At 33.9% G+C, this 72089-nt stretch overlaps 6 protein-coding genes and 1 pseudogene across 10 annotated transcripts; 3 read left to right on the forward strand and 4 right to left on the reverse strand.

Annotated features, from left to right (window-relative positions):
- Positions 1 to 8918: 8918 nt before the first annotated feature.
- On the forward strand, positions 8919 to 10040 carry LOC116143414 (transcription factor bHLH91-like). The gene is made up of 3 exons (XM_031428868.1): positions 8919 to 9386; positions 9474 to 9854; positions 9942 to 10040. Exons 1-3 carry the CDS (start codon positions 8919 to 8921, stop codon positions 10038 to 10040), a joined length of 948 nt encoding a protein of 315 aa, XP_031284728.1.
- Positions 10041 to 10353: 313 nt separating this feature from the next.
- On the reverse strand, positions 10354 to 12377 carry LOC116143422 (exopolygalacturonase-like). Its single transcript, XM_031428881.1, has 4 exons — positions 12231 to 12377; positions 11517 to 11825; positions 10762 to 11277; positions 10354 to 10596 (listed from the first exon to the last, which is right to left on the reverse strand). The coding sequence occupies exons 1-4, from the start codon at positions 12375 to 12377 to the stop codon at positions 10354 to 10356; spliced, it is 1215 nt and encodes a 404-aa protein (XP_031284741.1).
- Positions 12378 to 30757: 18380 nt separating this feature from the next.
- On the reverse strand, positions 30758 to 37399 carry LOC116142942 (glycerophosphodiester phosphodiesterase GDPDL3-like). Of its 2 annotated transcripts, none has more exons than XM_031428367.1 (9): positions 37257 to 37399; positions 36293 to 36586; positions 35597 to 35712; positions 34905 to 35406; positions 34075 to 34113; positions 33636 to 33920; positions 32642 to 32784; positions 31467 to 31950; positions 30758 to 31314 (listed from the first exon to the last, which is right to left on the reverse strand). In XM_031428367.1, exons 4-9 carry the CDS (start codon positions 35371 to 35373, stop codon positions 31016 to 31018), a joined length of 1719 nt encoding a protein of 572 aa, XP_031284227.1. In that variant the 5' UTR covers positions 35374 to 35406; positions 35597 to 35712; positions 36293 to 36586; positions 37257 to 37399; the 3' UTR covers positions 30758 to 31015. The 2 variants fall into 2 exon arrangements, with proteins under 2 accessions (XP_031284227.1, XP_031284220.1); XM_031428360.1 differs by having other exon boundaries at positions 37166 to 37399.
- A 9371-nt stretch (positions 37400 to 46770) lies between these two features.
- On the forward strand, positions 46771 to 51195 carry LOC116142912 (sodium/hydrogen exchanger 4). 4 transcript variants are annotated; one of them, XM_031428333.1, is made up of 14 exons: positions 46771 to 47001; positions 47691 to 47809; positions 47905 to 48002; positions 48098 to 48157; positions 48259 to 48305; positions 48384 to 48578; positions 48971 to 49017; positions 49142 to 49208; positions 49423 to 49523; positions 49608 to 49709; positions 50176 to 50314; positions 50382 to 50444; positions 50584 to 50667; positions 50893 to 51195. In XM_031428333.1, exons 1-14 carry the CDS (start codon positions 46834 to 46836, stop codon positions 51172 to 51174), a joined length of 1572 nt encoding a protein of 523 aa, XP_031284193.1. In that variant the 5' UTR covers positions 46771 to 46833; the 3' UTR covers positions 51175 to 51195. The 4 variants fall into 4 exon arrangements, with proteins under 4 accessions (XP_031284193.1, XP_031284196.1, XP_031284204.1 ...); XM_031428344.1 differs by lacking the exon at positions 46771 to 47001 and having other exon boundaries at positions 47735 to 47814; XM_031428339.1 differs by lacking the exon at positions 46771 to 47001 and having other exon boundaries at positions 47741 to 47814; positions 48102 to 48157.
- Positions 51196 to 51331: 136 nt separating this feature from the next.
- Positions 51332 to 52310, reverse strand: LOC116142933 (putative lipid-transfer protein DIR1). Its single transcript, XM_031428351.1, has 2 exons — positions 51719 to 52310; positions 51332 to 51630 (listed from the first exon to the last, which is right to left on the reverse strand). Exons 1-2 carry the CDS (start codon positions 52017 to 52019, stop codon positions 51623 to 51625), a joined length of 309 nt encoding a protein of 102 aa, XP_031284211.1. The 5' UTR covers positions 52020 to 52310; the 3' UTR covers positions 51332 to 51622.
- Positions 52311 to 54762: 2452 nt separating this feature from the next.
- Positions 54763 to 64599, forward strand: LOC116142904 (annotated as a pseudogene).
- A 1874-nt stretch (positions 64600 to 66473) lies between these two features.
- Positions 66474 to 69248, reverse strand: LOC116143426 (receptor-like protein 7). Its single transcript, XM_031428895.1, has one exon. The coding sequence runs from the start codon at positions 69246 to 69248 to the stop codon at positions 66474 to 66476; it is 2775 nt and encodes a 924-aa protein (XP_031284755.1).
- Between the last annotated feature and the right edge of the window lie 2841 nt (positions 69249 to 72089).

Here is a 72089-nt window from a genome sequence, read left to right on the forward strand (position 1 = left end):
CAAAAAACATATTATAGTTTATAATTAGCTTGTTCTCTTGATTTAATATTAATGGCTTCTCATATAGAATAGAATCTTGTATTAGTGTAATTAATCGTTAATGTTAATGTTAATCTGGGCATTCTTCTCGACAATGCGTATCCTAGAGTCCTTTAAGTTAATGCTTTGAATCTTTTCTTTAAATCTTGATTAATTATTGTTCCCATTAAATTAAAGATTCAAATTTTGATCCTCTCTCCTTATTAGTAATTCACAATTCCAGACTTCTTTCATTTAAAATCTATATTATCAAGAAAGATGAAGAGAAGCAGAAAGAGTTGCAGAAGAGATGATCAGATAAACGAAAGAAGAAAGCTTCCAAGAAACAGGTTTTTCGTATTAAGCATGCATGCATGCATTCTGGCTTGTCACATAAGATATTATAGTTTATAACTAATGTGAGATATGTGTTTTTTATTAGGCTAATTAAATGATTAGATTAATATAAACAAGAAATTAGTTCTTCCTTTTTTTGATATAAGTTCAACTTGATTCATTAGTTCGAATATGAATCTTATAGGAAACTGATTCAATGATATCATTATGCATGTTCAGTTATATATTGATTCGGTTGCCCCCTTTACGGTAAGCCAAAATTAGTTTACTAATATTTGGGTCTGGGTCGGGTTAGATTCGAGTAAGCCTAAATGGGGTTAGGTTTCTATTATGTATTTCTGTAATAATGAAAAACTTAAAGAGAGAATAGAGAGTGAGAGTGGGCTACTATTGTAATTGTGTAGAGTTCTGATACTCAATAAAATTCTTGTTTGAATGCTGGATGTAGTTCCTTAATTGGAACGAAACCAGGGTAAACTATTGTGTTATGTCTTTATTTTATACTTTATTGTGACGTGTTTGGTTTCCAGTTTCAACAGGAGCAACTAGTGGTAAGATGAAGGAGGTCTTTGCTGCATTTGCAAAATGTTTAATCATCAAAAGTGATATGCATCTGGAAAATCATCAATATAATTCTTCATAGTTTAAGAACTTTCAATGAACCATACTCACTCCTTAGAAGAATAGAAAACGCTGTCGTTTTAGTTTGGTTTGCTGGGATGCTAAGTTGTCTCCCTTATAACATCTCCAAGATTCATCAACTCAAGATGAAGAATGAAAATAAGAGTCTATCAATATTGTATACCCTTATACATAATACAAATAAACTTTTATAAAAATATAATGAACTCTAAAATTTATTTTTAAAAAAACTTAAACATCTTGAATAACACAGTCGTTGGAATAGGTTGTCGGAAACCCATCATCAACATTGGAATTGGTGGTCAAAAAAAATTTCGGCATGCTATGATTCAATATTGGTATTAAAATGTTCGTCCTTTAAAGCTCTATCTATTTACATAATTTTTAAAGACAATAAAGTTTTATTTTTCCAGGATCTAAAGGAAAATGTTCGATAACAAAACTTTCTCGGTTAGATCCCATACAAAATGCACCCTCATTGTTTTTAAAAGTTTTATTGGTAGAAGATGGCAAAAAGGATTATTTTGATACCATTTCAATTACGTAATAAAAATTATTCCACTAAAAAAATAAGAAAATTGCTATTACAATCGTTATTTGGAGATTTAAAAAAATATAATAATAATCATATCATTTTACAGGTGGACTTTTTAAGTTTATTATAGGGTTTCTTCGTAAATTTCTATAAAATGCATTTCAAGATAAATAAAATGCTTTTTTTTTTTTTTGAGAAACCAAACAGTAATGTCTATTGAAACAATTATGTATAAATCAAACTGGAAAAGAAAAAGATAAAATAATAATAATGATAATTAATAAAATGAAAAATATAATTAGTAATAACATTTTTGTATTTCCACTACTCATTAATGCCGTTCAAACTTTTATGGTCGGATTATTAATTTGTCAAATTCATTTAAATATGTTCAATCGTTTGTTAATTAAGACTATATTTAATCGTTAATTAAGGATATTTTAATAAATTTTTAGTAAAATATTTATAATAACTTAATAATTAAATGGAAATAATTTGAGATTCATTTATTTATTTTATATTTTAATATATATATTGGGTAATTAAGTATATTAATCCAAAAAGAAAAAAGTAACACGATCGGCCTAAAGGCCAAAGAACACAGCAAACATAACAGAGGCACAAAGGCCCAAACACAAGAGTCCATGGGCTCAAACACGACACATCAGCCCGAAGGAGCACAAAGGCTCGAAAACAAAAGCAAACATGCACAGACTCCAAAAAAAAGGAGCACGCAGGCTGAAACCCAAAGCTCAGAAAAGGCACATACGCCTAAAGGAGCATGCAGACTCAACAAAAGAAATGAAAGAAGCTAAGGCTCCGTTTGGTTCATTATTCTGATAGTTTTTAGAATAATTTTTTGAAAAAAGTTAAATTGGGTGGGTATTACGATATAGGATTTGAAAATTAAAAAAAATATCTCCTATGTTTATTTATTTACTAAACACCCCTATAATAAAATATTAAAAGTTAATAAAAACACCCCCAACCTACCTATTAAATACGGACAGCCGGCCACCACCGCCGGAGGGTGGCCGGAGTATTTTTGTAATTTCTAAAAAAAATATTTGGGGGGTGTTTAGTTAAATTAACAAACTTAGGAGGTTTAAAAGAAATTGAAAAATATAGAATAGTATTTTAAAAATAATGGGTGCGTTTGGTTTAGTATTTTGGATAGGATTTTGAGGATAGTATTGGGTTATTGGATAGGAGAGTGTTATGAGGTAAATTTTAAAAATTTATGAAAAAGCCCTTAGGTTTACTAATTTAATTAAAGACCCTAACATATAAAATGACAAAAACACCCCCACCACCTGCAATGCCAGATTCCGGCCGGCCAGAAAATTTCGTTAAGGCACAGATCGGTCGGATCTGTGCCATAATACGTCGTTATGGCCTTTTTCGGCTAGATCCATGGTGGATCTGGCCGGAAAAGGCTAGATCTACGGTCTGTTATGGCTGTCGACGGCCGAAAAAGGCCAAACAACGGCCATCTTTGGCCGTCAGCAATGGCCAAAGATGTGGCCGTCGTTTTTGGTCAACGACAATGTAAAACCCCCCTCCAGTCAGGTATCCTTTGAATATCCCTTAATGAGAATCCCGAGGATACATGTCTGGAGAACGAGTTGTATTTAGAAAAAATATGTGTAAGGATAATAATAATAATATCCAAAACATGTATATAAAATGTCACGCAGGATCCAAACTTATAATTCATAAACTTTAAGAATTTATTCGGAAATTACACAATCAGAATATATTTATAGGGTGGAAGCTTCCAAAGGTGTTTCACAAACATTTATCATTTACATTACTTATCAAGATAAAAACATCAGGATGACAATAAATCATCTCACATCATGTTGTAGCCCCGCTGCTCTACGATCCTTCGCTTCTGGTCTACCTGTAAAGCAATCAACAATGAAAGGGTGGCGCTACGCTCAGTAGGAATGATCCATTTCATTCTAAATATGCTATTTGACCCTCATTTAACATATTTTTGATACACCATTACTTTTCATCTAGGTGTGCTCCCTTTTCCTACTAATTCATATACTTTTCATGATTTCATCCCATGACTATATAAACATCAATGTATACACATAAAATAAGTATTTAAACATAATACACACATATCACATGTCATGACATAAAATCAAAATCATCTAACATGAGTATAAATTATCTAACATGAGTATAAATCACTCGATGTTAAATAACATCATAACTCATGTAATGTTAAATGCATATAACCATTTAACGTCTAGCCGATCGGACTTTTCTTAGCATCTTAAGCACTTCATATCATCTAGCCTCAAATTCATCTAGAGCTCTATCATCGGAGGCGTGCTTACGCGTTATTTAGCATCTAAAACTATATTCATCTTTCCTCAACCGGTATACGAGGATATGCTTACGCGTTTTCCATCATGTCTATAGCATCTCTAACACTTATGGCATGTAAATACATATTTTGGTGAGCTTAATACTTTTAATTCATCTATGGATTATCAATCCATTATTACCTCTTGTTCACCTACATCATCTTAATACATGTATTACATTGCAACTCATGCCATTTCATAACATTAATCATGCATTGACATCATGACCATGTATATTTTCAAAGATCATCTAACTAATGGGTAAACATTAGTAACTGGCATAATTACAATAATACATTAATAATCAATTCATAATCTAAAGAATTGATTATGTTAAATCTTAACTTTAATAACCAGTTTTATGCTTCAGGCCATTTTCCATCATTTCTCAAACGAATTGGCTCTGGCATAGACATAAAGTTATAGTTCTGTGTCTTAGCTTTCTAATGCTTCAGAATCACTCATTTCGATTTTTATAACTCGTTATGGTCGAAATATAGAAGCAGGGTTAACAAAACCTCCAAGCTCACTAAATTCGAATTTTCATATAACTATGCCACTTCAATTCTATTAACATTAACCAATAGGTTAACTTATGGATCAAATAAACCTCCCCTTAATAGTCTTTAACATCTTAAAGGAAGTGTAAAATCTCATTCCCATAATCATCCATTATTGCTATAACATTGTAAGCTAATGCAAACAACACATCAACACTTCTAATAGCAACCATTCAACACCATGTGGCCTCCAATACTACAATTTTTGCCACAATCAGTATCCACACTTCATTTTCTTCAATCAAACATCACAACTCATAAAACATAAATAGCAATAACTTCATGTATAATGAATTCAAGGCAATAAGTAGAATAAATGAGTTCAACTACACTTGCCATCAACTAATTCTATGCCTTAAAGCTTTAATTTAAGGTTTCATAAAAATCTACAAACCCTAGCATAAACCCTAAAGTCATGGGAGGTTCTTCCTTACCTTTTTAAAGACTACCTCCAACAAATCCTTTGCCTTTGACTTCTTTTACACCTTAATCTTACATATATAACATTATACCTCAATATCTACTTCAAATCTTCAAATCACATCAAAACTAAAGTTTTTAATCCTTACCTTAAACCCTTCAAATTGAATATCCAAGGCTCCTATCTTGTTCTCTTTGAAAAATTATGCAAAACTCCTTGAAAACCTAGAGAAAGAAAGCTTGTTTCATAGAAGATTTGAGAGAAAATAGAAGAAATGTTGAAGAAATGCTCTCTCCCTTGGCTTGAACGAATTTCATCTCATTTATAGGAAAATATTTCATTTATTTTCCAAAATTATGCTATTGACCTAATTATTTTAATTGTATAACTCATAAGTCCTTAATTTCTTCTTACTTTTCTTACCTTTGGATGCCGGTGGATTTGGAGGTCTAGAGTGTTGGGATTGGAGCATGGGCCACTCCTTGTCACAGTGGAAGTCCGCTTCAACATCTTCTTATGATTTTAGGATTTTTGGTAAAAAATTTATATTTTATTCATGTTGGGTTGGGTTGGTATAGGTGAGAAGAATTTAAAATGACTGTAAAAATTTTAAGTTACCCAATTTATTGTACACGTTAGTCATGAATTTTTATTTTACAAGTCACGTTATTTTTTCATTTCTTTCTTCTATAATTCATATGTTTTGCTATTCGCTATATATATGTGTGTGTGTGTGAGCGAAAAATGCAGCTTTTAACTGCATCTACGATATTGGAGCAAATTAATATGGTTTGCATAATTTTATTTTTAATAGGAAACCAGCCTTTAAAAAATGTCCAAACTTTCTTCAAAAGCATATCATAGAAGTATTAAAAATGAAGAATGTCATATTTTTATGAAATATATATTTAATTAATTTATGTCTAATAAAAGTTTACGTGTACCCTTTAAAAAAAAAATTTAGAAAAATGATTTCATTAAAATTTGGACGCAATTGCATTAAAGAAGTCCAATTTAAGCTTGGACACACCAAAAAATGTTGAACTTAATCAACAGGAAAAAAAACAAAAGGCCTAATAAGTGTGATAATTAATAACATTAATCCTTCTAATTCATCATAAAACTATTATCTTCAATATAACAAAAAAAATTTAATTCAAAAAAAAAAAAAAAAAAACATTGATTTATTGCAATCTAACTAATTAATATGTGATGGAAGTTGAAGGTGATTATTTTCATTGTCACCTCACTAACTCTTAAACTTTTAGATTGTAATAGATCAATGTTTAAAAATTCATGTAAAAAATTTAAGTTAAAAAGGATCCCAACCTCTTTTTTAATTATTAATTTTTGTAATTATGTATCATCATCAATTTTTTTTTTTTTTTTTGGTGATCAGGGGTGCTCGGTCCAGTTTGGGCTCACCTCAACTAATACCCTGGGATCCTGAAGTGAACGACCGGATGAATCTCCTCAGTGGTCACCCTATTAGTGCCTGGGAGGACTCAAACTTAAGAACTCGTGTTGAACCTCTTTACTCTTTTGCCATCAAATCACCCAATGGTTTTTTTTTTTTTTTATTTTAATCAGGGTGTCCAAGCTAACTTGCATGCACTTCAACTAATTTTCGAAGTTAATTGAACACCCTACAAGTCTAAACAATCAGGTAAACCACAATGCTATTATGGTAGGTTGTCCCAAAGTTTGAACCCAGAAACTTAAGGAAGAGAACTTAGATAAAAACAACTGTCCCTCGTCACCGGTGAGAATGAACATATAGATGATGTGCCAATGTGGTATGGCGTGAGACCTGTTTACATGTAAACCATATTGGGGCAATAATTTTGATCAATGATAATAGGGTTGGACACATTGTTATCATGAATGTGATCAAAAGTAAGATTGGATAAGTGTGGTCAGCCCAAGTTTTGATCCTGACACCATTAGAAGTAGATGTAAAGTTGCAATTTGTGACAGTCATCCCATCAACATCATCTTCATTTGGATTCCCTCCATGGCTGCCAATGCCTGATGCCATGGCCACGGCCGCATTTGATATTGGTAATGTTGATGGTTCTGGATCCAAGACCCATAAAAATGCAGTCATCTCCTGTAGCTATTTCTGAATCACAGATTTAAATGTCGTTCGAGTTTCTGAAGTGTTGTAAGGCCAAGCTGAGGGTCCTTCGCCGTCAAATGTACCACCACCATTGATATTCAACCGATCAACGTGCTCGAAATGGTCAAGAAGACGTGAGGATTCATCGGAAGGAGCTGTTGGGGCCCCTTTGACGTGAAAATTAATTGGGCCTGTGCAGGGCCCATTAAATATCACTGGGTGCACCATGAATGTTCCATGTGGAATCAAAACCATACTTTCACAGTTTCACTGTTGGATTTACAAGCTTTCTTCCATGCACTATAAAAAGCCTGCAATATACAAATACAAAAATAATTAATGATTATGTAAAATTCAATATTATTTGATGGATTTATTTAATATCTAATTTAAATATAGTTTTCCGTTTTTTAATTAATAGATTAAGGAAAAACCATGTGCTTGTAATTATATACTTAATTTTTCAAAATTTGTTTATGTAGAAGTTAAATTATATGATCTCAAAATTTGGTCGTTGAGGATTTTCAGCTTTTGTTCCGTTTACGATTCCAGCATCGTTGCAACCCCACATCATCATTATTCTCTTTTTTTATAATCACTCATCAAAACCCTTCAAACTCAACTTCCACCAAACTTGCTAATCGTCAACAATCAAGCGATTAAAGTTTGCGCAGTCGCCCCTCTTAAGTCAAATTTCGATTAATCTCAATTACCAAAATTTAACCTTTTATTATCAAAAGACTCATATATCTCCTCTCTTCAAAAGTCCTAGGAGTTTAAACCAATTTTGTTCTCAGTTGTCTGTTAGAATATAAATTTAGGTAATAAAGTGGTATTTTAAAAGTCAGTGGATAAATGGGCTCGATATTTTTGGGTACCCAACTCGGCCCAGCCGAAAAAGGTCGGGCTTTACCATATGTTCGCGGGCTTAGGCTTGGGCCTGGGCCTAATTTTAAGGCCTGACATCGGGTACGAGCCGAGCCTGGGTATGTCTTCAGACCCAACCCTGACAATTTTAGTATTAATTATACTAAATTACCCTTATACTCTATATTTAATTACAAGATTATCCTACATATATATACTCATTTTTTCCAAACCCTACATGGATAGATGGATGCACGTTGTAGAAAGTTATTTATATATTTGGTGAGTATTCAAAAATAAATTAATATTTAAAAATTGTTTCTAAAATTAAAAATATAAAAAAATTAAAATTTACTAATATTTAAAAATTCATATTTTAAAAATGGGTGAGCTTGGACTGAGCCTAAGGTTACAAAAAACCTATCGAACTGGACTTGGGCTTTACCTATCATACCCATAACTTGCCCGAGCCAGGCTTTGGCTTTTTTCATGAGGTCGGGCTTGAGCCAAGGCCAAGGGGTACCCAATCCCAATCCGGTCCACTGTCATCACTATTTATGGGTGAGAAAGTATCCTTAAGCCGTTATTTGGGCGGGTAAAACTGTTAACTCATATTTATGTTACAAAAATAATAAGTGAATTCCAAGACCTAAATTTCCGATAATTATACCCACACCTTGTAATTTTAATTTGGCATCTTTTATCTTTGTGGAATGTGGTTATAATAGGTGGGATCCACACAAACTAATTTACATCAGATTGGCAGACCCATCAATAGTGTGAATACTCAAATATATGCCTAAACTCAAAATAATAATAATAATAATAATAATAATAATAATAATAATAAAATCTATCACATTAAACTAATGCTATTAATTCTGTTTAAATATATAATGTCTCCATTATTCCAAACACAAACAGTCAAACACTTCTCTCTAACAGATCCAGAGATCGATTAAACTTTAATTCTAAAATGTATAATCAAACTTGGTGCTTTGATTCTAATAACTCCATGGCCGAGGCTGCAGATGATGGCTTTCCTCAAGCTGTGCAGGAGCATTTCAAGCTCTCTGACCAACTCTCTTATGCAGCAGCTGCTTCCACTATGGAACTGGATCTTCAACACCATCTGGCCTTCAATACCCCTTGGAACTCCACCTGGGCAAATTCAAACCATGACACTATTCCTTTCAGCTTTATCGGAGACCTCCCACCCTCAGATAGCAATCCGCTATTTCATTTTAACCTGCCCCCACAACCTCCTTTGTTCGGGGAGTTATTCCAATCTGTACCCCACGGTTACAGCTTGTCAACCTCAAGCGGAGGAGGAACGGAGTACCAAGAGGGCGATGGAGAAAGGCTGGAGTCCACTAAGGAAACTGGAAAGAGGACTAAGCACTATGCCACGGCGCGGGAGAAGAGAACAAATTTGAATGACAGGTACAAGTTCTTGGGGAGTTTGGTTCCTAAACCTAGCAAGGTACACCTTTCTTCTTCTCTGCAATTAATTTTTATATCACACTAGCTGAATGCTAATCCAATTATTGATTTTTAAATACCACAAAAGCCCGATAGAGCTTCAGTAGTGGGAGATGCTATTGACTACATAAAAGAGCTTGTTAGAACAGTTGACGAGCTCAAATTACTGAAGGAAAAAAGATCACGCAGTAGAGAGAGAAGCATTAAGAGGCACAACACAGATCAAGACGATGCCTCCGAGCAGTCCTATAATAATGGATCTTTAAGGAGTTCCTGGATTCAGAGAAAATCCAAGGATACAGAGATTGATGTTCGTATCGTTCATGACCAAGTAACCATCACACTCCAACGAAAAAAGATGGATTGTTTGTTGTTTGTTTCCAAGGTTCTTGACGAGCTTCATTTGGATCTCCAACATGTTGCCAGTGGCCAAATTGGTGATTACTACAGCTTCCTCTTCAACGCAAAGGTGGCCATCTTCTCCTTATATATTTATTCTGGCGTGGTGTTTGTGATTTATGTCTATATTTATGTATATTTCTAATTTTAATTGCAGATATATGAAGGTTCTTCTGTTCATGCTGGTGCCATAGCCAATAAGCTTATTGAGGTTATGGACACAGAATATGCAGCCATTCCCACAAGTAGCTATTAATCTTTTGCTTTCTTGAACCCGTAATTAACATTTAAAATCTGTTGGAAGATCGCTATTTTCAAGTTCTAAGACTTAGTGGTCTTTAAGTTAAGTTTCTGTAACCCAACTCCCGATTAATGAACACTATTAAATTCGAAGACGGCTGCATTGAGCTCACGATTAAAGATGAAAGATATTATCCTGTTCTAACGTCCAAACATTAAATGCGAAAAAATAATTCCAATGGAACATATTATAAAAGGATTACAAATTAAGATCCTCCTTTGAACTTTTAATGAAGGTTTTCATAAATTAAACTTGAACTTGCTTGGTTTTACAGAGATCTCCTTATGCAAGGGGGTGGATTTTGAATGCCATAAGCAACTCCATAAACATTAGAACAAGAAGAAGTTGCAGGTCCTCTTGGAAGGCCGTCATAATCAATGTTAATGTCTCTAAGCTCAATCTCTTCACATGGTTTTGCGCTACTGCATAGAAGATTTACTGCAACTCTTGTACTCGTCGTCCCCGTTATTGTTGTAAATCTCACATCACTTATCCCGACTCTTGAAGCTCCCTGTAAGCAACCCCGTCAAGATTTATAACATATATCAACAACATTAAAACATAATTAGTATACAAAATTCTTGAATGAGACAGAAGTATCACGTTATCTATACTAACGTTACAAAAAGATACAACCGTCCCACCTAAGATATTTTCCAGAAGTACGAGAAATTACCGGTTTACAATCCTTAGAAGGGCAGTACTGTTGATCGATGATAATGGGGTTGGCGACATTGTAAACAAGAATCTGTTGGAAGGTAATATTGGAGACAGTGGTGGGATAAGAGGGATTAGCTTTGGTTTTGATCCTCAAACCATTTGAAGTACCTGTGAGGTTGCAATTTGTGACAAGAACGCCATCAACAACATCTTCATTCGGAGTCCCTCCGAGGCTACCGACGCTAATGCCATGGCCAGGGCCACATTTGATATTGGTAATGTTAATGGTTTTGGATCCAGGGCTCATGGAGATGCAGTCATCTCCGGTGGCAATTTCCGAGTCGAAGATTAGGATGTTTTTCGAGTTTCCGATATTAATTCCGTCGGTGTTCGGACTATCACCCGGGGCTGAAATTTTAATGTTGTGAATTGTGAAGCTGTTGCATCCAAAAAGGATGATGTGGGAGCCCTTGCTGTTGATTGATGTTATGTGGTTGATGGTTGAATTTGTCACAAAATCAAATTTCATTGTCTGTTAACATATTGAAGTGAAACATTATATTAGAATTTTGCCATCCAAAAACATTATAATTACCAAAATGCCCTTAACATTATTTTAAATATAAAATTACCAAAATGTCCTTAACATTATTTTTTAAATATAAAATTACCAAAATACCCTTAACATTATTTTAAATATGAAATGACCAAAATGCCCTTAAGATTATTTTAAATATAAAATTTACCAAAATGAAGTTGAAGAGAAATTACAGCAGGAAGAGGTTTGCAATGTGGGTCTTTAAGGCATGAGTTGTAGGACCAAGCTGAGGACCCTTGGCCATCAAGTGAACCACCACCGTAGATGCTCAGCCCATCAACGTATTGGAAGGAAATCCAATGGTCCTGATCGCGCGAAGATGCGTCGGTAGGAGCCCTCAAGATCCCTTGAATGTGAAAAGTAATTGGGCCCTTGCAGGGCCCTTTAAGCAACAGTGGGCCCACCAAAAATAATCCATTTGGAACCAAAACTACATTCCCACCCTCAGAGGAACAAGCTTTGTTCCATGCAATATTAAAAGCCTGCAATAAAAACAATTAATTATTAATTATATATTATTTTTTTGAAATATTTTCAGTATGAAAATTGTGAAGTTTAGATGAAATATAATTAATTAATTTCACTATACTCAAAAATTATTTTGTTAAGCTTGAAAATTTTCAATTATAAATGAATAACAATGAGAATAGGAAAATAATACAGTCACCGAAAGTAATGCACCGAATTCTTGCACCAAATAACGTAGCGCAATCCTGACCGTTGATTAATTATGTATTAATATTAATCGACGGTTAGGATTGTGCCACATCATTCGGTGCACTACTTTTGATGACTGTAGCATTACTTATGAGAATAATATTAAAAAAATGATAAAATCAAAATTAATAAAGTCTATGAGATAAAACAAATCAAAATAAAATAAATACCTCAGTGTTATCTGATATTCCATCAGGTCGAGCACCATATTTCACCACATTAAATATAAGATTTTGAGCTTGAACATGAACTTCAATTATGAATAATACCAAAAAAACTAAAAAGAAAAAACTTGGAAAAATTGAGCTCAAACCCATTTTTCTTCCTCTTTTTGTTTGTGATTAATTTTGCTAATACTATGATGAAATTTGTAATCTTATAGTAATTTAATATATAAATTAATGGAATGATGTCCCCAAATTTTTTTTTTTTTTGATTTTTTACTTATTTTCATGTGATTTTATCAATTGAATAATAGGAAACTAATTGATTTTTTTCTATATGAAAATGAAATCCTTTAATAAAAATCTAAAATCTGATTCTGATAGAAACCCATATAGAAATTTTTTTTAAACGAATCTGATTCTGATGAAACCCAAATGAAATCTAAACCTGTAATAGTAATAAAAAAAAAAATTAAAATTAAAATGCGAATTTTTAGAAAGAAGAACTCAAAAAGTGAAATTGGGTTGAGTTTTTAAGGCAAATTTGGTTGGACATGATTATGGAGATAGAATTTGGTGGATAATTTAAAATAAGTTGGAAACATAATACAGTAAAACATCTCTATAGTGATACTTTATATAGAAATAAACTCTACATAGTCATAAAAAAATTAATTCCCAATTTAAGATAGTTATAAATAAGAATAAACTCTACATTGTAATAAGTTATAATATTTCTAATTCCCGTCAGATGAAATAAAATATTTATCTAAAGTTGTTTGAGATAATGATTTATGCTTTAGAGTTGTTACTACATCTTTTAACTTGCAGGTAGATTACTCGCTAGCATGAACATCTTCTTGTTAAGTATGTTTAGAGTTTCTTGGAACAAACTTTTGTATTTCTGTATTATCATCTTCATGATTATTTCCTTTATCTTACTGTCTAATTATAGTAATAATTTCTTCTTTAGTTATAGCATACATGACTTATTGCTAATTTGAATGATTAAAAAAGACATTAATATCCATTTGATTAATGTAATGAAGTTGTTGAATCTGATCACTAAATTCTACAATGACTCTTTGATTTTCCTCATCCACTTCATTTATAACTTGCAATTCATCGACATCGGGGATCCTAATTTAGTAATGATTAAAATAATTGGCAATAGTATGTGGCTTCACATCAATTTGTTACATAATTTTGTAATTATTAAAACTATTGACAATAGTATGTGGCTTCACATCAATTTGCTGCATAATTTTGTAATTATTAAAATAATTGGCAATAGTTTGTGGCTTCACATCAATTTGATAATGCAGCAACTGCATTTACAATTCCATTAAGGACATTTATCTTTGCTGGTTTTAAGACACGGTCTTCTATCCGTTTCAAAAGTAGGCAATTGAAGCGTTGAATTGAAATCTTAATACTATTAAAACGTTAATTGAAATCCTAATACTGTACTATTAAAACATGAATTATAAAGAAATTTTTGTTACCACACCTCTATTAAATTATAATCTCCTCGTAGTAATAAAATTAATTAATCCCACCATTATGACTATAGAGAGGTTTTACTGTACTAATAATTAAATGACGCATTTAACATTATGATATTAAGTCAAAATCTTATACTATTTGTATTAATTATATCATTAATTAATTTTAAATCATTTATAGTAATATCTTGCTTTCTATTATTATTGCTCTCACTAATCTTATACATCTCAATCCCAGAATTATATGGTAAACTAGATGGCACGCCCGCGCATTACGCAGGTATATTTATTATACATTTTTATATTATTATTGGTTTTTTTGTGTTTTAAATATATATTTTTTGTATTGAAGTTCATTTTATATTGAATTGATAATTAAAGAGATAAATAAAATAAATATTATAAATGAGATAAATAGTATATATTTATTGTTGGTGTAAAGAAATATTATCTTTAAAAAAAGTAATATTAATTTTATCCTATTTTATAAATAAAAGTTATGTTTTCAGTATTTATGAATTAGAATATAATATTTCGTTCCTGAAATTTGGTTAAATTTCTTTTTTCTTTTTTTTTTTTTTTTTCGATCGGGTTGTTGAAAAGTTGAGGAAACTCAAACTTAGGAGGCACTTCTACTTTCTCCATGGCAACAATTTCCTCCAACCCATAAGAGTTTATCTCAATCTCTTTTAAGTTTTCAGAGACCGGCAACTATAGAGACTAGAAAGAGGTTTTTCATACTCCAACATTCTGTAACCCTTACAATTTCTAGATTTTGAAAGGTGTGAAATGTTTGTGGATTCTTTGGTAATCTTCTGAGTGTGTCAGGAGGAACAAAACTGGGTAATTTTCCACAAAATTCAACTCTCAAAACCCTGAGTTTGCAAAAAGAATCTGCTTCGAGTTTATTGTGCCATATTAACTGGATGTTATCCAACTGTAAGAGTATCATCTTCTCCAAGCTTGGATAATGAACCTGTATAACATGAAACAGAAGATGAATAAGATGTCCATGTATTCTTTTCCATGAGCTTCTGAAAAAAAAAAAATACCTTTTCATCAAAGAAAGGATGTATAACAGTGGTGTCATTCTCTAAGTTCATTTCTTCACATTCTTTCTTGGAGAAGAATGTCTTCAAACTCTAACAACCCTTAATGTGAATTGCATTCGACGTTGGGAGTTCAACCATAGTAGATGGAAACATAAATTTCAAAGAATGACATACCTTCATAGTCAACCTTAAAAGTTTTGGGAATACAACCTGCAGACACAATTCTTGTTCTGTAAACAAACTTAGAAATGTATTAAAATACTTGAAAAAAAATAGAAGAAACATACCTTTGGATCAGTATGTTCTATAGATTCTTCAATTTCTTCATCACCAAAAATCTCTTTTAGGTTCTTGCAATCAGTCACTTCGACTTTTTGGAGATGTGAAAGGTTTCTTGCCATGGAGATTAAGATATGCTCTAACTCATCACATTGTCTAATTTTTATGGTCCTTAATTTGGTAAATGACTCTACGTAGAGTCGGCCTTCACATATCCCAAAATGTCTAATTATTATGTTGTTCAACATTTATATACATAAAGCAACAATAGCAATAAGCACTATCTTCTTCCATCCACACAAAGCTCAATAGCATTAGAAGATTGGTCCTTTTTTCTAAGGATAATTAAAATATGTTCAATAATTTCAGAACAATTATTGAAACAGCAGCAGGAATAAATAAATAAAAGACCTAAACTTCAAGCACAGAAAAAATAGAATTTAAATTTCAAAGACATGGTCATGATATGTAAGAAAATAACTTTGATACTAATAGCAGTTACTTTAAGTAAATCCAATTAAAATAAAACCAATAAAAAAAAATAGAAGATCCACATCTAAAGCACTCAAACTTTCTACTATTGTTTTTTATCATGTCTCCACTACAGCAAAAAGAAAAAAAAAAATCTTTAAATAGGCCTTATATAAAGTATGGGTACCAACTGATAATCAGGACCTCCCATCTAAAATTAGGCTAAAATATACCCTCTCCAACTCACAACCTCTCATCCCTCTCTTAAACCCCATTAAAACAAAACACCGAAACTAAAACAAACCCTCTTCTCCCCTTAACCTCAGCTACCTTAACCAACCCAACACCCACCATTTTAAGTTTTCAGTTTTAATCCATCTCTTCCTCTTTTTGTTTCACACCCCCAACCAATGCAAAACAAAAACAAACCTAGATTTCATACACCCTCCAAAAGGCACCGCTTTATACATATCTCCTTATTCGAGATTTCATTTTTTTATCTCCATTCCATTTATAGTTATTACATTGAATAAAAATCCACTCAACCTCTCAAACTCGTGCAATAAATAATCAATATATATGACTTAAGGGAAGTTAAAGCAGAAGTTGACTATTTAGAAATGTTTATAAAGCAATAGAAACTAACATGCAAAAAAGAAGCATAAAACCTTCTGAACAACTTTTCAGTTGATGATTCCTTCGCTGCTATACACACCCTATCCCAAAGCAACCCTGATCCCAAAGCAACTTTGAGATCTATAGATGCAAAAATCTACCATTACGAAAAGAGGGAATAATCCTGTGAGGTTGAGGCCACTAGCGATCTGTTGCACCTGCACACGTGAGAAAACAAGCATAAAGTAGATGGAAAACATCAGGTTGGTGTTTACCGTAGGCACTCCGATGCTCAAGTCAGCAAGGCTGAATGAGGCTAGTTTAGTGAGGGTTAGGGAAAGGAAAGATTACCGGAAGTCTAGTTGGGGACTGTGACTACGGTTGTAATGCGAAGTTCTCAAGTGGGAACTCTAGTGTCTGAAGGTGTAATGTCTCTCTCCCTTGTGAGAGGATTGGTCTTAGTTTAAATAGTGACTGTATGGTCTTCGAATCCTGGTGGGACTGACAGTCCTTGTAGTAATGGTCTTCCCAAAGGGTGGAGTCTTTGGCTCCCTTATCTCAGCAGGAAAGGGAGTTCAAACATGCCTAGGATACGGACTTTGGAGGAAATGGGATAGTAATTGACTTCTTTAGTAGAGTTCAAGTAGTAGTGTAGTTCGTAGGCGACTGTGGGTTCCGAGTTGACCGTAAGCCCAAAAAATGTTCCAGGATCAGGAGGCCTGGGTCCAGATGGTGAGGAGCTGGGAAAACATACCGAGTGGGCCTTATCTACGGAACTCTGATTTGGGCCCCGTCAGAATTGGGCCTGAGCTTTCATCTTCGTCGGAGGTGTTTCTGTCTTTGGGCCTATTTGGGCCAAAGACATTTTTTGGCCAGATCTATCTGCAGAAATTGACATAAAATGAGATCCATTAATCACCAGTCACAGCAATTAATTACACATAATAACCCAATAAAGAAATTGAATAGAGTGAGAGAATACCTAAGAGCTGGACAAATCTGTTATATTTAATAAATTCCATACTTCAGTTCCCTTTGCTGCACAAATTACATCCAGCTACAGTTAACCACAAAAATGAAAATGGTTTGATAATTGGGTGGTCCACAGGAATATGGGCAACCCATTTTCTAAGGTTTTATGTTTATGCTGAAAATGACTCTTGATTATAAATATAAAAATGGCTTACTTGCCCATTGTATATGGTGACATTCACCCCTTTTGCAAGTAGCTCATCTACCTATAAGATAAAAGATGATTAATGTAAAATTTAGAATCATCTTATGAAAATAAAACAAAAACCCATATCACAAATGCACCCAAAATTATAAGGATGTGTTTGGCAACCATGCATTTTAAATATGAGAAGATAGTATGGAATCTTTGACTTCAATATTAAACCAAATGAAAGGAGTTATAGTTGATCTTTCAAACACATTTGAGTGGTGACAAAGGAATCATACATTTCCAGAAATGTATGATTCCTTCAAGTATAAATGAAGTTATTTATGTCAATTAAATCATGAAAAACATGTCAATACTAAGTTTTTTTTGAAATTTCTAATGTACCTCATTAATCCTGGGTCTCATAAAATCACCTTGAAGTTGTGTGAATACGTAATCCGACTGCTCTCCCCATATGTCAAAAGTATAAAAAAATCTACCGCAGCATTCACAAAATAACATTAAACATATGAAATAATCAGAAAATACACTTTACAAAATACCCATGCCAATCTCTAGCGTTCCCTCCTCCATATCATTACTGTTTTTTTCCATTCCCATTTCCAAGCTGTCAAAGAATTAAAAATAATTAAAAAAAAAAAAAAAAAAACCAGCAAAATCATCATAACCACTAACAAAAAATGCAGCATTTACAGTTAAAACATAAATACAATTTAGGCCAACATATTCATTAAACACTTTACAGGTTCTAACCATTGCTTTATTAACCAGCTTAATTTAATGCATGTGAATAATCCCTATTATAGCAATCTCTTAATATTCATATAAATAAAAAACACATACGTGAATTCTTAGTAATTTATCAAATTAAAATAGGAATATGAAAGATCTCAAATTGAAAGAGGAATGTGAAATATATGTATTGAATGCATGTGAATAATTTCTATTATAGTAATCTCTTAATATTCATAAAAATCAATAACACACACGTTAATCATTAGTAATTTATCAAATTAAAAGAGGAATGTGAAAGATCTGAAATTAAAAGAGGAATGTGAAAGATTTATATTGAATACATTAATTGAATGCACGTGAATAATCTCAATTATAACAAACCCAATAAGCAGTAAACACGTGGACCAATTAACGATATCCTACATGGTGATTATATATCAATCCTATGTGGCGTTAAAAGAAGTAGTCTACTTCAGCATTATATAGATATATAGATATATAAATGTTTTTCTTCTTTTTTTTCAGTTATTGTAATCATTCAATCAAATATTGATTAATACATAATTGATGGAACACTACTTGAAATAGGCTATTTTACTATAAAATGGACAAGGACAAGTGGATCATGCACTCACCATGTGGAGCCACCTATTACTTGTATTAGAAATAACAATAAAGCTAGGGACACCGAAAAACCTGCACTGAAATTTTGTACCGGCCTACGTGTAACACGCCTAATCTGTTACACGTAGGCCGTCCATAAATAAAATACAATAAACATTTTTTATAAACATTTGGGACGGTCGTCCATCTGTTATGGACGCCTGTCCCTTATGTTTGAACGGGCGTCCATTCGCCCATCCATACTTTAAAAAAAAAAAAAAAACTGCTCAACTTCTCCACTTTCGCTTCTCTTCTTCTTCTTCTTCTTCTTCTTCTTCTTCTTCTTCTCTGATCATCTAATAACTGCCCACGACTTTTAACTAATCAGACTTTTAAGTAAATGCATGCAGATATGCATATGGACATGTACATCTTCATACTCAATACTGATTAAGGCAAGAATACATTATTATTATTATTATTATTATCATCATCATTAGCATTGGAAGCGCTATCTTCCTTGGCCTTCACTTGCGCCTTAGAAACAGAAGCTCCTAAAGCTCTCTCCTTTGTTTTGTTTTCTGAAAGAAGGAGACTTCTGTGGCGAGGAGCTTTTGACCTGGGCACTGGAACCCAAATCTAGCATTAACCTCCCATCCTCTACCTGGACGATGAAGGCTATGAGAGAGGTTCAGGCTTTTGCTCTGTCGCTGAAGAGTTAAAATTTGCGGCCACTCAATTCAAGCGCCTTCACAGTAGACAGGTTCAGCACACCTTCAGGTTCTACTCATAACAGTGGAGGATATGGGCCGCATGCTTCATCCAAGCTGCATGGCGCCGTTATTCCAAGAGAAAGAAAATGGAACATTTCCGAAAGGAAGAAGAAGAAGCAGTATCATGTTTAGAATTTTTTTTTTTTTTTTTTTTAAGTATGGACGGGCGTCCATTACGAATGGACGCCTGTCCAAACATAAGGGACGGCCGTCCATAACAGATGGACGGTCATCCCAAATGTTTAAAATTTTTTTTTTTTTTCATATTTGGGTGAAGGACGGGCGTCCATTATTTGTGGGCGCTCGTCCAAAATTAATGGACGGTCGTCCATAATGGATGGACGGCCGTCCCTAATGTTTTACAAATTTTTTAATCGTATTTTAATCAGGGACGGGCATCCTTTAAATGGGGACGCCCGTTCATATAATATGGACGGGCGTCCATGTGAGTGAACGGCCGTCCAAATGTGATGGACGGCTGTTCACTAGAAAAAAAATTGTAAAAAAATTCAGACGCGCATTACACGTAGGCCGGTACAGAAATTCGGTGCAACTTTTTTGGTGTCCGTAGTGTTATTGTAGAAATAAAGGATCAGATGAAAGGGCGGCAAAGACAGCTATAGAAAGCCCCTTTTGTTCACTAATTTTACACAACACAATGGAGAGGAATTAATAAAAAATCTTTTTTTTTTTTTTGGATCACCGAGATTGTTCGGATCAATTTACACCTTAATTAATTTCCCAAAAACTTAAAACTATTGTTTTAAAACTCGGTTCGACCGGGAACTATTGTTTTTAAAATATTGCTTGAAACTACCGATCAAGTAAGAATTTCAATAACTACTCCCATAGTCCGATTGACAATTGATGAAGGAACACAAACTTAGAAATGTATTAAAATACTTGAAAAAAATAGAAAGAAACATACCTTTGGATCAGTATGTTCTATAGATTCTTCAATTTCTTATCACCAAAAACTCTTTTAGGTTTTGCAATCAGTCACTTCGACTTTTGAGATGTGAAAGGTTTCTTGCCATGGAGATTAAGATATGCTCTAACTCATCACATTGTCTAATTTTTATGGTCCTTAATTTGGTAAATGACTCTACGTAGAGTCGGCCTTCACATATCCCAAAATGTCTAATTATTATGTTGTTCAACATTTATATACATAAAGCAACAATAGCAATAAGCACTATCTTCTTCCATCCACACAAAGCTCAATAGCATTAGAAGATTGGTCCTTTTTCTAAGGATAATTAAATATGTTCAATAATTTCAGAACAATTATTGAAACAGCAGCAGGAATAAATAAAAAAAGACCTAAACTTCAAGCACAGAAAAAATAGAATTTAAATTTCAAAGACATGGTCATGATATGTAAGAAAATAACTTTGATACTAATAGCAGTTACTTTAAAATCCAATTAAAATAACCAATAAAAAAAAATAGAAGATCCACATCTAAAGCACTCAAATTTCTACTATTGTTTTTTATCATGTCTCCACTACAGCAAAAAGAAAAAAAAAAATCTTTAAATAGGCCTTATATAAGTATGGGTACCAACTGATAATCAGGACCTCATCTAAAATTAGGCTAAAATATACCCTCTCCAACTCACAACCTCTCATCCCTCTCTTAAACCCCATTAAAACAAAACACCGAAACTAAACAAAACCTCTTCCCTTAACCTAGCTACTTAACCAACCCAACACCACCCATTTAAGTTTTCAGTTTTAATCCATCTCTCTCTTTTGTTTCACCACCCCAACCAATGCAAAACAAAAACAAACCTAGATTTCATACACCCTCCAAAAGGCACCGCTTTTACATATCTCCTTATTCGAGATTCATTTTTTATCTCCATTCCATTTATAGTTATTACATTGAATAAAAATCCACTCAACCTTCAAACTCGTGCAATAAATAATCATATATATGACTTAAGGGAAGTTAAAGCAGAGTTGACTATTTAGAAATGTTTATAAAGCAATAGAAACTAACATGCAAAAAAGAAGCATAAAACCTTCTGAACAACTTTTCAGTTGATGATTCCTCGCTGCTATACACACCTATCCCAAAGCAACCCTGATCCCAAAGCAACTTTGAGATCTATAGATGCAAAAATCTACCATTACGAAAGAGGGAATAATCCTGAGGTTGAGGCCACAGCGATCTGTTGCACCTGCACAAGTGAGAAAACAAGCATAAAGTAGATGGAAAAAATCAGGTTGGTGTTTACGTAGGCACTCCGATGCTCAAGTCAGCAAGGCTGAATGAGGAGTTTTAGTGAGGGTTAGGGAAAGGAAAGATTACCGGAAGTCTAGTTGGGACTGTGACTACGGTTGTAATGCGAAGTTCTCAAGTGGGAACTCTAGTGTCTGAAGGTGTAATGTCTCTCTCCCTTGTGAGAGGATTGGTCTTAGTTAAATAGTGACTGTATGGTCTTCGAATCCTGGTGGGATGACAGTCCTTGTAGTAATGGTCTTCCCAAAGGGTGGAGTCTTTGGCTCCTTATCTCAGCAGGAAAGGGAGTTCAAAATGCCTAGGATACGGACTTTGGAGGAAATGGGATAGTAATGACTTCTTAGTAGAGTTCAAGTAGTAGTGTAGTTCGTAGGCGACTGTGGGGTTCGAGTTGACCGTAAGCCCAAAAAATGTTCAGGATCAGGAGGCCTGGGTCCAGATGGTGAGGAGCTGGGAAAACATACGAGTGGGCCTTATCTACGGAACTCTGATTTGGGCCCCGTCAGAATTGGGCTGAGCTTTCATCTTCGTCGGAGGTGTTTCTGTCTTTGGGCCTATTTGGGCAAAGACATTTTTGGCCAGATCTATCTGCAGAAATTGACATAAAATGAGATCCATTAATCACAGTCACAGCAATTAATTACACATAATAACCCAATAAGAAAATGAATAGAGTGAGAGAATACAAGAGCTGGACAAATGTTATATTTAATAAATTCCATACTTCAGTTCCCTTTGCTCACAAATACATCCAGCTACAGTTAACACACAAAATGAAAATGGTTTGATAATTGGGTGGTCCACAGGAATATGGGCAACCCATTTTCAAGGTTTTATGTTTATGCTGAAAATGACTCTTGATTAAAATATAAAAAAGGCTTACTTGGCCATGTATATGGTGACATTCACCCCTTTTGCAAGTAGCTCATCTACCTATAAGATAAAAGATGATTAATGTAAAATTTAGAATCATCTTATGAAAATAAAACAAAACCCATATCACAAATGCACCCAAAATTATAAGGATGTGTTTGGCAACCATGCATTTTAAATATGAGAAGATAGTATGGAATCTTGACTTCAATATTAAACCAAATGAAAGGAGTTATAGGTGATCTTTCAAAAACATTGAGTGGTGACAAGGAATCATACATTTCCAAATGTATGATTTCTTCAAGTATAAATGAAGTTATTTATGTCAATTAACATGAAAAACATGTCAATACTAAGTTTTTTTGAAATTTCTAATGTACCTCATTAATCCTGGGTCTCATAAAATCACCTTGAAGTTTGTGAATACGTATCGACTGCTCTCCCCATATGTCAAAAGTATAAAAAAATCTACCGCAGGCATTCATATGAAAATGAAATCCTTTAATAAAAATCTAAAATATGATTCTGATAGAAACCCATATAGAAATTTTTTTAAAACAAATCTGATTCTGATGAAACCCAAATGAAATCTAAACCTGTAATAGTAATAAAAAATAAAATTAAAATTAAAATGCGAATTTTTAGAAAGAAGAACTCAAAAAGTGAAATTGGGTTGAGTTTTTAAGGCAAATTTTGTTGGATTTTAAACATAAATATATGAAGATAGAATTTGGTGGATAATTTAAAATAAGATGAAACATAATTCAGTAAAACCTATCTATAGTGATACTTTATATAGTAATAAACTCTACATAATCATAAAAAGATTCAATTCCTAATTTGGGATAGTTATAAATAAGAATAAACTATACATTGTAATAAGTTATAATATTCTAATTTTCATCTTAAGAAAAGTTGCCTCCATATAGTAATAATTATATGTATATTGAAAAAAAATGTTATGTTACATTAAAAGTTTAAGATGAAATAAAATATTTATCTAAAGTTGTTTGAGATAATGATTTATACTTTAGAGTTATTACTACATCTTTTAACTTGCAGGTAGATTACTCGCTAGCATGAACATCTTTTTGTTAAAGTCATATATTTCTAGTTTCTTAAGTATGTTTAGAGTTTCTTGGCACAAACTTTTTGCATTTATGTACTATCATCTTCAATATTATTTCTTTTATCTTTTTGTCTAATTGTAGTAATGATTTCTTCTTTAGTTAAAGCATACATGACTTATTGCTCATTTGGATGATTAAGAAAGACAGTAATATCTATTCGATTAGTGTAATGAAGTTATCGAATCTGATCACTAAATTTTACATTGACTCTTTGATTCTTTTTATTCACTTCATTTGTAACTTGCAATTCATCAACATCGGGGATCCTAATTTGGTAATGATTAAAACAATTGGCAATAGTATGTGGCTTTACATCAATTTGCTACATAATTTTGTAATGATTAAAACAATTGACAATAGTTTGTGGCTTCACATCAATTTAACTATGCAGCAACTGCATTTACAATTCCATCATAGACATTTATCTTTGCTAGTTTCAAGACAAGATCTTTTATCCGTTTCAAAAGTAGGTAATTAAAGCGTTGAATTGAAATCTTAATAGTATTAAAACATTAATTAAAATCCTAATACTGCACTATTAAAACATGAATTATAAAGAAATTTTTGTTACCACACCTCTATTAAATTATAACCTCTATATAGTAATAAAATTAATTAATCTCATCATTATGACTATAGAGAGGTTGTACTATATTAATAATTAAATGATGCATTTAACATTATGATATTAAGTCAAAATCTTATACTATTTGTATTAATTATATCATTAATTAATTTTAAATCATTTATAGTAATATCTTGCTTTCTATTATCATTGCTCTCACTACTCTTATACATCTCAATCCCGGAATTATATGGTAAACTAGATGGCACGTTCCTGCATTGCGCGGGTATATTTATTATATTTTTTTATATTATTATTGGTTTTTTTTTTTTTTTTGTGTTTCAAATATATATTTTTTGTATTAAAGTTCATTTTATATTGAATTGATAATTAAAGAGATAAATAAAATAAAAAGTATATATTTATTGTTGGTGTAAAGAAATATTATCTTTAAAAGAAGTAATATTAATTTTATCCTATTTTATAAATAAAAGTTATGTTTCAGTATTTATTAATTAGAATATAATATTTTGTTCTTGAAATTTGGTTTAATGTTTTTTTTTTTTTTTTTTGGATCGAGTTGTTGAAAAGTTGAGGAAACTCAAACTTAGGAGGCACTTCTACTTCTCCATGGCAACAATTTCCTCCAACCCATAAGAGTTTATCTCAATCTCTTTTAAGTTTTCAGAGACCTGTAGCTATAGAGACTGGAAAGAGGTTTTTCAAACTCCAACATTCTGTAACCCTTACAATTTCTAGATTCTGAAAGGTGTGGAATGTTTGTGGATTCTTTGGTAATCTTCTGAGTGTGTCAGGAGGAACAAAACTGGGTAATTTTCCACAAAATTCAACTCTCAAAACCTTGAGTTTGCAAAAAGAATCTGTTTCGAGTTTATTGTGCCATATTAACTGGATGTTATCCAACTGTAAGAGTATCATCTTCTCCAAGCTTGGATAATGAACCTATATAACATGAAGCAGAACATGAATAAGATGTCCATGTATTCTTTTCCATGAGCTTCTAAAGAAAAAAACAAAAAAAAAAAAACACCCTTTTCATCAAAGAAAGGATGTATAACAGTGGTGTCATTCTCTAAGTTCATTTCTTCACATTCTTTCTTGGAGAAGAATGTCTTCAAACTCTTAACAACCCTTAATGTGAATCGCATTCAACGTTGGGAGTTCAACCACAGCAAATGGAAACATAAATTTCAAAGAATGACGTACCTTGATAGTCAACCTTAAAAGTTTTGGGAATACAACCTGCAAACACAATTCTTGTTCTGTAAACAAACTTAGAAATGTATTAAAATACTTAAAAAAAAAAAAAAAAAAAGACAGAAAAAACATACCCTTTGATCAGCATGTTCTATAGATTCTTCAATTTCTTCATCACCAAAAATCTCTTTTAGGTTCTTGCAATCATTCACTTCGACTTGTTGGAGATGTGAAAGGTTTCTTGCCATGGAGATTAAGGTATGCTCTAACTCATTACATTGTCTAACTTTTATGGTCCTTAATTTGGTAAATGACTCTGCGTAGAGTCGGCCTTCACATATCCCATAATGTCTAATTATTATGTTGTTGAACATTTATATACATAAAGCAACAATAGCAATAAGCAGTATCTTCTGCCATCCACACAAAGCTCAACAACGTTAGAAGATTGGTCCTTTCTTCTAAGGATAATTGAAATATGTTCACTAATTTCAGATTAATTATTGAGACAGCATCAGGAATAAATAAATAAAAGACCTAAACTTCAAGCACAGAAAAAATAGAATTTAAATTTCAAAGACATGGTCATGATGTATAAGAACATAACTTTGATACTAATAGCAGTTACTTTAATAAATCCAATTAAAAGAAAACCAATAAAAAAAAAAAATAGAAGATCCACATCTAAAGCACTCAAACTTTCTACTAATGTTTTCGATCATGTCTCCACTACAGCAAAAAGAAAAAAAAAAAAAATCTTTAATTAGGCCTTATATAAGTATGGGTACCAACTGATAATCAGGACCTCCCATCTAAAATTAGGCTAAAATATACCCTCTCCAAATCACAACCTCTCATCCCTCTCTTAAACCCCATTAAAACAAAGCACCGAAACTGAAACAAACCTTTTTCTCCCCTTAACCTCAGCTACCTTAACCAACCCAACACCCACCATTTTAAGTTTTCAGTTTTAATCCATCTCTTCCTCTTTCTCTTTCACACCCCCAACCAATACAAAACAAACCCAGATTTCATACACCCTCCAAAAGGCACCGCTTTATACATATCTCCTTATTCGAGATTTCATTTTTTCATCTCCATTCCATTTATAGTTATTACATTGAATAAAAATCCACTCAACCTCTCAAACTCGTGCAATAAATAATCAATATATATGACTTAAGGGAAGTTAAAGCAAAAGTTGACTATTTAGAAATGTTTATAAAGCAACGGAAACTAACATGCAAAAAAGAAGCATAAAACCTTCTAAACAACTTTTCAGGCGGTGACAGAGTGACTGATCCTGTGAGGTTGAGGCCACTAGCGATCTGTTGTATCTGCACACGTAAGAAAACAAGCATGAAGCAAACAAAAAACACCGGGGTAGTGTTTGCCATAGGCACTCCGACGCTGAAGTCAGCAAGGCTGAGTGAGGCTAGTTTAGTGAGGGTTAGGGAAAGGAAAGATTACCGGAAGTCTAATCGGGAACTGTGACTACGGTTGTAATACGAAGTTCTCAAGTGGGAACTCCAGGGTCTGAAGGTGTAATATCTCTCTCCCTTGTGAGAGGGCTGGTCTCTATTTAAATAGTGATTGTATGGTCTTCGAATCCTGGTAGGACTGGGAGTCCTTGTAGTAATGGTCTTCCCAAAGGGTGGAGTCTTTGGCTCCCTTATCTCAGCAGGAAAGGGAATTCAAACATGCCTAAGATACAGACTTTAAAGGAAATGGGATAGTAATTGACTTCCTTAGTAGAGTTCAAGTAGTAGTATAGTTCGTAGGCGACTGTGGGCTGCGAGTTGATCGTAAGCCCAGAAGGTGTTCTAGGATCAGGAGGCCTAGGTCCAGATGGTGAAAAGTAGGGAAAACATACTGAGTGGGCCTTATCTGTAGAACTCTGATTTGGGCCCCATCAGAATTGGGCTTGAGCTTTCATCTTCGTCGGAGGTGTTTCTGTCTTTGGGCCTATTTGGGCTGAAGATATTTTTTGGCCCTAACAAGATCTATCTACAAAAATTGACATCAAATGAGATCCATTAATTACCAGTCACAGCAATTAATTATACATAATAACCCAATAAAGAAATTGAAGAGAGTGAGAGAATGCCTAAGAGTTGGACAAATATGTTATATTTAATAAATTCCATGCTTCTATTCCCTTTGCTGCACAAATGACATCCAGCTACAGTTAACCACAAAATCATGTCATAATCACAATACCAGTTAAACCAAAAAAATGAAAATGGTTTGATAATTGGGTGGTCCACAGGAATATGGGCAACCCATTTTCTAAGGTTTTATGTTTATGCTAAAAATGACTCTTGATTATAAATATAAAAATGGCTTACTTGCCCATTGTATATGGTGACATTCACCCCTTTTGCAAGTAGCTCATCTACCTGTAAGATAAAAGATGATTAATGTAAAATTTAGAATCATCTTATGAAAATAAAACAAAAACCCATATCACAAATGCACCCAAAATGATAAGGATGTGTTTGGCAACCATGCATTTTAAATATGAGAAGATAGTATGGAATCTTTGACTTCAATATTAAACCAAATGAAAGGAGTTATAGTTGATCTTTCAAACACATTTTGAGTGGTGACAAAGGAATCATATGGTGCATTTGGTTCAGTATTTCTACCCATATTCCCAATCCTATTCCTCAAATATTGTTTGCCACATTATTCCAGAAATATTAGTGTTTTAATTACTTTTAGACCCCTCAAGTTTATTGATTTCACTAAATACCCCCCAAAAAAAGTTTAAAAATTAGCAAAAATACCCCCACCCACCCATACTTACCAGATTCCGGCAACCACCGTCGGTGGTAGCCGGAATCTGTCACAATGGCTTAAACCAAGCCCAGAACTGATCGATTATTCACCTATCTAGTCGTCAGCGACAGCCAAAGAAATGGCAACGACGGCCAAAACTTAGCCATCGTTGACCGAAAACGACGGCCATATCATTGGCTGTCGCTGACAGCCAAAGATGGACCTTTACGGCCGTCGACAACCACATTTGGGTGTAGATCTAGCATTTTCTGGCCAAATCCGTGGTGGATCTGGCCGGAAAGGGCCATAGCGACGCGTTACGACACAAATCCGACCGGTCTGTGTCGTAACGAAATTTTTCGGCTAGATTCTGACAATGGTGGCCGGAATCTGGCACTGTAGGTGGTGGGGGTATTTTTCATTTTACATATTGGGGTGTTTAATTAAATTAGCAAACCTTGGTGTTTTTTTATAAATTTTTAAATTTTACCTCATAATACTCTTCTATCCAACTACCCAAAATCATATCCAAAATAATAAACCAAACACACTCATACATTTCAATACTACCCAAAATTATTCCCAAAATCCTATCCAAAATTATTCCCAAAATGTATGATTCCTTCAAGTATAAATTAAGTTATTTATACTTGTTAGAATTAACCCAAACATGACTCTAATCAGAGGATTCAAACTCAAAAAGCCAAAAACATTTCCTCTCCGATATAGTTGAGAAAACATTTCAATTGAATCTTATTACAATTCAGTATGTCTGGTTCTTCTTGAAACAGGGCAAAGGCTCTCCAATGCTTGCGAACAAAGAAGAAATGAATTAGAGAAATGGGTCGTATAATGAAAACGATGAAGAGAGAAAGATGAAGAGGATGGAAATATTAATGAAGAAGATGAAAAGAGAAGAAGATTGAATGCATGTGAATAATCCCTATTATAGTAATCTTTTAGTATTCATGGAAATCAATAACACATACGTGAATTCTTAGTAATTTATCAAATTAAAAGAGGAATATGAAATATCTTAAATTGAAAGAGGAATGTGAAATATATGTAATGAATACATTAATTGAATGCATGTGAATAATTTCTATTATAGCAATCTTTTAATATTTATGGAAATCAATAACACACACGTGAATCATTAGTAATTTATTAAATTAAAAGAGGAATGTGAAATATCTCAAATTAAAAGAGAAATATGAAAGATTTGTATTGAATACATTAATTGAATACACGTGAATAATCTCAATTATAGCAAGCCCAATAAACAGCAAACACGTGGACCAATTAACGACATCCTACATGGCGATCATATATCAATCCTACGTGGAGTCAGAAGAAGCAGTTTGCTTTAGCATTATATAGATATATAGATAGATAGATAAATTATATGACTTGTTTTTCTTCTTTTTTTTCAGTTATTGTAATCATTCAATCAAATAATGATTAATACATAATCGATCAAACACTACTTGAAATCGGCTCTTTTACTATAAAATGGCCAAGGACAAGTGGATCATGCACTCTCCATGTGCAGCCACCTATAACTTGTATTAGAAATAAAGAATCAGATGAAAGGGCGGCAAAGACAGCTATAGAAAACCCATTTTGTTCGCTAATTTTACACAACACAATGGAGAGGAGTTAATAAAAAATTTTTTTTTTTCTTTTTTTTTGGATCACCGAGATTGTTTGAATCAATTTACGCACACTTTAATTAATATCTCAAAAACTTAAAACTATTGTTTTGAAACACGGCTCAGCCCGACCGATTCTACCGAGACCCATTGTTTTTAAAACATTACTCTGAACTATCGACCGAGTAAGAACTTCAATAACTACTCCTATTGACAATTGATGAGAGACTTAAACTCAAGACCTCTTGAGTAATATACCTAAGAGTATCAATCCAATCGGTTACCCAGGGATAGTTAAAAAATCTTTTATTTCAATCATCCTTATTTTGCTCTTCTACGTTTCAATTCCTCTTAGTTTATTTTTTCAGATTTTTTTCAAAAATTATACCAGATCAAACCATTTTTTCAGATATATATATATATATTTTTTTTTTTTTTCCAAAATTCAATAAATGTTGCTTGATCATTTATTTCATTTGTATTTCAATTATTCAAAGTCCCATTCTGATTTGATCCCTCTTAATTTCATATTCAAAATTGCCAGTCGAAAAGATTTATTAAAAAGAATCCTTTCAATACATTTCTTGTGTATCATAAACGCTATATTGGATTGAGAAGTTATATGTAGGCTATATTTATTGCAATCTGCTATAATTGTAATTGGGCCAATAAGGAGTTTGCAGCAATGTTTAGTGAGTTATATCTCTATAATGAAAAATGAAGTAATTAAAAGCAGTTAAATGTTACATAAGATAAAAAATTGGTAAATGCTTAAATATTTATTGTATAAATTACACACAAAAAAACAATAGCAAATATTATATTTTATCTTACATCAATGAAATGAGAAATGAATCCATCAAGACAATAATGTACCTCTCAAGAATTCTGTGATCTGCAAAATGCATGGGGTAGAAATAGAATGAACATACCTACAACATAACAACATAACAGGAAAAGAATTCGCTACTGTTCTGTTCGGTACAAAAAATTGGATTAGCGGTGAGACGGGGAAGCAGCAAAAACTCCGAGCTAATACTACTAGATATCCAAGCAATGAGATAGAAAGTACAAGTGCATAAAATAATCACAAGGATCATATTATAGTGTCAAAACAGGAGGAGAGAGGCGAGGAGTGTAACCAGCGACGAGAAGATGCCTGCTGCAATTTTAGGCTGTCCATTTGGTTGTGTCGGAGCAGCTGCTGTACCACCACCCCCAGGGCTGGGAGCTTGTTTGTCTGTAACGGGGGGTAGTGGTGGCTCTATGACATCTGCCTCTGTCAGTAGGGGATTCGGTGCCTCAGCTGGTGGTAGGTATGGAGGAGTGACGACCGCGATGAGACTACCAGGCTCAACCGGGTTCATGTATATCGGGGTACTGTTGCCCATATTTAAACATATATTTTCTACAAAAAGTAGTAACACCATATGTTAGTCGTAATATTTTGTAATTAGCATATAAAACAAAGGCATTATTGCGGTTTAAGAAAATTTCACTTGGATAACGTATTCATGCATATTGAATTAGAAAGAATATATGTTTTGAGCACCCACTTACTTCGATATCTATCAGCAGTCAAAGGGAACTCTGTAATGATACCATTCACAACAGCAGCCTGGTAGTACGTGTTGATCTCCTCAGTTGCGTCTGAGAAGAAGTCCCATGCTTGAGAAACAAACTCATTTCTGAAAGTTTCTACATATACCGAGAGGTTGAATGCTTGTAGCTTTGGTACAACTTGTGAAAAACCGGTGAGGAATAAATTATTCTCAGGGAACACAGAGTCCTTATTGACAACCACAGAATGAGCAAACTTCCTAATGTCCTCCACAGTGGAGTTAAGAGCATCACGAATATTTTCATCAACCTTGTAGACGAGCTCATAGTTTTTATTATCCTTGAATTTCGTTAGAACAGAGCTGTTGGTGGACTGAATCATAACCTTTAAAGTTGTCTGATTATCATAACCAGCATCTTTCAAGGCCGTAATTACTGCATCAGTTGCACCTATCCCTTCATTCTCTGCAAGGTAAGCTGCATACTGAAAAGAGCAGGAACAAAATGTCAATTTCACAATATTTGAGTCAAGGCGGAAAGATCTCATTTTGCATGCCGCACAAAAGGTCAAATTACAAATACAATAGCCACGAAAGAAATTCCACCAAGGATATTTTGTTCCCTGAGAGATTTAAAGGTGGATAAACTTGTGCCAAAAGTTTTAGTAATATTATGCTTCGGAATGCACTGCCTCAAAGCCTCAAGGGTATGATCTTCAAGGTAATGAAACTGGAAACCATCTTCAGGACATAATTTTTGCAAATCAAATTGAGACTTGAAATTTCAGTGAAAGTTCACTGAGAAGGGTGGTATTTTGGAAATGGTGGAATGAAAAGAGGCATTGAATTGTCAGGATCTTTATAAAGTCCTTGCTATTATTTGATTATGTCAATCAAAGTCGTAACTGGGCCTCTTCTGATGAATTCTAATAAGACAGTAAATAAGCACCACCATAGATGGTAAACGCTAGCTTCGAATCAACAGTTTCTGACCATTTTGCTCAAAATATTTACACAGCGGAATCTCTTTCATAACTGTGGCGCTTCATATGATGATGCAATGACAATTAATAAGCATAAATGCATTCAGCATACAAAACGACTATCTCTAATGGAGCAATACAATTCAAATATGGTTCTTCAACAAGTACAGTATCCAAAGACAAAAAAGCTTACCTCTATGCTGATCAAGACACCAGAAAGAGAGCTTGCATTTTTTGCCAAAGCCAAAAAATCAGACAACTTCAGAAACTTTCCAGCACTTTTGAACTTTGGGTTCCGGAACAATTGGAACTGAGCATATGGGTTTGATATTGCCGCTACAGTAAAAAGAAAAATACATAAATACAGAATGCTGAAAATTTTATCAAGAGAAAAGTTAGGGCCAGCCATATTTATTTTAAGAAACAGAGCCAACAATCCAGGCAAACAGTAACACATGAACAGATTTTTAAGATAGAGGAAAGGCATATGAAAGTAACTTGTGTTTTAGAGAGACTGAAATACACTATTTTTTGGGATCTTACATATGAACTTAAGCTTGTAGGTCAAATTATTATTCAATATATGGTATCTCCAGCGTACGTGAGTTTGGTCTAATCTACAGTGCATGTGAGGGGATCTGCCTTACCTATTAGCTTAAATTACCTAGCATTGTGCAGTTACTCACCATGATACATACAGACTTAAGGAGTCCCAAAGTAGGGACTTATTCATGCTTCTCCAGTATAAAATAATTATTTTTCCAATGCCATAATTAACATATAAAAGCCATTAAAACATACAAAATGAATTTAGATAACCAAATGACAAGTTCAAAGATAAACCTAAATAGAAACAGTAAGAGCTCTTCTTTATGGTTTTTACCTACAGCTCTTATTTTCTCTTTACCTTCTGGTACCTATTGGCAATTCTTTCCAATTTTATATAAGTAGTTTTCAAGTTTTGGCATACGGTTGCCCATATGGCAATCCTCTCAGAATTTAAGTGGGTAGTTATCAGGTGCTGATTTGAAACACCCTTATGCAATGCAAAGTTCTCTTTGAGTTCATATCAATGCCGGTTCATTACCTATATATATATATATATATATATACAGAGGAAAGAAAGAACAAAAATATCTAACAATCATTACAACACAAAAAGAAACAAGAATCAAATTCAAACTTACGGTGCAAGGTTTGAATGTCTGCCCAATTCAAGCTAAAGGTAAATATACCACTGCCTTGTATAATTGGAATGCTCTTTGCAAGGTTACTAAAACTTGATTGAGCAGCATCTGTACTATCAATAAGATTTATAGAGCTCAAGCAAAGTGGTATTCCGTCCTTTGACATTTGAACAGGACAGTCAATAATATCTACACCATCTGAAATAGCTTTCATGTATGCTAAGTCAGTACAACCTGGGTAGTCTCCACTCGCTCCATTCTTTGAGATGATTAAAAGATCTTTCACTGTAATATACAAAAGATAAAAATAAATAGATTAATATAGATCTTTAAGAATTTTGGTGTTAGTTTAATTAAAAGCCACCAACCTTTGACATCATCAAAGAACAGGAAAAATAAAAATATTTGTAGCGAAAAGCACTATGCAGTACAGGCATACCTTTTTTTGAAGCGTTATTTCCTAGGTGAGAAAAGCAATCTGCAGCATAAAAGAATAGATCAGATCTAATTTTATAGGACAGTATCTACTATTACAATGAACAGGTTACCAAGTCGAAAATGTTAATCATGCCAAGAAATTGACACGGGCAAAACCAAAATTACAGTTTCATTCTTCTATCCCATGGTATGGTTGGGGTATATCCCAAAAGAAAATGGAGATCTTCTCACTATCAAGAGAAGAAATAACCATATACATCATATGGGATAAATATTAGATATTATAACGTTAATAAACACAGTACAAATTATCAGCTAAACGAGTATTAATTTGGCTACTTTTTTCAAATTTCTAATACGAGTTATAACCCCAGAGAGGAGTTTTAACAAAATGGTATTCAGAGTAACTAAGAATAGGAAAAGAAAAATGAAAATCAGAAAGTTTACGTGATTGCTGTAAGGTTCACATAGAACCTTTGACCAAATTCAAGGTTACTTGCAAACATAAGAAGAAATAAATTCATTCACTAGAAGTTAGGAGTATTAGAAACTAAAATTAAAAAAAATCCATTTGAGGGAAAAACAATTGAGTACGTCAATGAAGTAACATCTAGATAGTTAAAACAACAGCAAGGCAATAATCAGTAAAAGGGTTTGTGTCACAACCACAATAGTTATATTCATTAAAATGGGGTTATGCCACAAATGCAGGCACAGACTCAGACTGGTCAGTACAAACATACATCTTATATAAAAAATAACAGTGACTCAACTCTTTAAGATTTTCTAGAAGATGTAACAGTAAAGCAACGGAAAAACAGGATCACTCACCCGCGGCTGCTGATGGAGTTATTGGGAAGTCAGACAGGACACCATCAACAGAGAAATCACCATTGTCGAAGAATGAAAGATACTCTGCTACTGGGTCATAACTATGGTTGTAGCTAAATACAAGGTCATTTGCAAATTCTGATGCAAAAACTTCCAGCCCTTCTTTATGAGCATCCGCAACAAGGGAGGTGTGAGGTTGTAAGTAAAGACTCTTGTCTACTGGCCATATGTAATCCTTAGGGACAAGAATCCCAGAGGCAAAAGTCTTAATAAATGTAAGATTCTTTGAGAGAGAACCGTAAGTTTGGTTGCTTGTAGGCTCAGTTTCATTTTGTCCAAGAAACCTGAAGACCAGTTTTGTTATGTTTGGATTGAATCGTGATGCAATACTTGTCAAGAAATTCACCTCTGGCGATGAGATATAATTGATAACTACCCTCCTGGATACAGAAAGCACATAGCTTCTCATACTCAAGTTGTGTTGGGTGTAGAATGCATCATGCTGCAAAAGTATCAGACAAAAAGGGTTGGCTCCATAAAAATATCACAAGAGCAGATTACAAACAGAAATGGTGAAGAGGGTGCCAACAGAAAATAAAGCAATTACATTAAAAGAAAGTACTGGCTTAATGTGGAAAAGAAGTATCAATCTACTACTTAATGTGGAAAAGAAGTATCAATCTACTACTTACTTGAATATTCAACCATAGGCCTGGTGGTTTCACTTGTCCGGCCACATCTTCAACAGTGAGAATTTGGAATCCACTGCCATCAAACTTATTAGTTCGAGAAAAGACTCCCTGAGTTACTGCCCAGATAACAAAAGTGTTTGAAAATTTAGAAAGTCAAACTTCAAACAGATTGTAGCAAACAGAATTATTTCACTGTTTTCTACTATGAGCCACTGCTTCCAATAGGAATATGCCCAACCTGATTTTCTGGTTTATAGAAACGATCACCCTGTTTTCTGCTATTTCCATAACTTGCATAGCGCTTTACAAACTTTGAACATAAAGAATCCACTTCAATTTTGTAATTCACAAATTCCCGTTATAGCAGATTTTAGATAACATTCATACTTAAACACACCCAAAGAAATTAACTATAACATTGATTAAAAAAAAAACTAACTTAAGGGGCTAATACAGTATAGGCTCAGTAATATTAACGGGCTAATTTCAATACTAAATTGCTAGCATTTATCAACCCACCATTTTTTCTTACCGTTACTGTTTTCAGTTTGTTACCAAGTTGTCCTTAAATTTTACTAGTATGAGTTAAATCGGGATACAAAACTCCAGCAACTTGATAAAGTAACAACTTTAATCTAATTAGAGGTATTCAACTCAAGTCATTAAACCAAAAAAGAAAAAAATGATAATACTTACAGAAGACACTTGATAGGTCATTCAGGGTGAAGTCTATGGGAAACCATCCACCGACTGGGACGCCATTAACAAGGTAAGTCTTTTGCCGATTTTTATAAACAGTATCAATGTTGGAAGCATTGTTTAACTTGATATCAGGAAAGCAAATCCCAGCAGCATCTTTTGTCAACTGCAAATCACACCATAAGATTACATCTGATACACTTAATCCCACTGCCAAATTGTAAGCTAAAAGACTAGAATCCGGAAACAGGCCCGAAAACCCGCCACGTGCCACCACCAACGGTGGCTTTCCTGCAAGCACAACACAGCCAAATTATTCAGCTTACCAAACAGTTATTTCATTTAAGTCTTATTTTATTTTATAAGAATTCGTCTTCTAAATTTCTAACATATAATATTTCTAAATCTAGTAATTATTTAAAATGCACTAAACTTGAAAATTCATTTTCTCATGTTTTCCTGCACTTTCTCAGGATCCAAACAGACACAAACTACATCAACGGTATCTTATAACATCTATTTCACTCCACCATCCTCTTTTTTTTTTTTTTTTTTTGGGTAATATATCCTAAGCTTCAAACATATAATACTTTTAAATCAAGCAATATCAAAGACATGCACTAAACTAAACACTTCACTCTCATCTTTTCCCTCACTTTCTCAGAAAACAAACACTGACACAAACTACAAAACCTTTATTCATTTATCCTCAGCTTCTAAACCAGCTAAAACAGAAAATAAGAAATATTTCCAAACTCAGTAACCTTAAAACTAACACTCAGCTCAAACTCTCATTTACTCATTTTTCTCGTTTTATTTTCCTCAACTTTCTCAGCAACCAAACAGAAAACAAAATCTACAAGACCGCACCGCTTAATGTCTGCCATGGACTTGGAGTGTTAGATCCCTGAGCTGAGACATCATGAGCACAATTAAGTACAACCAGAACAGCAGAAAGTACCACAACACTGAGAGCGCGTGCGCTGTACATTGCCGGAAAATGACAACCTCGCCGGATCTCCGCCGCAACCGCCGATCTTCTCGGTAAACGTGCTATAGCTATTTTTTAAGAGAGAGAAAGAACGGAGAGCTATGAGGAATTCAGGACTCAGGAGCACTGAAAATTTTCGAGGTGGCTTTGCATAAATTTAATATTTATAGTATTACTGCTTTTTAATTAAATTAAATTATAGTTTTTTTATATATATAAATAATAATTACGCGTTCTGATGTATTGAGTTTGCTGAGAGCCGGTTGTAATCGGCTTGAAGAAGCCGAATCCGAAGCCGATATCGTGTGTTTGTGGAACTGTCTGAAGTAAGAAGGAAATGATTGAATGCTACGGGCCCATTGTTTTACTGTAAGTTACTGAGTGTAAATTATTCTAAAAACGAAACTCCCCTCACTTTTAGTATACTTTCAAAGAACCCCCTATAGTAATATAGTTTGAAATTATTACTCACCTCTCCTATTTTATCTATGGGGAGATGAGATTTGACTAAGAGAAATACCATCTGTGAATTTATTTAAAAAAAAAAATTTCATAAGATAATAAATAATAAATGTTAACTTATTATTTTAAATTATTGCATATGCACCCCTATAATATAATACACGTATTAGATGGCTACCATTACTTATGATTAATAGTCTTAAATTGAAAGCATATTTAATGAGATTTTATCTATTAAAACAATAGTAGTTGTATGTAATCCTAAATTTGTTCTCCAAAGTAAATGGTCATTTCTCATTAGTATCCCACTATCTAAAGGAGGTTATCAATAATTATGAAAGTAGGGGTGCTTTGTAATTGGTAACTCTTATCCACCTCCTCCATGATGACTATAATTTTTTACTTTGGCGCATTTAATTGCCACCCAAAAAGCTAAGTAAACCCTCTAGGTTTCAAAAACTAACACTAGTACCCTTAAAGTTACCTTCCGTCAATATTCATTTAACTTTGACTGTCTCTAACTAATGACTCATTTACATTGCCATTTCCGAGTTTTATTTTTGTAATTATAAATGATTTATATACCCTTTATGTGTTAAATTTAACGAGTTATTACTTATGTAGGGGATCATAGTGGAATATCATGAACAACCCCTATAGTTTGAAATAATTCAATAACACCCAAGTCTACGTTGATCTAGATGTTTTAAAATTGAACGAAGCAAACAAGTCAATGACATAGCTATACATGTCCTGTCTGGCACTATGGGTTAACCCAGCCTAGCCCATGAATATTGAACCAGTCAAAATTGGTCCATTTCCTGGCTGGAGCCTCCCAATTCCCACCCGAAGCCGAAACCACAAGTGGGCTCACCAGTTCTCTCTGATTGGGCGACAGCTGGATGGGGGCTACAACCAACCTGTCAATAGCATACGTGGCAATAAACCATTGGATGCTTAACAAAAACGCGCAAATGGGTAACGTTGGAAGTGGGACCCCCCCTTCATAAGTAACAGACGATCCAAATTTGGGCATGGAAAATGATACATTTGGCAGCCATGTTTAGACGTGTAAATTGGAGTCAATTCTTGAAAACGACTGCGTTTTATATCATTAAGAATTTAAGGTCTATTTTAATAAGAATTGAGTTAAGATGTGTGTGGATTCAACGCTTAAAATTGGCTACAAATGTATATATATTTTCAATAAAGAAAAGGATAACAAGCAAACTAATAGAATGCCACCACTATTTAATTCTAGAAATTACATGGATTTTCAAGTCAATTGGTGAACAAATAAAACATAAGAATTAACCACCCTTGGGTGGTCGGATGGAACGAAATATATTTTTGGATATATTATTCAAAAGGTCTCGAATTCAATTCTCCACTGAAGAATATATCCCATCGTTAACTTCAGGATCTCAATAAATTAGTTGAAGTACGCATAAATTGATCTGAAATTTATTAAAATAATAATAATAATAATAAAATGATTAAAAAAGAGAGAGACAAAAGAGAAACTCACAAAAAGAAGATAACAAAATGGTCAAAATCAAACAATACGTTGCCACTTGAACGGGTAAATTAGTGAAAGCCACAATTCAAGATGACCCATAATAATAATAATAGTACTATAATGGCACCACCACTAAAAAAATTGCAGTCACTTTAACATATGCAAGTGCCCATGGACCATGAAAATGTCCTTTAATTTATAATTTTATATCTTTAAAATTACTTGTAAAGGTTGTTTTCAGTACTCAATTTTCCAATCTGTAATGCTAAGTTTCCTATCTTTTTCCTTTTTCTGTTTTGAGGGAGTATTTCATTGCCACCCCCCCAAGGTTTAGTAAACTTAACCCTTGAGTTTCAAAAACTAAATTGACACCCTTAATGTTATTTCTATCAATACTCGTATAACTCATTCACATTCCGCTCTCGAGATTTAGTGAAAAACAGATTTCAATCCTTTAGGTTTCAGAAATTGAACACTGGAAGACACCCCTAACATCTTATGAACAACGATTCATTTAGTGGCCACCTCCAATGGAATACTCAACGTTTGGAATATTAATATCATTTTTTAGAAACTTAGGGGGTTTCGACGATCTTCCACTAAACCTCAGGGGTGCCAATGATACCCAATAAAGTTACGTGAAAACATTAGTCTAAAATTGTATAAATTAGTTTGTTAAGAATTGGTCAGCCATAAACTCTAATGGGTTACAGCCATTTTCAAATTTTATATATCATTGTAACTTGTTTGATCTAATACTTCTTGTTGCTTATATTAATAATTTAATTACATAGGAACTTTTTTCTAATGAAAAATTAGGACTTTAATAAACTATTGCTAATATTTTCAACAAAATTAATCTTTGTGTCATTATATTTAGTCAAATTGTATTACTCATTATTTCATTTAATTGAATCGCTCAACGATTCAAACAGAAAGAAAAAGAAAAAGAAAAACTTGCATAGAAGTATTGGGTGGTCGATAACATTATCAATTCTTAAAAATTAATATATTTTTAATACTTGGTAACATTATCGACCCAATATTATAAATAATTGTTAAGGCAAGTCTTATTAGATCTTGCATTATATGTAATTGTAGAAAGTGCTAATTAAAAGTAATATGAAAGTGCCCAAAATCCAGAGTTTCATTGTCCTATTTTATTGTCATATACTCTCTACCTGATCAACTTTTAATTTAAAAATAATCAAAGATAAAATAATGTATAAAACAGAGAGCCATGGTCAAACTTAGAGACAAAACCAGAGGCATAGCTATTTATTAATAATATATAAGATTTTATACGTATTATATAAGTGCATAGGAAGGTTCTTTAGCCAACAATCTTATGTATTCCACATGGGTATGTGGTATTAAAAATTATAATAAAGGCTACCGTATTCTAGTAAAGTTATAATGACTATAGCTTTTAAGTTCAACACAAAAGAATATAAGGGGTAATACTATTCTTACAACTATGGGTGTGTTTGATTCATTATTTTGGATATGATTTTAAGAATAATATTGGGTAGTTGGATAGGGGGGTATTACAAGGTAAACTTTAAAAATTTATAAAAAAAACCTTAGGTTTGCTAATTTAATTAAAGACCCTAATATATAAAATGATAAAAACACCCCCACCACCCGCAGTGCAAGATTCCGGCCACATCGCCGGAATCTGGCCAGAAAATTTCGTTACGACACAGACCGGTCAGATCTGTGTTATAACGCGTCGCTATGACCTTTTCCGAAAAAGGCCAGATGTGGCCGTCGACGACCGGAAAAGGCCAAAGAAATCCATCTTTGACCGTCGTTTTCGGTCAACGATGGCTAAGATTTGGCTGTCGTTGAACGTCAACGACGTCCATTTCTTTGGCCATCGCTGACGGCCAGATCAGTGAACTGCCGGCCATTTCTAGTCGGCAGGTAGGTCGTTGTAACCAGAATCTGGCAAGCATGGGTTGATAGGGGTGTTTTTGTTAATTTTTAAACTTTTTTCTGGGGTATTTAATGAAATTAATAAGCTTAAGGGGTCAAAAAGTAATTAAATATATAATAATATTTATAGAATAATGTGCCAAACGATATTTGGGGAATAGGATTGGGAATATGGATATAAATACTGAACCAAACGCACCCATAAATATTTTCTCACAATCCTGAGGTGATAGCTCATAAATGGGTGTCACTTGCTTGTTATGGATCTTGCTTACCAAATTGCGAACTACAACATTAGGATTGTAAGAGAAAATTTGGTTATTATTATTATTTTTTTTTTTGTGAAAACCTCGAGATGTCTCCACACTTGAAGGTATGAGACTCATTTCTGATTGAGGCTCGAGGAAATACCCCTGATCACTAGCTGTTTCCAGTGAGATTTTAACCTCTATCATAATTCATGGTTTTATTCGCTTTGTTTTAAGTCTAACTTGTATACGTTTACCTGTAGACTTCAAGCAACCTGTCTTTTTTAACTTATAAATTAATTAAGAGACTTTTATTCGATGGCAATGTTATAAAATCAGAATCATACCAATAGAGATTGTTCAAACAATCCATGGGGAGGATGATTTGGTGGGGCATTATTTTTATAATTTGAAAGAAAATTGAAGAACCCCACAAACTTGTTTGAGCTCACGTTTGAGGTGGGTCAAAAGATAGAGATGGGAAGCACTAAATGGAGACACAAATTTTAAGACTTTATCAAAATGAAAAGGACTTTGTGGGCACGCCAATGTTTTTTCTGATTTGATAATTTATTCAAACACTTGAGATGCATTCATGTTTTCAACAACACATTATATATAACATTCAATTAATCTAACTTTTTTCAATTAATAAATCAGTATAATTTTTTTATTATTATTATTATTATTATTATTATTATTATTTTTAATGGGTGTTCATATGAGACTAAGGGTGATCCCAATGACATGTTTTTGTCACCAAAAAAGGTGCAAAAATCTTTAAGTTATTTAATTGATTATGATATCATGCATGATGTAAATATTTAGAAAGTTAAAACTAATTTATTCAAATAATAATAAACCCATTTGGTTTGCGATTTTAAAATATTTTTCAAAAATTAAGCTACATTTATTTGATATAATATTAGAAAAAAAGCATTTTTCGTAGTTAAAAAGAATATAAATTAAGAAAACAATTTTTTTTTTTGTTTTATAATTTTACACGAATTTATAGGATTATAACAAAAACAAAAAAAAATTAGTTAAGAAATGGTATATATAATAATATTAATAAAACAATTTTAACAATCTATCGATGCTTATTAATGATATGGACGTATTTCTAAATGTATTTTAGGGGTACATTTAAAACGTTTTTAGGTAAATTGCTTTTGAGATAAGCAATTCATATTACAAAAAAAAAAACACTTATAATGTGAAAGCACTTTTGATTAAACTATCTTTAATCAAACTTTAAGAAAAAAAAAAACATTGAAATTGTTTAAATTGGCAGGTTGTAACAAGGCCAAAAGCTGTCACAAACATACTCAAAACCATATTGAAATTAATATGGTCATTGGACCACTATAGTTCCAAGCTCTTTCATATCAGAAGCTGTAAATCCATATAAAAATTCTAAATTCTATTCATTACGCTATTCAATGGGTCATGACTCATAAGCTCATATTATGTTAGTTATTACCAGCTGTATATCAATATTTTATAATATGATCATATGTATTGACAAAGAATTTAAATATATATTAATAATGTATTAACATACTGTATATTATGTGTTACCCAATTGACAACTTTCTCTTCCAACATTTAGAAATTGGGTTTATTTATTTTTTTAGATTTAATTTGCTTTTGAGCTTGGAGGCTTTTTTCGCCTTCCATAAGCTGCGCAGGAAAAACTAAAGACCGATCCCAGGAAACAGTTCGCATCTTCATAGACATGTCTATTTCACCGAGCCTTGTTCTATTACTTAGATTTTTCATTTTTTATTTCAGTTAGAGAGAAATTTGTCCGATGCATAGATCGAATTTGAATAGACAATTCATGCATAGTATAATCCCTAATTATCGTTATCGAATCTTTATACAAATATTCTTCACTAAAAAATACATCGAGTGAACCACTCGACTTGTAGTCGAATGATAATACCTTATGTTACTTAAAAATCTTGTGTTCGAGTCCTACTAAGTGATCACTTATCACATTTGTGACTTACTCAGACGATTAATTGAGGTACAGAACAAACTGATCCGAACACTGTAGTCACTAAAAAAAAAAAAAAAAAAACACGTGTAGTGAGATGAGGGGATTCAAGGCTTATTAATTGACCTAGACTTGAAAATTGATCAAACTCATTCTATAACAATATGGAATGTGATATTGAGAGTTTATAATTGAATCTATGTAACGTCTCTTGATTAAGAATATTACGACAAAAAGGAAATATCACAGAAATTAAAAACCCTTTCGTTAATAATTAAATATAGAAACAAAAAATATAAAAAAGGAAAAGAAAAGAAAAGCAACAAATAATAATTGAAACTTAAGCATGTGGTAGGTCATCCCTGCAAAAATCATAATTCAAGCCACTCAGGCTATGGCACATGCACTTATTAATATTTATTACTTCACCAAGAATCTGCCATTGAGCCAATTTATTGAGCCTTTATTATTATTTTGGTACTACAACAAAATATCCAATCCCTACCCTATTCTCTAATCCATTACATTTCACCCCCCTTTGTTGTCTTAACATCTATATTAATACCCAACACTTTTATCGACATTATCGATTCAGTATTTCAGCGAAGTCGTTTTTTCATCTTCGACTCTTTGTTACTTGTAATTGAAGTGTGCAATAATGTTTTTCTGGTAAAAAGTGTGTTTATTTTGATGTTTCAGCTAAATATAGCCATAGGATAAGATGAGTTAGGTTATTGAGAATATGACTTGTGCATGTGATTTACCTAAAAAGCCAAAAAAGGTGATTGATTCACAATAATCCCACAAGCAAAATTGCATTAATATTTAAGTTTATACTTAAAAAGAAGAAGAAATAGCTTCTTCTAGATTATTAATTGCTTAATATACGGAGTTTATATTTCCGATATTATCGAGAAATTATGTTTTTTAACAAGTTCACGAGGAATGCGGGATGTGAAGTATTTGCCTTATTGGGTAGAATCTGCTATAGGTTATTAACCTATCCTTAGTACTGAAATGGGTTCTTTACAAAAAAGAATTACATCTATTAAAGAATTTCAAAATTTCAATCAAATACTCTGAAATTTATGATATAAAAGGAGAAAAACCTTTGACTCTTTGATAACCCTTTTGATAATTAAAAAAAAAAAAAATTGGTTTATTAAGAAATGTTTCAATATTAAAAATTCTTTTAATTGATAGATAATTGCGCATGTAATTTCGGTAATGGTGTTTAAAGAAACACATCAAAAGAAGTCAACCCTTTTGGACTTTGGTAAGTGCAATTGTTGGACCATAAAAGGTTGTTTCCACATTTTCATGTTCTATAAACTAAAAGTCCAGATTTCTAGTTTCAAGAGCAAGGCCAGGAAAAGGCCCAGATATGACTTGGGCCTTGTTTTGAACCTCTGTATGAGCCCACCTCAAGTCCATACTATTTATACTATTAAATTCTTCTGAAAATAATATATTCCGCGAGAAGTAATTCGCATCTTCCATCTAATTAATTATGAGTAATGCTACAGTTACCAAAAAATAAATACCAAATTTATGTATCAAATGACGTGACGTAATCCTAACCATCGATTAATATTAATTCATAATTAATAAACGGTCATGATGACATCATGTCATTCGGTGTCCATTCTTCGATAACTCTATTATTTTCCAATTGATCATTATCCTTCACTGCTAAATATGCTTCTTCTATAATTTAAAAAATATCTTTAAACCTCATTTAATACTGAAGATAACCTTCTAAGCTTAATTAGGTTTTATTTTTCCCTAATTTCAAACTTAATTAGGTTTTTAATTTTACAACCCTTTTCCCCATTCTTAAACTTCATCAGGTTTGTCTGTTCACACACCTGTTCCCCAAATTCCTAATTTCAAATAAAACTTGCTTTTCTTTCCTCAAATTGAGATTCATTCCCTTGTACGATTACTTTTTCTATAGCTTTAGTATGATATTTTCATCAAACAAACAAATATTTGAAATAAAACAAAACGTTTCAAAGATTATATGAACATTTAGGGTTACGATTTATGTAAGATTAAAGGTTCAAAATTAAAAACAAAATATAAAATAGAGTAAAATGTATTTAAAATAAAATTATATCGTGTCGTGCCTTTGGAACCAATAAAATTAAAGGTTAAACAAAAATATTAATGGTAATTATATATATAACATTATCGAACCAATAAATAACATTACAAAGCTACATTCAAGCTTAGGTCCCGGGTAGAGCTGGCGGTAGGCCGTGTCGTGCCTAAAAATTTCAGGTCCGTCGTGCCATGGGCTATGTCGTGCCAAGGCTTGCAAAAATTCATGCTCTGTCGTGCCGTGCTAGCTCACCAAATTTAAAGGCCCATGGCTCGACCCGCTCTATATCGTGCCGCGAGCCGACCTGCATGTTTTGTAAAAATATCTAATATTTATAAACTATGGTAATTTTGATTTATTATTAATAATTATTATCAAAATATTTTATATGTACATTTTGTATTTATATTAATTAAAAAATTATATAATCACTATGAAACATAATAAAATAATAAATTATTGAAATATTAATTGTATGAGTTATAATTATAAATTATTATACTTATTCATTTTTATTAATTTCTAAATTCTTAAAATCTTCAAAGATACAAATATATCTTAGCTGTAAACATAGATTAGTATTCTATTTTTTGTAATTTTATTTTTATTTTTTTGTGACGTGCCGTGCCGATTCACGTGTCTTTTTTAAGGCTCACGACATGACTCGTATAATTATGGGTTGTGCCATGCCGTGCTTTTTTTTTTCTTTTGTACGGTGCCTTGTTGTGCCGTGCCGTGTCATGGGCCGGCATGGACCACCGTCGGCTCTAGTCCCAAGTTCCACAGTTTTTTAATTTTATATAGAAACTTATCAGTGTTGTCCTCATAAATTCACCTTTTTTGGGCTCCCTCTAGTTTCTGAACTTCTTTACCTCCCCCATAAATATAACTTATCCCTTCATTAACTAAAAAATACATTTTACCCCCCGGAACGTAACTGCCACATTAACATAACAAAGTTCCAAAACATATAGGTGCTCCCGTGACTGACTCTGCTAGGCAGAGTCCGCAGAGATGAAACCGAAGTTCCCGAGCTCACATCACATCAAGATTGACACATGTCATCCTATTATGCAACTGATTCCACGTGTCACTCCTACCTGTAACCACTCCAGGTCCCCCTGTTTTGCGGGCAAATTTCAAGTAGATATATATATATATATATAAGATAAACAGAAACAATTACCCAAGAATTTTTTTTGGTCTCCAATGTTAAATTGATTACATCTTAAGAGTCTTAGACATTATAAAGAGTGAAAAAGCTGAGCTAAAAGATGAATAAATTGATGGAAATAACTGAGTTTGGAAGAAGTTTATCGAATGACCATGCACCAGTGGTGTCCATATCTGTGTTCTTGGCCATTCTTTGTTTTTGTTTGATCGTTGGTCACTTGCTTGAAGAGAGCCGCTGGGTTAATGAGTCCATTACTGCCATCTTGATCGTAAATTTTTTAACTCTTAATCAACCCTTTGCATGGCTCGATATGTTTTTGTTTTTTTTATCTTGGATCGTTTGATATGGGGTATGGGATGTTATTAATTCAAAGATTTTTGGAGTTTTTGATTATTGCATAAATCTTCAATTGCTTTTTAGGCTCTAATTCTAATATATATAAATTCTCTGTTTCATCTGTTTCAGTGTTTGATATAGATGACTTGATGTGCTTATCCTACTCATAGCTTATTGCTCAATTGGGGGGTTCTAGACAAGAAAAATAACTTCACAAAGAACTTTAATATGTATAAACCGCTGGTTTAGAGGAAGATTCAATGTCAAAACAATTGTGATCGATAACAATTTGAAACATTAACTGCTTGCAAAGTGATTAGGTCTCTGGATTTTGTGCACTTCAATTTAGTTCTGGAGCTGCAAACTAGAGATGATGTTACTTGAGTTGGAGCTTTAAGAGGTGCAAAAGTGACAATTCACGTTAGATTAATGCAGCATTTATGGAGCTAATTTGGTATTGTTAATCTTGCTTGCCTTATGGATCGTCCCGCGAAACTAGATGATGTAAATTCTATGTGATTTTTTTTTTCTGGGCTAAGAATTTTACTGAAATGCTCTGTATTCATGTCTATGGAATATCGGTTAATCTTATTGGCGTTTTCTATTATTTTTTCTGATCAGGGATTGTTATCTGGGATAGTAATATTGTGTATAACCAAGTGGAAGAGTTCTCACATTTTACAATTCAGTGAAGAACTGTTCTTCATATATCTTCTTCCACCCATTATATTCAATGCTGGGTAAGGTCAGCTATAGATACATCATATTCTTGAATTGGCTTCAATGGTTTCAGAGATAATTTTCCCTATGCATGTATTGACTTCACTTATTCCAGGTTTCAGGTCAAGAAGAAGCAATTCTTTCACAACTTTCTAACCATCATGATGTTCGGTGTCATCGGTGTTTTTATTTCGTCATCCATCATAACTGCTGGTGATAATAGAAAATTTGAATCCATTTAGTACTTTCTCTATGCTGCTATGCGAAAAAAAATTATTTTAAATTCAAGCATGTTATTGTTTACCTAGGCAGTTGGTGGCTGTTTCCTACGTTAGGATTTGTTGGTCTGACAGTACGAGATTATCTCGGTGAGTTCTTTTTTCATTTTATATAAGTGAAATCAGAAATCGATATTCAATCCATTGATATTGCATCTAGTACTTTATGAAACTGCTGATTTTTGTTTCAGCTTTGGGGACAATTTTTTCGGCTACGGATACAGTCTGCACTCTGCAGGTTGGTTAAGTTTGCTATTATTTCTTCATTTACATGTTAAGTTCGTTAACTAATGTGAAGTATTTTACATTCTTGTAGGTTCTGCATCAAGATGAAACTCCTTTGGTTTACAGCCTTGTGTTTGGGGAAGGAGTTGTCAATGATGCAACATCAATTGTTCTCTTCAATGCAATTCAAAAAATTGACGTTGAAAATCTTGATGGCAAGGCAGCTCTTCGCATCATTGGAAGTTTCTTTTACCTATTCACAACAAGTACTACACTTGGAATTACTGTGAGTATGGGTAGTGAACTATACCGGCATGAAATGACTTTTAATTTATTACTTGATAGAATCAATCTGTTAGTTCATATGCAGTTTTTGATGTTTCAAATGAAAGAAATGTACTTCAAATCGTTTACATGTGTTGTCAGAGAGATCTAGTAATGTTCTGCATAAACATTAAAAAAGGCTCTTCAAAATTGAGAACTTCTGCCAATGATTTTGTTAGATAATTCTTGGGCATTTGTTAGACATTTTCTACTTGTTTATTCTTGACCTCTACAACATGACTTAGAACTAAAGGGCAGGCATTCAAGTTCTTTCACTGTGAGAGGGGCCTGGATGTTTGGTCATTTGTCTGGATTCCTTCTCTATATTAACTTCAGCTTCTTGTATTATTTTAGGCTGGCCTTTTGACAGCAGTTATACTTAAAACCTTATACTTCGGAAAGTAAGTTCTCTTCCCACCTATCCTCCTCTCAGAAAATGGTCTGTGAAAGTACTTCCTTATATAAATGTCGGAGTTTCAATGTTTCTATCTGAATTTTCAAAAGCTGATCCTTATCTGCTTACAGACATTCAAGCGTTCGTGAAGTCGCTTTAATGGTTTTAATGGCATATTTGTCTTACATATTGGCTGAGGTAATGTCTTGGGAATTCCTTTTCTTTAAGGTTTTGCCCAATTTAAATGAATGGAATATTCAGGATTGTTAATTGTCAAACTTAATGCTCAGTCAGAAACTTATTATTGCATTCTATCTTTGACTATGAACTGAAATTTCGATGTGTGTGCTCATACAATACATAAAAGTTAATGATTGCTTACTTCTAGCTTTATTGCAATTTCATTATGCAGCTGTTGGAGCTAAGCGGGATTCTCACTGTTTTCTTCTGTGGGATTTTTATGTCGCACTATGCATGGTATAATGTGACTGACAGTTCAAGAATTACAACCAGGCATGTATTTCAGGATTAGCATAACTTGAGTAACTTAGGTTGATTTTATATCTGACGACTTGACTTCTCGCTTCTCTTCTGCAGGCATATTTTTGAAATGATGTCATTTGTAGCAGAAACTTTCATATTTCTATATGTGGGAATGGATGCTCTTGACATCGAGAAATGGAAGATGAATAAGCTGGGGTACTAGTTTCATTATTTATGATTCTGTCCAATTTTCTTTTAGTAACTTATTCCTCAAAATTCAAGAGCAGTGGATCATCGAATATTCTTTTCGAGGGTGTTTTATCAAGAAACATGTCACTGGTACACCATCTGGGCTCCTGTCCATCCAGTTGATACACTTTTAGTTGAGCCTGCATATGGTTTGAAATCCCCATTTGTAAAATGAAAATTTTCAAACAGAAAGTGATTTTCCCATGAATGTCATGTAGTGTAGTTAATTTGGAAATAAGAACTGAGAGGTGAAGTCTATCTATAATTAGTTTCTAGTGACATACAAAGCAGACCACAAGTATGCTTGGGCAATGATAATATGTTTTCTATTGGCCAATTTCAGGCACTCTTCTCGCTGTTTGTATAGCTAGAATATTTGTCCTCTGGAATCTTCTATTATTATCAATATGTTATAACATTTTATTGGCTGCAGTTTTTGGACTTCTTTGGGCATCTATGGTTTCTTAGTCTTACTGATATTGCTTGGACGTGCGGCATTTGTGTTTCCACTCTCTGTGTTGTCCAATTATATGAATCAATGCAGGGCACCTTCGATTACATTCAAGCACCAGGTTAGGCAGTTTAACATTTTTTCCATTCTTTGTTAGTCACAGGCTTCTGAACTTGCTATTTATCTAGGTAGTTATCTGGTGGGCTGGCCTCATGAGGGGTGCAGTTTCTATTGCTTTGGCTTTTAAGCAGGTATTTTTCTTTTCTTCTAAAACTTGATCTGCGTTTCAAGATAGTTTACTGAAGTGATATTGCTAATTGGTTTATGACTAATAACGTGATTACCGGAAACACTTTGCTTTCTAGCTCAATTCTCTCTTTGCTTGTGAAGTTCACATACTCTGGTGTTACATGGGATCCGGCTTGTGCTACAATGATTACCAGCACCATAATTGTCGTCCTCTTCACTACACTGGTTTGTAAATTTAGCTTTTGTGAATTTTTTTTTTCTTTAACCATTTAGATAACATATTCGTAATACTGAAAACAACCAATGTAATTCCATTCAGGTGTAGAATTTAGAAGTTCTGTTGTCTTACGCGCTGCTTAAACAGCACAGCATATAATTGGCATTTTAATCTACATTCAAACAGCCTCTTAAGTAGGAGAGTATTTAATAATATCATCATTTTGATTACAGGTGTTCGGTTTTTTGACAAAGCCGCTTATACAACATCTGCTTCCTTGCCATGGAACTAACAACAATAGTAGTCGTGAACCGAAGTCCCCAAAAGAAGACATGATTTTGCCTTTGCTCTCCTTTGAGGAATCGACTACAACCAACCTTCTTCGGGCAAAAGATAGTTTGTCCATGCTTCTAGATCGTCCTGTATATACCATTCATTCCTACTGGAGACGATTTGATGATACCTACATGAGACCCATATTTGGGGGACCTCTCAGGGATCAGCCAGAATGTTAGGCAGGTAATCTTATGTCAACTTCAAGACAATGGCACAATATCCCTCATCTATCAATTTAAGTTAATTTTGAGATCAAGGTAGTTAACTTAAAGTGGCAAAAACTCTTAGATGGGGTTATATGGCATACAAGTAATGAAAGTGCCGTTTTGAGGCAGTAATCGATCCATCGTTAGGTGAATCGAATGAGCAAATTAAGTTTGAGACTAGTTCTGTAAATGCTTTCAAATTAGATCAGATGTCTTTTGAGGATACTTCAATGGAACAGACGACTAACTGAACATTACATGGTTCTTTATAATGCACATCTTATGAAACAGTAAAACAAGAATGCAGACTTTTTCATTGGTGATTGAATACAAAAGCTGGAATGACATAAAAATAAACAAATATGACTAGACAAATCTTGAAGAATCCTTGAATATGTTGATGTGAAGTTTATCAGCTGCCTCAATGCACTGCAACCAAGAAGAGAGAAAAAGTATTACAACTCTGATAAATTTCGATACGAAACTTTTAGAAAACAAACAAAAAAAGTCTACTTACCTATGCATTGAGGTGGTGTTTTAAGGCCACATTTCTTAGGCAAGGCCAAGGCATGCTTGGGGTTAATCCCAACGGCAGGAAGAACATTCTTGTAGCTACAAAGACAAGGCAAGTCAGCCTTGCTAACCACCTTACAACATTCCTTGCTTGGCCGTGGAGGTGAGTTGCCGGTGACTGCAGGCTTGCAAGGATCCAGCTGCTTTGTGTCAATGTTGCAAACGGGCACAGCCCTGGCTCCACCCACCAAAGCTATCACCAGGATTGCCACAACCCACTTTAGAAAAACTTGAGTCTTAGCCATTTTATTGCCCCACTATAAAAAAACTCCTTGTTTGGACCTCATTTTATAAGACAAGGTAGGGAGAGTTTAGAGTCAGAGTTTGTAGAATATTTAGGTGTGTCATGTGAAGAAACAGTCTGTGGTTGGTCACGGGAGGGTTGAAGAAATATAAAATAGATTGATGCTTTGATTATTATAATGTAGAATTATTAGTATGAATTGTTTTGATACATGGAAGAATAATCGTCCGGAGAAAGTTTGGAGTTCACAAGTGGCTGTAGCTGTACAAACTGATTAAAGATTTCACCAATCTTGGATTGTAGTTTAAAGAGTGTGACTGAAGCACGAATTGTAAAACAAATTGAAGCAGAAATCATGCAGAGAGATTAGCTGAAGCACGGGCCTATCTTTCAATTAAATACATGTGTTTTGAGTGAAAAATAGGTTTGGGTTGTTACACTTGATATCAAAATGGTAAAGAAAAAATCCCATATACTCCAAAATTCAGTAACATTTAATTTGAAATGTCACATAGGAAATATTACTAACAAAACTTAATGTTACAAGTTTATAATGCACATTAAAAGAGTAATTTATAGATTATCAAAACACTATTTCAATAAAAATATATTATCTATTTGATATTATTCAAAAAATAAAATAATTATCTAACATTAAAATCTATTCCTAATTTCCTATGACTCTATCTTAATTATAAAAAGAATAAATAAATAAACATTTTGTTGCGAATTTCGATTATTAAAGTTAGGGGTGATTCTGCAATAAAGAAGTAGTATATAAGTCTAAAAAATATTTAACTTTATCTCAGTAAACCCTTCTAAACGGCGGCCAGTGCAAAGCCTAATAAAACCCAACAATATTTATTCTAAAAAGGAGAACGACTTTTTCCCACCCAGGTTTGACGACCCATCGTTAAGATCCGTTAATGAAATCTGTTATTTGACAAGAATGAAATTATAAAAATATTATAATACCCTTATTATTTGAGTTTATAATTTTATAAAATTCGCTATAATTAAAAAATATTCTAAATCCTTTTTTTCTTTTAAAAACCCAATTCACTATCATCTTTATGCAAGAAGATTTCTCTCACCCACTGCCTAACCGACGCCACCACTCCCTCTTGTTTATGGCAAGCCAGCAGTAACGTCACCAATGGTGTCGTATTTGTTTTAGTGCCACTCCCTCTTGCCCAAAAAAATTTTCTTTGTCAAATCAAAGGGCCTCGGGTGGCAAGCTCACTCTCTCCTCCAACAAGCCCACCACAATTACTCACGACCCCAGCCGCCAGTGTTGGCAGCCTTGCTCTATAATTTATGTCACACAGCCAATGTCAAAAGGATTTATTTTTGTATTTATTTTCATGGATTTTATGGGTTTGATTTAGTATCTTCTTTTTCTTTTGTTTTGTTTATTATGAATTTATGTTCCTGGAGTCGAGGTGGAGGAATTTTTGATGGAATTAGAAGTGAATATTTCTGTAAACAAAATTCTGGGTTGTTTGGAAGATGTATGTGAACCAAATTTTGGTTTGAAAATTAGTGAAGGCAGAATCCTTTGCTCTTTTTCCTTCTCTGTTTCAATTCTCTCCCTCTACTTTATTTGATTGCTGTTGTGTGTAACTACTTGGTCGCCTGCGATTGCCCATCATTTACAGCCTTCCCACAGCCAACTCACCCGCCACCTATTAGGCGAAATTCCTCACGCAAATGAAATAATGTTTTTTTTATAGCAGTTATGTTAAGCAAAATCTGGATTGTATGGAAGGTTTATATGAAGTAATTTCTTGGTTGTATTGAAGAATTATGGAAAGCAAATTTGGTCTTACAGAATAATTATGTATAATCTTTTTATATGGAAGATTTCTTTATAGGGAAGAATCATGTAAAATTTTATTGCATGGAAGATTTAAGTTTAATTTTTTATTCATAATATTCATACGATATTAATTAATTTATTATATTTACAGATTTATTAATTAACAGAATATATATATTGTGCGAACTGACAAAAATACCCTTTTTACTGTTAAAATTAACGTCTGAATTTGACAATGGGTGAGAAAGTGTCGTTTTAAAACTTAGCGGGTGGGCAAATGTCGTTTCGCAAACCCCGGGTGGGAACATGTTGTTCTCCCATTCTAAAACCCTATAAAATCTCTGAGCCATCTTATTTACAGGGATTTCATCGACTTGAGAGCATCAAGGACTTCATCCTCGGACATTAAGGTAGTCCTTACTGAAAGCTGGGGATTCCTTCCCCCTCAAAGCCTAGATCTTCTTCACGTGCACATTTGAAAACTACCCCTTCTATTTAATTAGGCAAATTTGCTTCATTCTGACCTATCCGAAGAGTAAGAACAGATTCTAGAGCAAGTGACATCCCTCCTTCCACAACAAAGGGATATGCGAAATTGCTAGATTCTCGAAGACCGTAGTCAATAGCTTTGGATAAGGCGCAAACACTAGCATTCTATGCATAATTTCAGTTTCATCAAAACCCTAAAACCCTAAAATCAAAGATTTGCTTTTTCCTCCTCTATAATTTTTTTACATTTTTATTTATTTATTTTCGTTTATATCTGGTTTCTTTGAATGTAGAGGAATGATGAAAAGGCTTTTGTTCGGTGTGTTTTTTTTGTTTTAATTATTTATTTTTATATTTTGAACGAGTTCAATGTTTAAACCGGAGTAGCTTTGGTTATTTGATAGTTGTTTTTGATGCATTGTTTTACTACAGAAAGTTTTAGCTAGTTTGGTTTCAATGGGTAGCAAGAAAAGGAACTCCAATGCTGTAGAGGAAGCAGAGGGTACAGTAGATACAGTAGAAAATATAGAAAGTGATAATGATGTTGCAAGTCCTTTGAAAAAGAAAATAAAAAAGGGTATGAAAAAAGATGGAGATAGGGCAGTTGAGGATGCATCTATTAAACCCATGGAAAGAAAGAAGAAGAGAAAAGCAATGGACAAAGAGAGGCATCATGCTGCCATAGAAAATAAAGAGTCTCAGCCCAAACCAACAGATGTAGCGTTAAAAAGTGAAGGAACTATATCTGATATTCGATCTTAGTCCGCTCCGTTCTAAAAAAATCGGATATCTAAAAATTTGGATCAGATACGGATTCGTAATTTAAAAAAATCCAAATATTTAGATCGGATACCGGATCAAGGGCTTCGTTTGGTTCACAATTGGGTGTTTTTGTTACTAACAAAACTTAATGTTACAAGTTTATAATGCACATTAAAAGAGTAATTTATAGATGATCAAAACACTATTTCAATAAAAATATATTATCTATTTGATATTATTCAAAAAATAAAATAATTATCTAACATTAAAATCTATTACTAATTTCCTATGACTCTATCTTAATTATGAAAAGAATAAATAAATAAACATTTTGTTGCGAATTTCGATTATTAAAGTTAGGGGTGATTCTGCAATAAAGAAGTAGGATATAAGTCTAAAAAATATTTAACTTTATCTCAGTAAATTATCAAATTTAAGGGGTTTAAAAAAAGTTGAATAATATTGGGAGTAGTATTCCCAAAAATCAAAGTTTTTGGGTATTTTACTATTTAACTTTTTTGAGAATACTAAAAGTAGTATTCCCAATTGGCAACCAAACAGAGCCGAAGAGTCTTAGCCCAAACCAACAGATGTAGCGTTAAAAAGTGAAGGAACTCAGTCATCGATAGGACTTTGTAAAAAAAATCGGGTATCTGATATTCGATCTTAGTCCGCTCCGTTCCGAAAAAATCGGATATCTAAAAATTTAGATCGGATATGAATCGTAATTTAAAAAAAATCCAAATATTCAGATCGGATACCGGATCAAGATTTTAAAAAAATCAGATACCGTATCCGATTCAAATTTTACTAAACTACGTCGTTTTGAGTTTTAAAATAACCCTAACAGTCTAACACATTTAAGTCAACACTCTCACTCTGGCTCTCTCGTTCGAACACGCACAGCCTCTCCCTCCCTTAGACCAGGTCTCATCTCAGTCTCTCACTCTGTCTCTCTCGCTCAAACACGCACAGCCTCTCACTCTCTCAGACCAGATCTCATCTCAGTCTCTCACTCTGTCTCTCTCGCTCAACTCTCTGACTCTCTCGGTCTCTCTCGCTTGAACACGCACAGCGGCACAGACACAGACACACAGTCACTCAAAACTCTCTCAGACTCAGATCTCAGTCTCTCTCGCTCAACTCTCTCTCGCTCGAACACTCTCAGATCTCAGTCTCTCACGATTGAAGCCCCAAATCGATTGTTGTCACAGCCTAGTGCGACTGCCGCCACACCGTAATAGCCTGGTGCGATTCGTGGTGCTTTTCTTTATTATGTGGGTGATGGTTTGTTAATGGTCAATTTGATGGATGTTTTTGTTTTGATGTTGATTTGAGTTTGATGTTAATGGCACCGTAACATGGTGCCTTCTCTCTTTGTCCCGGTTACAAACCTTCTATTGTTCATTAGTATTTATTTGCGTTTCGAACCTATTACAAGGTGATGGAGGGGTGGGTTGATTCAAACTGTGCTGGTAGGGTTTGGTTTTATGTGTGTTTCCAAGGATTGTTGGTGGCTGGATTTGATTCAAACTTAGTGACTGGTTTGATTTTGTTTGTTTGATTTGTGTTTCTAACGGCTGCTGTGGTTAATTGGGTTTGATTGTGTAATCTGAACACAAGTTGTTAAACTAGTCATTTTTTTTTCCTTTGTGTTGAAATTGGTGTTGGTGGTGTTGAAATTATCAGTGTTCTTTCTGTTTTTTGTCGCACTCATTAGTATTGTCTTTAGCGGTAAAATAGCTTTGGTTATTTGATAGTTGTTTTTGATGCATTGTTTTACTGCAGAAAGTTTTAGCTAGTTTGGTTTCAATGGGTAGCAAGAAAAGGAACTCCATGCTGTAGAGGAAGCAGAGGGTACAGTAGATACAGTAGAAATATAGAAAGTGATAATGTTGTTGCAAGTCCTTTGAAAAAGAAAATAAAAAGGGTATGAAAAAAGATGGAGATAAGGCAGTTGAGGATGCATCTATTAAACCCATGGAAAGAAAGAAGAGAAAAGCAATGACAAAGACAGGCATCATGCTGCCATAGAAATAAAAGAGTCTCAGCCCAAACAACAGATGTAGCATAAAAAGTGAAGGAACTCGGTCATCGACTATGTTTTATCTAGGTGTATGCCTGAGTTCCATATTAGTGTTTTTAAGGACTTGGCATCAGCTGATGTTTCTCTGAGAAAAGCTGCGGCAGAACAACTCGTGACAGAGTTGGAGGGGTTCAGAAGGCATATGAGAGGGGTGGGAAGGAGTTGGTTGAGAATGGAATAAAATTGGAAGCTGATAAAGATGCTGGGTAAATGATGTGCACCTTCTGTGACATACGGTGTGCGTAGACTTATCGTGGTGTTTCTTCATCTAGAGAGGTATGTTTAATTAACTTGATTGATATTCTTATGTGTGATTATCCATTTTTATGTGTGGCAAATACATATGATTGAAACTTTGTGTCTTACAATTAAATTTCTGGATCTCATATATTTTTGTGGGCTCAGCCTTGCTGGGGCTTTGGAGTTTTAAGACTTCAGACTGTACATGGTAGTTCATTATGAGATAACTATTAGACACAATCTGTCTGCTCTCACCAATAATATCTTGTGTCTCTATGTTCGTATTCAACATTTCCATATTCCATGAAATGTGATATCTTGGTCTTCTTATTTTGAATTTTCAAATATAGGCTCTAATTGTATGGAATGAAAATATAGCTATTGGTTATTCTAGATGACAAAATTGATTGAAAAACTCATTTCCAGACATAATGGGTCAGACATTCTCTGCTGTCAACCCCTGGCTGCATGGGATGTAGAACATTGAAAACTAAAGACTTGCAATCTGCAACCATCTTTGGGTCCAGATGCAAACATGCCGGCTAGTAATTTTAGCTCCATATCACTGATTTATAGCATGAAGACATTATTACAATTATTGTTTTGATAAATTTTAATGTTAAAAAGTTGGCCTTTCTTGGTTGGTTAGGTAACTTTGAGTGATCTCATATTCAGGTTTACCATTGCTGGATTCATTGCAATCTCTGGTTGTATTTTATGGGATTTGCAACAGTTTGCCAATTCCTTCTTCTGTTTATGTTAATTATTTTGCTTCAACCAAGACTCTTCACAAAGACTAGGATTTTCTTCTGTAGTCGCAAGATAATTTGTGTTGTTTGTCAGACAAATTATGTAGCTTTCTCTGCTTTAAGTCTACTTATTGTCCAAATAAACTTATTTACTTGTTATTTTATATGCATTTGTTCACAGAAATTTGCTATTTCTTCTGTATTTGAGGTTCATTTTTTGTTTAATCATACCTGGTCCTTAGATCATATAGTTATGCCTATAACTATGAGAAGCTGTAAGTTTTTATTTGTGTAGAGAGCTCAGATTGGCAGTGATCTTTCTATGTCATGAAAATTTTGTGGGTTTTATTGTTAGTGAAAACTATGTGATATCTGCACAATATTCTTGTTATTGTTATAAATAGGGCTATATTAGACAAAATTTTTGTGTAACTTTGGCTAATATATGTTCGATATTGCTTTTGCAGTGTGAAGACAAGGGTTTTCTTTAGGTCTGATCTTTTAGTCAGTAAAATTCAGCATCAAAGTGGACTCATTGCTGAAACTAATTGTTGATTTGCTAGAGGTCTCTTCGTCAATGAAGGGTCTGGTAGGCAGAATCTTTTTTAATTTTTTAATGCTGTATATGGTTTAGGGATTGTGATGAATAGCAATAGATTATCTAGTGCTTGTTTATGCAATTGCAGGAAGCTCGGGATTGCCTTTTGGGACGTTATTTGCCTATGGTGCTATTGCCCGGTCAGGAAGACTTACTAAAGAGTGGAATTCTGATAAAAGCACACCATACATCAAGGAATTCACCAGTCTTCTTATCTCTCTTGCAGCAAAGAGGCGATACTTGCAAGAGCCTGCCGTGTCAATTATTTTGGACTTAATTGAAAGGGTATGCTATAGTAAATGGATCATGTTCATTCAGTCCTTGATATAATTTTCACTTTGATGATGATTGCCAGGAAATTTAGGATGACTTAATTTTGTTAATATATATAGAAGGTAATGTTTTATGTTTTGGACCAATTAATAACATGGCACTTACAGTGGTATTATTGTAGAATATTATGATCACTCCAGTCTTTGACCGAAAATTTTTCCATTCTTTGGGATGATATTATATGAATCTCTTCAATGTGTATATGACGGATTATATAATTATTTAATTGGTCCTACTCAAATAAAATTTGGTCTGAAAGTCGAGGGAACATCTTTGTGTTTTTAGGTTTTGGTTGTAAAATTTGAAATAATAGTGAAACCTATTAATCCTTGATGTAAAAAAGTTTGTTTCTCTTAAAACAGGGCAATTATTTTTGAACAATATAATCCACAAGAAACTTAAGTGCTAAAAACTAACCCTATTGCTATATTGCTTTTCATTTTTAGCTCCTATAAAATTTTCTCAAGTAAAAGGCATCTTTCTTAAAATTTTGCTGTTGGCGATTGACTAGTCTTGGTTGATTTGTTCACTAATGTCTGCCTTTCACTGCTCTTTTTGCAAGCCTTCTCTTTCCTTGTCATCTCCGTGCCTTCAAAGTTATTGTATTTCTCTCTGTAAATACTTGGTTGATGTTACCATATTATTAAGTGGCCTTTTTCCCCTTCCCTCGTAAAACAGTGCTTTTATTATTTGATTAGTATATGCGTAACATGCTTGGAATATTAAACCTCTATAGAGTCACATCCTAAGCTAGGCTTCAAAATTCTTGCCTGAGTTTGAAACTACTTGGAGGCTGGACTTTCTGCATTAATAGACTTGGGCATTTGGATATATGGATCAGCTCTCCCTTGCACTTTAATTATTACATAATACCTAAAGAAGAGATACTGTTTCATTTCATTCTTTTTATTTAAAATAGCAGGATCTGGACTTGTTCACTCATTCTTAATTCTAAAGTGAGATATTTTATGGTTTACAGTTGCCTACTGACGCTCTGCTAAGTCATGTTCTTCAAGTCCGGGTCTTCATGAGTGGTTTGAAGGAGCCAATGAAGTTGGAAACCTGATGCTCTGCTTTTAGCATTGAGAATTCAGGAAAAAATCTCTGTCAACAGCAAAAATTTTGGCGAACTTCTGCAATCCTCAGCTCTAGCAAACTTTTGCTGCTGACCATTGTCCTCTCTTGTCAATTGCTTGAAGGTGATTATTGGATATGCCTATACACTGCAACTCTACTATGGGGGGTAACAAATTATGGGTTTTCTAAAAATACTTTTGTTTGTGTGTAAATGGCAGGAATCCACCTTCTGTCAGCCCCGAGTTCACAGCATGTGGCCTGTGATGGTAAATATCTCTTACCTGATACAGTTTTGCAAGCTGAGATACAACATCAGTTTCAGCTCTTAAAGAAGCACAAAAAGAGTGCAAGTCCAGCTCTTTGAGAAGAAGTTGCCAGATCTTCAGTCTTTCTGCGAAGTTATTGTTGAAGGATCCCTTCTTCTCTCATCTCATGACCGTAAACACTTGGCATTTGATGTACTGGCCCTTCTTTTCCCAAGGTTGCCTGCATCTTTTGTTTCAATTGTTCTGTCTTACAAATTTGTCAGTGCCTGATAGACATACTTCCTTCAAAGGATGCATGGCTGTATATGTTGCAAAGGATTTTCTTAAAAAATTATTGGATTGGGTTGGGAATGATGATGTCCGAAGAGTTGCGAATTGTAGCTTTACAAAAACACGTAATGGCAAATTTGACTCCATCACAAGGACTAAAACAGTTAAGGATTTGATGCAAGAGTTCAAAACGGAATCAGGTTGCACACTCTTCATTCAAAACTTAGTGAATATGTTTGTGGATGAAGGTCCTACATCAGAGGAACCTTCAGATCAGAGCCAACTACAGATGATAATTCAGAGATAGGTTCAATTGAGAGAAGGATTCAGTGGGGACATTGGCAAATTCTGATTTTGTGAAAATTGGGTCATAGAATCCTCCCCAGTTTTGAAATATTGAACCTGGATCCTGAAGCAAAGTTCCGAGTGCGAAAGGAAGTTTTGAAGTTTTTAGCCGTTCAGGGTTTGTTCTCTGATCACTTGGCACCGAAGGACATCTTTTGAGTTACAGGAGAAATTTAGGTGGCATGAGCTGCTACCTCGAGTGCTCTTTGCGGATGTGTATTGAGCAGCTTCAACTATTACTGGCAAATGCTCAGAAGGTTGAGAACTCACGTTCTTCCCAAATGGACTCGAGACAAATGACCTTGGATCATATTTCATGAGGTTTCTTAGTACATTACGCCACTTCCTTCATTTCTCTGTTTCGATCTTTAACTGAGGATGATGAGAAGGCATTAAAGAAATGCAGGAAATGGAAACAGGCTTTCTAGAGAGGTAGTTTATTACCCATTTGTTTTTTGCGGCTTCACCTTTTCATGCTTTAAACTGTGGCCCTTTAATTTATGTTTATAGAATGAGGCTATTTTTGGAGTACTGGGGAATAGGTAATATTTCAAATTCTGTGATAAAAAAGTTGAGCTTGTTTTAAATCTGCTTCAGATTGATTTCAAATTTGTATTTCAGATAGTATTGTTGTTTAATCATATGAATAATTTTCTGCCTTTTGCATGCATTTAATTCTGTAGGAAAGGAACTGTGGACTCAGCATGGACGCAAATAAATTGCATGCTCTGAGGTATTGCTCATCCAGTTGCTTCTCCATGTGCCTTCGACCAGGGAATATTCTGAAGTGGCCTCTGAACTTATCATGTGCTGTAAAAAAGCTTTGCTTCTTCTGATCTTCTTAACTCATCTGGTGAAGATGAGTTGGATGATGATTCAGCACCCAAGTAATGGATGTCCTGGTGGATACATTGCTTCATTGCTGCACAGTCCTCGGCTCCTATGCGGTCTGCCATAGAGCAGGTATTTGTAAACATAGCAAGTGTAGATTTTTTTTTTTTTTTTTTTCTCTGCCTTGATTTAAATTTGTATGTTGATATGTTATCTACTACTGAAATTTCATTTGTTGTAGTTCTTTTTAATTTTGTAAAGTTGCAAACTGGTTCAACAATGTCATGATTATTGTTACCACTTGTTTAATGCGTTTGAAAGTTCACCTGTCATAGCTTTAGCTGATGACTTGTAGTTAGTTCATGTGTTTCCAATAAAATTCAAAAGCTTGAAAAATGAAAACGATAGGAGAGGTTGTTGTTCGGTGCTGTTTCTGATACTAAGATTTGAGGAAGAATTGGGTGTAGCTTTATTGGAGATGATGATAGTGAATTAAGAAAATGGAATATGAACATGTTGGACTTGAGATTATTAATTCAAAAAAGAAATTTATCTTGCTATATCCCAGTGGAGACTACATTTATGCTTCATTTGGCATCTTTTTGTTGTTAGGTTTTCAAATATTTTTGTAATGATGTCATGGACGATGGACTGCTCCGGATGCTGGGTTATTAAGAGAGACCTAAACAGCCAGACATCGCAACGCAGACAGTGAAGATGATGATGATGAAGATTTTCTTGGTATTGAAGAGGAGGAAGAAATTGATGAAGCCGAGACTGGTGAAACAGGGGAGAGTGATGAGCAGATAGATGACTCAGAGGCAGTAACTGGTGTTGAAGGCGATAAAGAACATCCTAAAGATTCTGATGATTCTGATAGCGGAATGGATGATGAGGCATGTTCCGCATGGACACTTATCTTGCCCAGATTTTCAAAGAAAAAGAATCAGGCTGGGAGTGAAAACTGCTCAGTCACAGCTTAATCTGTTTAAACTTCGTGTTCTATCATTGCTGGAAATTTACCTGCATGAAAATCCAGGCAAGTAGAGTATTCATTGCTTCAGTAAAGTTAGCTGTAACTGTCATAGATTGCTGCACAAACAGTTTTTGTCTGAAATAAAAAAATAAAGCTCTTAGGAATAATTGCCTTTTTTCTGGAAAAAAAAAAAAAAAATTGCCTTTTAGTGGCATTTACTTGGATCAACAAAGAGGGGAGATTGGCAATAAATATCGTGATAATCAAGTTATTATTTCAAGATTATCAAAGCTGCCTTCCTACTACCAGTGTTTGGACTTATCTAATGTCTTTCTTTGGATTGTTTTATGTTAATAGGTAATTTAGAAAGAATTGATTCTAAAAAATTGCAAGTTTCATGTAACAATGATTTTTTTTTCATCTTTGACTATTTTCCTGCCTCCTGATTTGTGGCATGTGGTTTGGAATTGTTTCATTTCACAGGTAAGCCCGGGTTCTGATGGTGTACTCAAACTTGGCTCAGGCTTTGTTAACCCACACACTGCGAAGGTAGTGGGCAGCTTGAACAACGTGTATGGGGAATCTCCAGAAGAAAATATTCAAGGCGAAAGACTTCCCTAAGGGTGAATCTGTGCCACTATCTACTCTTGAATCTTGTTGGAGAGAAACTTAAAATTGGCAGCAAGACCATTCAAGAGAAAGAAATCTGCTGTAATCCATCTAAGAAGAAGCGGTCAGCTTCCTGGAACAGATACAAAATGATCGTCTCCCTGGCTCAGAATTCAACCTTTTGGATTCTGAAGATCATTGATGCTAGAAAATTTTCTGAGGCTGAATTGCAGAAGGTTTTGATATTTTCCGAACTGTGTTGGCTGGTTATTGTGACAGTAAAAAGTCTCAAATAAATCTGAATTTTTAAAGAAATATTTCGAAGAAGACCGTGGATTGGGCACATCCTTCCAGCTTCATACTGAAAAATGTGGCAGTGCAAAATCGGATTTCGTCAAGTTGAGGCACTGGATTTGGTGATGGAGATATTGAAGTCAGTGGTTCCGTTAAGCTCAGATGAAGCCAGCCGGGATGCATCAAAGAAAGCCTTGAAGAGGCCTCCGAAATCTCAGTCGTCTGATAAAGGTTGGCGACACATATGCCTGAGAAGCAGTCAAGGAAATCTGAAGTACGTAAGTTCTGTTCTAAGATCTTTCAGATGGTGTCAAGTCTTAACCTAACCAAGTCCTTTCTAAAGTTTGACCCCTGATGCACTCGCTGCTTAGAATCTGAACTTGGTGACACATTTCTTAATCTGAAGAAAGTGGAATGAGATTGGTTATGAGTAAATATTTTGGAAAGATAGTTACCGAAATTCATAGAATACTACATTCTTGGAAAACTTCAATTTAACCACTACATACAACGTACTGGAAGGCAAAATGTATGAGTTAATCCAGCATTTTCGTTGCTAAACGGTTTCAGGTAGACGTTTTGCTGATAGAACTTGATAGTCACTTTTTAAAGAAAATGAAATAGGAAGGCTGCAATATCATGTGATGAAACTTGATGTTGGTAAAAATGTTAAAACGTTTAGTGGGTTTATTTGTTGTTGATAAAGGAAGAGACTGATAATGGTGAAAAAATATTTTGAATGTGTTAATGACTTAATTCTGGTATTTGTTTTGTCTTCTAACCTTATGGTGGTTATTCGTTGTGCAATGTTTAAAGCAAATGATTAGCTTGGCTTCATTTAGAATTTTATTAAATCATCAGTAGTCGTGGATTCCATCTTCACTTATTCTGTTCTTAAAATCATAATCTTGAAAGGCTAATGTTACAAGTACAATTATTTTGGTGATGTTAAATCAAATATCACATGAATTGAAATGTAATCTTAAAATTATGAAAGAAGTTTAACTTGTAGGATCTGAGATTACGTATTTATAAACAAATCATGAGTCTAAGAACCACTTTAGCACTTTATTCCAATTTCCAATAGCACCTTTATTCCAATTAAAGAGTGTAAAGTTGAAGTCTATTCTTCTCATGAATTACACCACACTTCCAATTTAATGTCAGATATGTAATTGTTCGAGTCTTGCGTAATAATCTGCATCTCTCTTACAACATTTCTAAATTTATTCTCTCAAGCTCGTTGTAGTATAGTGGTGAGTATTCCCCCGCGGGTTCGATCACCGGCAACGGTGGTATATTGTGCTTTTTTTAGCTGAATTTATTTTTATGAGAACAAGAACAAAGTGGCATTATAGTATGCCCACGAAATCAGCTGCAATGATCTCTTGAGTATGTGGGGTGCCAAAATTTCAGGTATTCCCAGTGACAACCAAAGAGATTCTGGAGTCTTGCATTACATAGTATCACCATTCGGTTTAGCGGATCCTACAAATACATTTGAAAAACATAGGGGAATATCAGTTCCTGTAATCTCTGAGCATTGTTTTACTAAATTTTATTTTCACTTGCAACCATTTCATGTAAAACAGAATTGGAATTGCTAAATTCATTATCAGTACCATTTCATGTCCCCAATGGAAGGGCGATTTGAGTTGTCGTAACAGAAAGAAATCCGTTTTACTCGAAATTTTTTAATCCTTGAATATATTTGGCCTGTTCTTTCTTTACCCTTAAGTCCTTACTGTCAACACATTAGCGAGACTGAAAGTAAATTTCTGAGAAGTCTAAAGCAAATTTTTAATTTTGTTGTTCACAACCTTAATCTAATCATGAAGGTTAACCTCAACCATCTTTCTTCTACATGATTTGTTCCCCTACATGATGCTCTTCGGATTCAACACTTGTATGCTTAAACTATGTGTTAGAGACACTCTATGGTAATCATGCTTGGTCAACCCATCACATGGATTACCATGAATTCTCATAAACAATACACTGGATGTTAACTATATTACATTACATGGAAGAATTTTAATCCTTCATTGTTCAACATCAGAACTTTAGAATTTTCAACTCTTAAATTCAAGTTTTAAGATACTTTCTGGGTTGTACTATCTATATAACTTATGTGGTTTATATTAATGTAGATGCCTAATGAAACAAATATAGAATTAGAAGGAACATAAGAATAATTACATCTTTCAAAGCTTCTTTATTTACAAGTTTTCTCAAGGGTAGCATTTGGTACTGTTAAGTGCAGATTTGAAAAAAAAAAAAAAAAAAAAAAAATTCAATCATGCAAGTCTTGGTCATCCACTATTGTAAGTGTAAATATTCCCAGTCTTGGTCATGCACTAACGGAGAACAAAGTTTTAAACTACTCTAAGAAAGCTAGAAAAATTGATCAGACCAAGGTAACATACTCACTTTTCTGAATGAAATCTGAAGAACAGAAATTCAATTTTCTGAATGAAGAGAAACGAGAAAGAACTTAAAAAATGCAGTAACAATCAAGGTTAAATCAAAATTGAAATTACCAAGGCCTTTTAAAAAATTAATGCTGTGCTTGTTTATAGTTGATTGCTTACACTGACAGAAAACATAGAAGATAAAAAGGAAAAATAGAAAAAAGGTACAGGACATACATAGTCAACACTCTTCAACAAAGCTGAAAGCACTATCAACACTCTTCAACAAAGCTGAAAGCACTATCCTCTTCTTCCCCCACGTTTCGTGTTCGACTTCGACCTTCTCCCCTTTCGACGGTATTCTCCCTCGACTATACTTACAATCCAATGAGGCTTTCCTGTTGAAAATACAAGATATCCCATGATCAATCCAACAACCATTCCACATCCATAGCCTATCAACACCACTTTCCAACCGAATCCAATTGAAGACTCTGCATCATCTTCTAATTTTGAAGGTGGTTGTAGTGTCTCGTCACTTTTGCATTCTTTTGACAATGGAGATCCACACAATCCCAAGTTTCCCATGTATGAAGTATTTCCAAAGGTATCAAAGTGGGGTGCTCGTGGAATGGGCCCCGTGAGTTGGTTTTGAGACAAGTTTAGTGCTCCAAGAAAATCTAAATTTTTCAACTGCCATGGAATTCTTTCGACAAGCTTGTTTGAAGAAAGATCTAAGGATTCAAGAGCATTCAAATTTCCAAGTGATGATGGGATACAACCTGTTAAGTTGTTAAAAGAAAGATTGAGGTGTAGAAGGGAATGAAGCTCTCCAATTACTTTTGGAATCTCTCCATAGAAGTAATTTTTTGAAAAATCAATGGCAGTGAAAGCAGTGATAATTTTCACGAGCTCAAACTCATACCCTTTCATGGTCACTGTAATGGAATCTTGATAATAATCTTCACCCATATACTGCAACTTTCTCTTTGCTTCACCAACATCCTTCATGGCATTTAGATTTTCGAAATAGCTGGCTGGCAATGGACCACCAAATTTGTTGTTTGAGAGGTCAAATACTTTCAACTTTGGAAAACAGTGCTTCGCCTTTGAGCAACCCCATACAGAACCGTAAAATTGATTTGAATGAAGGACAAGAACTTGCAACTCAGGAAGACTTTCTAGCCAATATGGGAAGGTATCATTTACCTTGTTGTTACCAATATCTAGAACTTGAAGCATCGTACAATTGACCAGAGATCGTGGGATTGGCCCTTCCAATTCATTCTCATTGATGTTAAAGGTCCTCAAATGACTGCCCTTTGCAAATTTTCCGGGAATGGTGCCATAGAGTTTATTTTTCTGTAAATCCAACACATGAAGATTGCTAAAGCTTCCCATGCATGTTGGAATTTTACCACTCAAACTATTACTAGAAAGATCTAGAATTTCTATGGCACTCATATTGCAGATCATATGAGGTATCTTCCCAGTCAATTTGTTGTTTGAAAAAAATAATACTGTCAAGAAAGGTGGTGGAATTGGAATTGATCCTTGGAGCAAGTTGAACCCGAGGTCTAGAATGTGAAGATTCTTCCAGGGAAGTTGGTCTATTCTGGTTAGGTTGTTGTGGGAAAGATTTAGATAGGACAAAGTATCCATTCGAACACCCCCCATCCAATTAGGTATCTGACCACTAATTTTATTGTCAGAAAGGTCGAGCGACACTAATTGATTTGCACTTCTTAACACACTTGGGAATTCACTTAATTTGCAACCAGATAAGTACAAGTAGTGAAGTTGTGGAAAGGGCCAGTTGGCTTTGAACACACTTGGGAATTCACTTAAGTTGCAACCAGATAAGGACAAGTAGTAAAGTTGTGGAAAGGACGAGTTGGCTTTGAATGTAGTGTTAATTGACAGACTATTATGAGAAAGATCAAGATACTGAAGGTTTTTTTGTTTTGAGAACAAGTGAAGCTCTACAATTCCAGTTAAATTGTTTGAAGAAAGGCTGAGATCGGTTAAATTCACAAGTTCAAAGATTGAACTTGGAATAGAGCCATTCAATCTATTATCATCCAAAAAAATGGCATGCAATGATGGTAGAGTGGATAACCAAGATGGTATTGGACCAGTGAGTTGATTACTTGACAATGACAACAAAGAAAGTTGCGTTAAGTTGTGAAAAATATCTGGAAATTCACCAATAAAATTATTGTTGGAAAGACCTAGCATACGAAGTTTGGCAAGATTCGAAAGAAATGAGGGGATATGACCATTGAATTTGTTACTAGACAGACTCAAATAAGCAAGTTGTGTAAGATTGCCAAGTGAGGCAGGAACTGACCCAACGAGAGTGCAATTATTGAGATGCAATTCTCTCAAGGAAACGAGGTTGCTGATTGAATTAGGTACTTGTTCCGACAAGCTCATGTCAGAGACATCCAAAAGCTTGAGTGGGCTGCTCCAATTAACTTTGGGAAAATTACCTGTCAAGTTGAAGTTACCACCTAACCAAAGGATCTTCAGATTTGGAAGGCGGAAGATGCTTTCTGGCACGTTCCCTTGCAGTTTACACCCCCAGAGACTTAGAGAAGTTGGAGACGAAGATAGATTCATCAATGAACTAGGTACGATGGCAGACATGTCCACATCGTCAAGAGCAAGGTCTGTTAACACAGTCAGATTTTGAACTAGCCTCTCAAAAACAATTCTTTCAATTATCAAACGATGATTTTCATTGTAAAAATTGGATGAAAGGTCAAGTGAAACCAATTTAGACAAATGGGAGACTTCAGATGGAATTTGACCACTAAAGTTTGAGGAAGAGAGATTAAGATGTGTCAAACTGGTCAATTGACCAAAATCAGAAGAAATTTGAGAGAGATTAAAATCATTGTGAGCTAGATTGAGTCTTTTCATTTGAGGAGGAAGAAAGCGGGTAATGTTGGAAGGGATGTCGCTAGAAAGCCAACTACAGCTAAGGTCCAGGCCAATTACATGACCTGTCACCAAATCACATGTAACACCATCCCATGAGCAACAATCATAATCCTCTTTCCAAGACATCATTTTTGGATAAGAAGGAACCTTATAAACCTCATAATCATCAAAATAAAAGCAGGAAATGTTTTTGAAGGAAAAGAGTTGCTTGAAGTGGAGCAATGCAGAACTCTGGTGATGAGAGCAGGGTGTTGCAGAAGTATGAGAATAAAAGAGGAATAATTGGAGGAAGAGAAGTTGATAAGACCATGCTAGACAACCCATTTTGTTTCTGATGAATCACAATAAACGATATGATTATAAATAAAAGAGAATGGGAAACTAAAGTGAAGTTGACATATGTAAGGAGACTTGAATCCATGGTTAATGCATGTCAAAAAGTAAAGTCTTCCATGTGAATAACACAGGATAGGATTGACGCAGAAAAGCAAGCATTAATCTTTTCACCATTATATACTAAGAGTTGCAACTTTTGAAAATGAATGATTTAAACTTTTTCGTGTGGGGGCGGTGAGATGCAGTAAATCACATTTTGTAAAAGAAGTACACATGCGATCACAGACGATGCTACAGAAGGTCAATGATGTTCACTATTTTGGATTGATAATCATGCTAGACTTTGTATTATTCACTTAGTAATTATATGAAGTGCTAATTAATGATCTTTTGATAAACTTAAAGCATACTAGTATTGTCTGTTTTGTGATCAGTGAAGTTTGTAAATATAAATAGTGAAGGTGATAAGATGAATATAGCCTAAATTTATCATACAAAACAAAAAATTAATTATTCAATTATGCTCAATTAAGCTTCCTTGAAAAAGAAAATGAAAATGAAAGTTCACTTCTGTGATAGTCTGATGGATGTTGCTGCCCCCTGCGTAGCAAGAAACAGGGCATTCTTATGCATTAATTATATCTTACGGAGATTCTATTATAAGAGATCAAGTTGGCTTTATCTATTAAAACCTTTTTCCTTTATGGCGAAAATTACGGAAGCAATTGTCTTTGTTCAAATAATATGGGTCCTTAAATGGAGAAAAAAATAGGTAAATATGGAAATTAATTGTAGGCAGAGAAGCTGATAAGCCAGTCTGAGGAACCTCATCTTTCTGCAAGAAATCACAACTTGACCATCCTGGCCGTATAGTTGTGCAGCCATAAAATTCTAAATGTTCAACCGGTATTCATTCACACAACTATTCAAGAAAATGAACAACATTTTCTTCCTGCAAGCTCTTTACTAGTTCAACAACATTTTTAGTCCTCCGTTCAAATTTTTTTTTTTTTTTTTTTTGCTTTTGTGTTTTCATTGTTGAGGGGAAAATCTAAGCACTCTTTGTCACCGTAGACTTCATGTTTCCAAATATCCTTTTTTAAGAGGTAACAACGAAATGAAAAGTCAAATTCCTATTATTAGATGGAGGGATATATTTGATTCAGAATATATTGTTGTTTTATTTTCTTTGTTTTAATTTTTATTTGGATTACTACTCATGAGTCACGAGTTAACTTTTGATTCTATATACAGGCTTATAGATATCAAAAGTTTAATTAGTGATACCTTTAAATCCTAAAAAATTTAGACCAAGTCCAGAGTAATTCTACAGTGTTCATTTTCTATTATGGTCTAGTGTTCTTAGGCTAATGCAATGAGGAACATGTTATAGGGCTTGTAAAATGATTTAATTAGCGTATGTCAAGTCTTATACTAACAAGAAAACAATGTATAATGTATACATTTCAATTATCACATTCTTACTAACAAATAACCCTATGAAGCACAGTGACACAACTACCCCACAAGCCTTACAACATTGAAAGCTAAGCTAGGTACATAACTTTTGGTGATCTGAGTTCAGACTAGGAATTCATCTTCTTTGCCAACATGAAAAACAAAATTGGAGGTTTGCGGAGACATGGAAATTTCTAGAGCATTGTGTTCCACATGTTTTACAATCGAAGTAAAAAATTGAAACTGAGGGGATATGATTATCATTTATTATATGTTGGGACAGAAATATGCTTATCGCCATACCAAAGTGTTGAAATCTCAGATGCATGTTTTATCTGTTACACAAGTATCACATGGGGGTGATCAGGTGCCATGAACCCATTTCTCGACATGGTTAGAACAAGTTTGAAGCTTTGAAAACTTGAGTTTATGAAATTAGCAAAAAGTGAAACAAATTATAAATAAATTACCATGAATAATGCAATTCTATTTCTTGTCAAACTCAAATCACCTTATCTGGTCTCAAAAATGGAGTAACAAAACAATTTAAAAGAAAATGTACACTTAAAAGTTTTATAAGAGCGATCCAGTGTGCCAAGGACTACTCTTGTAGGATGAGTTCAAGAATAAGAAGTAAAACTATTCTGCCACGTCCCATAATGTACCTATTAACAGATTTTTGACTTCAGGACACAAACTAAATAATAAAATGATAAATTGAAACTTATTTTAAAAAAATATATAGTTAATTTTATTCAACATAATCTTAAACAGATTTTTACGTTTCTTTGACAATGGCGGTCCACACAACCCAGGGTTTCCAATATAGGAGTCACTTTGAAATGTATTAAACTGATTTCCTCGAGGTATAAATCCCATAAGCTGGTTGTACGAAAGGTTCAATACGGAAAGAAATGATAAACATGCAATCAAATCTAACTAAACAGTCAGAACTAGAATAGAAAGCATATAAGCATATAACCTCCAGATTGTTGGCCTTTATGTACTCTCATATACGTCTGAAAACCTCTGATTGGAGAATTTCCCTCTCACCAACACCAAAAAAAAAATCTACTAGAGCATCAGATATCCTAACAGAAGGACCACGTTTAACACTCCTCATTGCGGAGTCCATATTTACCACTTGCTTCCTAGAAACTGACTGTTCTGAAAACA

This window comes from Pistacia vera, unplaced genomic scaffold (assembly GCF_008641045.1).
Source record: "Pistacia vera cultivar Batoury unplaced genomic scaffold, PisVer_v2 Contig1132, whole genome shotgun sequence".
Lineage (NCBI taxonomy): Eukaryota > Viridiplantae > Streptophyta > Magnoliopsida > Sapindales > Anacardiaceae > Pistacia > Pistacia vera.

Bases quoted from the DNA above. Each gene is read 5' to 3' on its own strand.
- LOC116143414 (XM_031428868.1), top strand. From the start codon at position 8,919: ATGGCCGAGGCTGCAGATGATGGCTTTCCTCAAGCTGTGCAGGAGCAT. The intron at 9,387-9,473 runs GTACACCTTTCT...ATACCACAAAAG, and splicing joins TGGTTCCTAAACCTAGCAAG to CCCGATAGAGCTTCAGTAGT. The intron at 9,855-9,941 runs GTGGCCATCTTC...TTTTAATTGCAG, and splicing joins GCTTCCTCTTCAACGCAAAG to ATATATGAAGGTTCTTCTGT.
- LOC116142912 (XM_031428333.1), top strand. From the start codon at position 46,834: ATGAATAAATTGATGGAAATAACTGAGTTTGGAAGAAGTTTATCGAAT. The intron at 50,315-50,381 runs GTTAGGCAGTTT...CTATTTATCTAG, and splicing joins CGATTACATTCAAGCACCAG to GTAGTTATCTGGTGGGCTGG. The intron at 50,668-50,892 runs GTTTGTAAATTT...TTTTGATTACAG, and splicing joins TCGTCCTCTTCACTACACTG to GTGTTCGGTTTTTTGACAAA.
- LOC116142942 (XM_031428360.1), bottom strand. From the start codon at position 37,286: ATGTACAGCGCACGCGCTCTCAGTGTTGTGGTACTTTCTGCTGTTCTG. The intron at 35,407-35,596 runs GTAAGTAGTAGA...ATACTTTTGCAG, and splicing joins GCCTATGGTTGAATATTCAA to CATGATGCATTCTACACCCA. The intron at 31,951-32,641 runs GTAAGCTTTTTT...TGCTCTTTTCAG, and splicing joins GTGTCTTGATCAGCATAGAG to TATGCAGCTTACCTTGCAGA.
- LOC116142933 (XM_031428351.1), bottom strand. From the start codon at position 52,019: ATGGCTAAGACTCAAGTTTTTCTAAAGTGGGTTGTGGCAATCCTGGTG.
- LOC116143426 (XM_031428895.1), bottom strand. From the start codon at position 69,248: ATGATGTCTTGGAAAGAGGATTATGATTGTTGCTCATGGGATGGTGTT.
- LOC116143422 (XM_031428881.1), bottom strand. From the start codon at position 12,377: ATGGGTTTGAGCTCAATTTTTCCAAGTTTTTTCTTTTTAGTTTTTTTG. The intron at 11,278-11,516 runs GTAATTTCTCTT...ATATGTTAACAG, and splicing joins ATTGCAAACCTCTTCCTGCT to ACAATGAAATTTGATTTTGT. The intron at 10,597-10,761 runs GTAATTTCTCGT...GGTTGCTTACAG, and splicing joins CTTCTAAGGATTGTAAACCG to GGAGCTTCAAGAGTCGGGAT.